The following is a 72089-nucleotide window of genomic DNA, read 5'->3' as shown; positions in this document are numbered from 1 at the left end:
TCGAGGGGACCACATATATCGCTTTTATCCCACTTTGCGTAAAAGGAACGGATAAACTTTAACTCAATGCTCACTTATACTCACTCACCGAATTACACATAATAATACGTTTTATAACACCAAGTTACTGGTGCGTTTACATATTATCAATGTGTAACCGACTCGCAAGATACAACTTACACATCTCGGTTTCAAGAATATAAGATATTATCGTCTCATCAATCACTCGTGATAAAATCCATGAAGCGATCCAAGTGAGCGTGGGTTTATTCCAATACTCTAATCTTATAGCAACACTCATGAACCCTGCAGCAAACTTTTGCTATGTCTAAAACGCTCTAAACAATTTACAGTCAAATTCATGACAGTCTTCTTTCATTCCTACTTCCAAAGAATGAGCGACTGTGGAGGGTTTGAATAATCTCATTATTCGGGAAGTCAAAACATGCAAATTGAAACACAAGAATAATACTGATCCTATATGGCCTCAAACCTTTGAGTATAAATAAAACATTTTATTTAATCACCATATTGATTACTCATCATTTTTTGTTTCAGGTAATCAACTTCTTACTTGAATTATAACTACAATTGTCCCATGCTCTTAGCATGCACACTATGTTTACCCACGGTCCTTACTTTGTGAAACAATATAATTGAATAACATTTTCAATCACACTCATTTCACAATTCCCAATCCATTAGTGTAAGAATACAAAATTCTCGCCACTACTAGAATATGTTAGATTCTAACATTTTATGCAACAGTTCTTTCGTAATGTCACGGCACCAAAGTCACCAACACTTTGCCAATGAAATTACAAAGTTCTCTATTGGATATTGTTACAAGACAATTCCATAGTCATGAAGTCTCACACTCAAAGTACATTCCTTTGAACATCCTTCTTGGATAAAAGTTTCTAATCTAGATATTTATTCTCGATATCCAACTCCCAACATGGAAACATTTCCATATTTTCCATATGATGTCAATATGGTCCATCCCTGACTATACTTTCAACTGTCCACAAGCGACCAATCCTTGACGAACCTTAGATTGTCCTTGGCAGTTGTTTAATTATTTTAGTCAAAACCGGTTCTACTTCCTTTTTCCCTTTAAATGCCCTAGGCATTTGGAAAATTTTAGAACGGTCGAATATTACAGCATATGCAATCGATCATATACCCGAAGCGTATGGGATACAATTCATAAAAAAAACGTGATACTTTACCAGTTTCTTACTATAATATCGTCATAATATTTCTATTTGCCGTGTTCTCAAAATTTGAACTATGAAGAGGGATGTCGTAATCATAATCGTATTTTGAGAATGCAAATAATAAATATACCCTTTGACTAAATTCAATTAAAATTTATCTATATAAGCTTTTAGATTGGAAACGAAATATAACATTATCTCCTTTAATTATAGCAAAAACAACTTTGCTACCCCTACAACTTTGCAAAGTGAAACTTTTGTTTTTATATAATTAATATTGCCAACTTGCAATACTTAAATAATAATCATGCTCCCACTAACATGATGATTATATCCATTCCAGCATAACATTTATGCTCCCACTAGCTTTGACATGTATTTAGGAACCAGCTAAACTTCTAGACAACAATACTTATTGACTTCCACAGTTCATTGTTTCTAATACGATATACTTCGATAAGCCTTTATCTAAGCTTCTCAAAAAACACACACCTTTCCTTAGACAGCTCACATGTGTGTCTAAACTGATTCATAACTTATTTTACTAAGTCCCAAATGTTCAAACTAATTGCCAAATCTCACAATTCGTACTATGAAGAGGGATGTCGTAATCATAATCGAAATTGAGAATGCAATTTACATAATCGCTATCTCCTTAAAATCTCTCTTAGTGAAAGCGTTTCGTCACAATCATTTTCATGAAGGAGAGAAACCTTACGACACTTAGATTTTATGGTGTATGTGTTCCTATCCATGTGAATTTGCCATAAGCATAATCGAAAGATAATGTTTGTGACAAATTCAAACTCTTATGGACATAACTTGTTCATTCTTAATTTCTTGCCATCAAGGGTCCCACAATTGCTTCCAAGTTATCTAGCAGCTCACCTATGCCAGTCAATGTACTTTTATCGAACAAGGTGTTTGCCCTTATGCAACCTATTGAGAACTCGTAGAACTTATATGCATAGTTTACTAAATCGGGATGGCACAGAAACAAGAATATGTCAACACGATGGGTTACAAACCTCAAGTCGTGTGCTAATGTTTAATAAGTTTACTCTTGATTAGTTCTTGAATCTATTCAAGATCTTCAGACTCCCACTGACCTCTTGACATATTAAATTCTCTTTTCAAGAAACATTTCTTGATAAACAAATATCCAAGAGTTAGTGTGTGTCTATATCAAGACAAAAACATTACCACATTTGGTCTTAGTTGGTCTTAGTCTTAGCCAAGACATCACAACTTACCAATTTCAAACGTGCAAGAGTAAGAAAAACATTTTTCTACTTCACATTTGATGAGTGTGTGTCACTCAATTCACAATCTTGGAGTACGATTCTAAGACTTGATTTTGGAACGAAGTATGACTCATCCTTTTTATTTAACCATTTTAACAATTTCCGATTCCTCTTCTTAGCCATACTAGTACACTAAGATGTCCTTAGAGGATCAATTGTGATATGGTTCTTAATCATTAAGACGATCATAAAACTGATATAAAAGTACTCTCTTTCTTCTTAGATTTGAGAAACTTTTTATCTTTCTGCCTTCATTGATTCTTCTTATTCATTATGTCATTCATTGAAACTTTTCAATGATTCAGAATTACACTTAATCTTGTAAGTATAACCACATTTACTAGACTTTTAGTAAATTATGACGAATAGTCTTATTGTTATTTGTGGTGGACTTGACTAGTGCACAACATTGTGTTCTAGTCCTTTAGTCCTTCACTTGACTCACATACTTGTGTGATCAAGGAATTAGTCTTAATTTCCTAAGTACCAAGATTTCCATACATCACACAATACAAGTTGTATGACTCCAAGTTTCTGTCCAATTGAAACTTGGGTGATGGGAATCTTTCCTTACTTAGAAAATTTTGACACTACCATAAATAAGATAACTAAAAATCACATCCATTTATAGAAATACACAAACATCAATTTTTTCACAATGATTTCATTGCAAGGATATATATAAATAAGACAAATCAAAAAAAATATCTTATTCATAAAGGCAGCGAAAAACATGTCCTTATAATGCAAAATCAACTGAAAAACTATTTAATCAAATATTCCTAACAAATCTATCATAACTTTCTAAGCTCAAAATTTCATCTTCGAATCCATGCGATCGTGATCCATTTCTTCGAGATCAGACTCATCTTGCTCTTCCATCAAGTTTCCTCTCTTTTCTCTGATCCTGTAAAACATTCAAATGTAATCTTATCACACTATGTATTAAGAATCAATGAATAGGAACTTTATGGAGTTAGATAGTGGATTTTACCTGAAGTAGAGCCAAACGTCTTGACTCTCCCATCTCTTAGATTCTTCAGGTCCTCTGGGCAGCTTCGTAGCCAACGCCCCTTCTCTTGGCAGCAGAAACAGATGGCTTCTCCTGGAGCGACCACGGAAGCATGGTTGGTTGAGTTACCAGACAAATATGCTCCATTACTTTGCCAAATCATTTATGATTCAACATCAATAAGCATGTAAGTTAGGTCAATGAGGGTCGCATCAATATCCATCATATAATACTCTCTTATGAACTTATCATATGATTTAGGGAGTGATTGAAGAACCCAGTCTACAGCCAACTTCTTTGGAAAAGATGCACCTAACATTGTCAACCTATCGATGTGTGATTTCATCCCTAGGACGTGAGCACACACGGATTTTCCATCTTCATGTTTCATTGCCAACAGGGCTTGACTGATTTTGAACTTTTCAACTCTTCGATCTTGTAGGTTTGGGAGAACAACAGGAGGAGGTGGAGGAAGTGAAACCAAGCTAGTCCACAATGCAGGGATTGATCTTTCACCTTCATTGTGTAACAGACTTTCACTTTGACCAGGAAAACCTTTTCCATGGGATTCGGGAAGACCACGGTTAGATTCAGACATCTACAAAACGGGAGAAAAATCAAGTTAGTTGATTGATTGAGTCCTTAATAAATCACCCACATGAGATATTAAGGCTGGGACCCAACACAATACTCTACAACTTGGGAGAGGGATGTCGTAACCCAAATTGTAGAACATTTGAAGGTAAGTGAATGACGATTCACTAATTTTTCCACCATGAAAAACAAAAAAGAGATTAATTTTTAAATGTATTGAAAACTCTTAGATCCTTTGAGATTCATTGAACTTTTCAATGGCATGTTTAAATCTCGATATGCCCCTTGATTTGTGATTGGGATGCCGAGGATCACAAAACAGGGTGTGAATAACCATGCAAACTTACATGATGCCCCCAATGTTACAGTCACCTATTCGACGTGTCGGTTAACCACACATGCTCCACCGAACTATGACAAACATTGAGTCACCCTTTGTTACCTTTGCTTAGAACCATTTAGTGTGCCGGTTAACCACACACGCTCCACTAACGTCTTCGCAAGGGTACAAAGTGTAATTTCATGGAATTGCATCAAATTCACTTTTGCCTAAAGTAACTAAGATTGGGAATTTTGTGTCACACCCCAAAACCGAGAACGGCGGAAACGTTATGGGGCGGAGGATGTCATGTAATGTACCACAACAATGTAAAGTAGTAAACAAGCAACAACATCATCCATTGCATTAATAGTATAATTTTAATTACAAGTGTGTTCTTTCATAATATAAGACAACATAATGAATCATCAAAATAAAAGACGAGTTTGAACTACTCCGCCTTCACAAAACCTGGTCGTCATACCTGTCTGTTTGTGACCTGAGAATACAAGTTATTTTGAAAGCGAGTATCAGCCAAAAAGCTGGTGAATTCATAAGTATTAATGTGTCTTTGATTTCTAAAGCTTGTAATGAAAGACTTGACATTGTTCTGAAGGAAAGTTCGCATAAGTGTGGAAATGTTTGTAAGTTAGGTGAAAGCGTTTGATAAACCCTAGAAATCCCTATGATTCCTATTAGTATAGATGAAATCTTCTACCAAGACCTAACTGTTTTGAAAGTAGTCTTTTACCAAGACCCGACTGTTCTGAAAGTAGTCTTCTACCAAGACCCGACTGTTCTGAAAGTAGTATTCTACCAAGACCTGACTGTTTTGAAAGTAAGTATCTCTGTAAATGTGATGGTTTTTCCCTGTTTAACTATTAGTATAAAACTATAGTATACCTCATCGTTCATGTGTATGAGTCACAATATAAAGGTATTAAGGACAAATAGTTATCTATATCTAATATATCCTACCTCGTCGTTCATGTGAATGTGTCACAAAGTAAAGGAAAAAAAATAACGTAATAACTTAAGTATTATCCTTTTGTACTAGGATAACTAACAGTGTTAACTTAAGACATCCGTGGATGTACATTTACCTCTGTTGCTAACATCTGGGTGTAGGAATAGTTAGTCCCTTAAAGTATACCTGTAATGGTATCAACCTAAGACATCCGTAGATGTGCATTTACCTCTGTAGCTAACAGAGGTTCTAGGAATGGTTAGTCCCACAAAGTATCCTTTGGAACGAGGATATAAAGTCCAATCTATCTCGTCGTTTACGTGATTGAATCACAAGATAAAGATAAGAATGAGAACTATACAACAGTATCTACACATATAATATGTAATAGTAACTCATCATATATTATCTATGTAAACGCACTCATCTAAGCGTATCTATGTGAACGTACTCATGTAAACGTATCTATGTGAACGTACTCATGTAAACATATCTATGCAAACATATTCATGTAAGCGTATCTATGTAAACATATTCATGTAAGCGTATCTATGTAAACGTATTCATGTAAGCGTATCTATGTAAACGTATTCAGGTAACATGTAATGTACTAGTATAGACTCATGAATGAACTGACTCTTGTGTGATTCCCTGTACTTGGAATGGTAAGTGGTATCTCCTAACTATACCTATAATAGTTACTAACCATGTACGTGTATAACCTGAAGTATGCCTTCGCTACCCAAAGGTATTGAACTGACTGAGGAAACTTTTATGTCTCTATATGTATACATGATATATAATTGATAGTTAAACGACCTTTAGACGGATACCCGATACCCTACTAGACCACAACCCAACGGGGAAAAGGAAATAGAGCGGGTTAGCCTTCCTAAGTCCTTTAAACATTATTTATATAACTATACATATACAGGCATGCAATTGACAATATAAAAGCATATAAGGAGTTTTTATAAAACCTTTGAAAAAGATTAATACTTAAGAAAATATCAACTTGATGTCAGTCTGTAAAACGGTTTGAAAGTATTTGTTTGACAAAACAGTTTAAGTATAAAGGAACCTTTGTTTGAAACACAAATTTAACAGGGTTTTGAAATGAACATACAGTGTTTAATAAATAGTTTAATAAAGTGTTTTAAACACCTAAAAACGTTTAAGATAAACATTTGAAGAAATCTGATTGGTAAAACAGTTAACGTAAAGTAAGCCATTTGCATGTTAATTATTAATCACATGTGATTGATATAATAACTAAACATGATTCCACTTGTATTCCCCCCCCCCCCCTAAAGCATTTATAAACATTTAAAAACATTTAAAAGGTTAATTCAAGGGGTATGAACTCACTTGTAGTTGGTGGTTTGGATGAACTGAAGATGTAGGATAGCTAGGTGACAATTGAAGACTTGTTCACACCAAATGATCCTAGTTAACATATAATCACACATATATGTATCCAATTAGACTTTAAACCACTAATTGACAAAGTTAAGACATCCTAAGGCATGTAAAACACCTTATATAAGTGCTACAAGTCATAAGGATTGCATCTAAGTGCTAAAGGACCTTGCTATTGTGTTTGGGGTTCAAGGGTAAACTCCTTTGGAGTTTACGGTTTTCATGACCATTACCCAATGAGTTCACGGTCGTAAAATCAAGGGTTTACGGTCGTAAACTCCTCACTTTTTTACCATAAGTTATTTTGAGGTTTTACAAGTCCTTTGAAGGATTTCCACTTGATGGTTAGGCCTTTGGAAGAGATTAGGGCATCCTTACACTCCTTTGAGGAGTTTACGGCCCAAAGGCCATTTCCTTTTGGGTTTACTATCGTAAACCCATATGGAAAGTGGTATTTTCATGTTTTCAAGTTATATGCTCATCAAAGAATGGATCCTTGTTAGTTACTAAGGCATAGGAAAGAATATGGGTCATTTATACTTACTTTGGGGTGTTTACGGTTTTGGGAGCTCCCCAAACCGTAAACACATATAAATGAGAGATTTTTGTGCTTTTTAGGTGATAAACACATCAAGGAAGGATTTAGACATGTCTCTAAGGCTTGTGAATGGACTAAGGCACCCTAAGGCACCCTTTGGCACCTTACTTGGTGTTTACGGTTTTGGGAGCTTCCCAAAACCATGAACACCTTGTTCTTTGTGTTCTTGGGATATTTCCTTGATGTAAAGATGTATAATAAGCTTTATAAGACTCTTGGATAGAGGTACTTACTATATGGAAGCTTGAAATGAGCTAAAACTCCAAGAACACTAGTGTGTGTTCTTGGTGTTCTTGGTGAACTTGAAGAATCCTTTTGGAACATTTAGACGGGTGGATGTGTATTAAAACACTAGATGAAGTGATATACTAACTTGAAAGAGCTAGAAACACTCACTAGATTGAAGATCTTGAAGATAACCGGGATGATACTTGAGAGAGTTTGGGAGTTTACTCTTGGAAAGGTGGAAAATTGCTAAAAATGGCTAAGTGCCACTTTTATACCCCTCCTCTTTAGGGTTTACAGCCGTAAACACCAATTTTAGGTCGTAAACTCTAAACTTTTGATGTGTCGGGACTTTATTGTTGCACCATAAACCCTTGGGCATCCTCTCTCCTGATATCTCCTAAAGTGTTAATCCTAGAATACTCAAACTTATTCCAAAAAGTCTGAAATTTAACAGTAACTATTCTGACTTCTATTGACTTGATATGTTATACAAAATGGAATTTTCGGGTTGTCACATTTTGTAAAAACATTTAGTTACTTTATACTTCATTATACTTTTAATGGAAAGGGTTTGCCCTATCCTACCCGTTTGGCTAACGACCCTCCACCAATCAAGGAAGCGGTGGGTGAGAGTGGACACCCATTAAACGACCATTTTATAGGCCATAATCTTATACCCCCTTATAGATCAGCTTCGTGAATGAGGCCAATAACAGTAAGACTAGCAGTTTAAGTTATACATATATAATATTAGACTTTTAATGTTATATATAGTATAAGGGTGTATTTTACACTTTTAAAATACCAGGTGGTCTAATTTAATAAATTATACTTTTAATTTAATTAAATGTAAACCATATCACTATGGATTTATTAATTCTCCTTTAATCATACACTTAAATAATTTAATAAAACCATAAGGGTGCAATTTGAACTTTTCAAAGTACTAGGGTTTTAGAATTTAATATTTCAAAATCAAACTTTTAATCAAATTTTAAATTCCAATACTTGAGGGAAAGTTTTGAACTTTTTCAAAACATTAGCGTTTAGAATTTAAATATTTCAAAATTAAACTTTTAATCAAAATTTAAATTCCAAAACTTGAGGGCAAGTTTTGAAACTTTTCAAAACTATCTATATCAAATTACAAATAATTAAATTAATCAACTAATTTGAATTATCTAAATTTGACATAATTTAATTTTTTCACAAAATAATTCAAATCAAAATTACAAATAATCAATCTTTATCTTATAAAACAAGTAATTATCTTAAATTGTCAATTATCCATTAATTTGATTAGGATATCAATTACCATAATATAAAAATCTGATTTTAATTTGGGAAAACAATTTAAGGTAATTATCCAAATCAAATTAAGGCAAAAATCTCAAAATTGTGCTGTCAGATTGAATTCACGAGGTGAACACACAGTGTTCACGACATGAGTCTGGTTTAATTTGAAAATCTATTGACAGACTGAATTCACGAGGTGAACACACTGTGTTCATGACGTGAATCAGGACATATTCGAAATTCATAATTTTTCAGCTTTGAAAACATAATTTTGCATCAAATACAATAGAACACCCTAGGCTCTGATACCACTGATGAGTTATGAGCACTACATCAATCATATGGTGCACATGCAAAACCCTAAACTTTGGATCTAGGTTTATCTAATTGTACATGCAATAATCATCCAAAGCTCTCAAACCCTAGATCTAGCATACTATGAACGAAATTAGGGTTTAGATATTACCTTTGATTGTTATTTAGCAATAACAATCTATTCCTTCTTGTAATTGGCTTCTAAAAGCTTAGTGCCTCAAGTGTTGCACCTTTAATGGAGTCACAAACACCAAGAGCAAGAGGATGAAGAAGGAGAAGATGAGAGGCACTCAAAAACGTCTAGAAACCTTAAGGAATTAGTTACCCACATTTTTGGTGCCTAGGGGTCCTTAAATAGTGAGGCTATTAGGGTTATCTAACAAGGAAACCCTAATTTGACTGCTTAGGCCCTAAGCAGCCCATGGACTCCATCCTTAGAGGCCTTGGACGATTTCTAATGGGTTTCCCCATAGAATTCATCCACTCCTCTAATATGGAGTTCATTAGCCCAATATTCAACTATCACACAACTGACAGTTCCAGTCCCCTTTATTTAATTAATATCTTTTAGCCACAAAATTAATTCTTAATTAATTATTGACTAATATTTATTAAACAATATGATTTCTCCTTTAATATATTATTCTCATAATATATTAATAAATCATAATTAATCCTCTCTCTCCATAATTCATCCTATCAAGCTGCTTTGGTGAAGGCAACCCAAAAGGACCATGCATCATCGGGTCAAATACATACCAAAATAGTTATGGACTTAGACACTAATCCAACAATCTTTTCCTAGGTTTTATTTCTTGGCGTAGGGTTGAATTTTTGAGGAGTGAGGAACATTCTAACCAAGGGACACTTTCTTATAGCTAGTGGGCTAGATCAGACCATGAAACAATGTCACATAAACCATAATAGTGAAGTATGTATTATCGTTTTGCATCTTGATCAACATGTATCCCTTGCTAGAAAGGTAACAAAGGCTCGTCCCTTAAAGCGATTTATCTCTAAAAATGGATTATATGTTTTTATTTTAAAGGCGTGTCGTGAATTTCTGCTTAAGATGTTCATTCTTTTTCTTTTTAGGATAATGCATCCCAAGTTCATTTTAGTCTTGTCTTACTTAAGGACATGTAAGGTTTAAGCTTAGGGTGATTTGATAGTTTCGTTTTATTACTTTTTTCATAGCTTATTTTTAGTTAAAACCTTCTCGTTTTAGTTAATCTTCATGCATATTTTCTCTTTTTATTATTTTTCTTCTTTACCAGGTGCTTTCCAATGTTTTGAGCTTATTTGCAGGATTTACCAAAGACTATTTGTCATAGGAGGTATGGAAGGAGTACGGGACTACTGGAGGTTTGCAATCTGTTTGTGGGCTTGAAGTGGTGCAATTGGGCTTGGTGTTAGTATAATCGAGAAGCACGTCAAACTTAATCTTTGGACGAGGACTCGAGTTGAGAAAGACTAAGGAAGCATTGGACCATCATTGGAGGCTTTGGAATAACATAATTAGGCTCCCAAGAATTAATGCATGTGGGCTAGAGGATGAGTGAAGAAGATTGGGCTGGATTATATGTCAAATGGACCAAGGTTTACAATCAGCGGGACCCACGCGGTCCTCGTGGATCCACAAACGGTCCGCATGGATCGTGCTGTGGTGAATATGGGTTTTGACTTTTTGACTTTATTTTGGGTAGGTTGGTGGATGGCTTTTGATGAGCTTTTGAATCCAGAAGTGAGGCCTTTTTACTAGTGGTTTGGAGGGGGAATTGATTATCAAGACTTGAAAGAACTACTCTTTTGCTCTCAAGAAAAGTTTGGAAGAAATTGAAGATTTTGAAGATTGGTGTAATTTCATTTCATCTTGCACTTTGAATCATGTTTGGTATCTCTAAACTATATTGTATTTCTTTTACTTTGGCCATGCTTGGCTAGATTCTCATTTGGTTGATTAGGATTTAACCAATGGATGATTAGTTGCTTTGAAGATTTATTATTATCTTGTGTTTGAAGTTTATGGAAATGTTTTATAATCAAACATCTCCGTGTGTTTATTTATCTTTGATCATGAGCTTTGATGAATGAACTCTTATTTTTGTTGACTAATTTATTGGTTAAGTATTGGACCCTCAAATTAGTAAGCAACAAATGGTTTATATGTTTGTTTTCATTTCATTTAGACCATGGGAATCTTTCCTCCATAATGATAATGTAATCATTTGATTATCTTTTGGACTTGGTAACTCTTAGAACTTAAAGCTAATTGATTTTCACAAGGTTTACTTTAATTAGTCTAATGATAAGTCAACTATGTCATCCATGTGGTCTATCCCAAAATCAACCAATTTCACTTCACTTCATTGAATTTAATCAAATCTTATACTTGTTTACTTGTCATATTTACATTCTAGCTAGTTTTTAATTTTGACAAACAATCAAAAAGAATTACCCCCCCCCCCCCCCATTTTACTTTCACTCTTATTTTACAAGCACTTGAACAAGTGATTTACATAGAGATTTAAATTGAACAAATCTCTGTGGATATGATCTCTTTACCACTATACACTACTTTAGTGTGCAATATTTAGGGTATTTATTTTGTTGGCCTCGACAACCACCACCTGGCCTGGCGCTCTCATGCCAGCCCTGCCTGGCGTTCCCTTGCCAGCATTGCCTGACGCTCCCTTGCCAGCCGTGCTGGGGAATCTCCTGCCGACCTGGCTTGACACTCCCTTTCCTGGCGCCCCCTTGCCGGCCTTTCCTAGTGCACGCCCGCCAGCCCCGCCCGACGCCTCCGGGCGGCCTTGCCCAGCTCCTTGGGCTGGCCTAAGGCATAATTGTCCATTATAAATAGAATAGAGCCTACTCCATAGATGTTTATGTATTTTAAATGTATAACATATTTTTTTTATGTATTTTTAAGTATTTTACATATTTTGAAGGTGTTTTAAGTGTTTTTTTAAGTATTACATATTTATATGTATTTTTACGTATTTATGTATATTTTAAGTTTTTATATAGATGTTAATATATTGTTATATATTTTAAATGTATAAACGTATTTTTTTTGTATTTTTAAGTATTTTTAAGTATTTTACATATTTTTTGTGTATTTTTATGTATTACGTATTTATGTATTTTTTTTTTAAAGATTTTTATATAGATTTTTATGTATTTTAAATGTATAACCATATTATTTTTAAGTATTTATGTATTTTTTTACTTCAAGTTGTCTTTACCATTTCATCTAATTCACACAGCTTCTTCCAGTATGGGCTGTATGCATATATACCCATATAATTTAAGTTTTTTCTATTCGATGTTTAATTTCAAGATAAGCGAGTTGAAAAAACTTAAGATATGTAGGTATATGGGAAGATCATCTAGACATACTCGAAGAAGCTATACAAATGAGACGAAATAGTGAATATGACTTAAAGTAAAAAATACACATAAATACGTAAAAATACAGTTATACATTTAAAATACATAAAACATCTATAAAAACACTTTAAAACATACATAAATACATAAAATATGTAATACATAAAACAAACACATAAAAATACATAAAAAAAATATGTAAAATACTTAAAAATACATATAAATACGTAAAATATACGTTTATACATTTAAATACATAAACATCTATATATAAAACTTTAAAAAATACATAAATACGTAATACATAAAAAGTAACACATAAAAATAAATAAAAAATATGTAAATTACTTAGATATACATATAAATATGTAAAAAACATACATTTATACATTTAAAAGAGATAAATATGTAATACATAAAAAAATATGTAAAATACTTAAAAATATATATAAATACGTAAAAAAATATTTTTATATCTAAAATACATAAAATTACGTAAACATATACATATAAAAACTTAATATATATATATATATATATATATATATATATATATATATATATATAAACATAAAAATACGTATAAACATAAAAATACGTTTATACATTATATACAAGTTTTGACGAAATTTGTAGAAAAGTACCACTGTAACATCCATAAAATTCAAGCCAATTTAAAATTTTTTAAAACATTTAAAACCATTATGTTATTACAGTTTACTTTCAAAATAATTTAAACATCAAAGTATCCCCAGAATCAGGTCATAAAACATGAGTAGGTGCACGATCACCCCTTCGCCTTCCCGCAATCATTAGAATAACTGAAATAATAATCGATAAATGTAAGCTCGAAGGCTTAGTGAGTTACCCCCAAAATACCAACACCATACATATATAACCATATCATATAAACATATAAGCAAATAATTACAGAACAACATGCATAATGAGCCATCAGTCTTACTGGACCGAATCCTGGTCTTCAGTCTATCTAGACCGCTCTCCAAGCCCTCGGCACGTCTGGAACGCCCTCCTCGGGGCCTTCAGCCTATCTGAACCGCTCGCTGGGCCTTCAGTTTGACTAGATTTTCCCGGCCCGGGCCTGCAGTCTATCCGGTCTGCCCAGGGTGTCTTGGTTTACTGCACACAACAGGACCTGCCTCAACCCTTTCCCCAGAACAACAACCATGTGCACATAAATATCATATGCTAGCATGCAATAACAAACATTCATACATATCTAACAGATCGATAACATGACAACCAACCTATAACCAGGATATCAATCTAACAAATTACTAGCATAACACCATCCTAAACTAGGATGAAATATCACATAGCAACCATCCTAAACCAGAATGTAATCTAACATAGCAACCATCCTAAACAAGGATGTAATCTCACATAACAACCATCCTAAACCAAGATGCTGATCTAACCGATCTCTAACATAGCAACAATCCTAAGTACCAGGATGTAAATCAAATAAACATATCATGCAATAAACCCATATGCAAATCCGATAAGGGCCGACATTGGTGACTTAGACCCTGTTGATATAGTGAGGATAACTCACCTGATGCTGCTGAAGTCCCGCAGATAAAACTCCAGCTGCTGGTTGACAGCTTCCCGAACTGTCAACATCAAACAATACCCAATTAATAATTGGTTCCAAGCCTAAGGTCCTAAAAGTCATGTAATGGGCCAAAGCCCAACATGTGGCATAATTTTCAAAATTAGGCCTAACCCTTCACATGGGCCTTACCTTAAGGCCCAACTACCCATTCTGGTCCAAACTCTTGGTATTCCCATGCCCCAATATCCCATAATCATAAATGTCTAATAATAGCCCATATGTGGCCCAATTTTCCAAATTGGGCCCAAACCCCTTACATGGGCCTTGCCTTAAAACCCATTAAATTATTCTAGTCCATATGCTAGATTTTGAATGGCCCATAAATAACCCAATCACCAAAGTCGAATAGGAAGGCCCAAATCAAGGCCCAAGTGAAATTAGGGTTTTCACATGAAATGATGATTAGGGTTAAGTGTTCCTACTTAACCTATTAAGGACTTATTCTATTAAGGACTTAATCCATTAAGTCCAACATTGCTTTAGATTAGTTTACCAATGATTATTAATTAATAATTTAAGTTTAAAAAAATAATCCCGATGCGGGTCCCGATCAGTCCTAAAATTAGGGTTTCATGACATTAGGGGTTTTCCTAGCCCTAATTAGGGTTTCTTACCCACATACTAGCCCATAAGTTAAATGGTTGGAATTTTAGGTCAATTGGGCTTTATTGGGCCAATTAGGGTTCCTTTGGACCTATTAGGGTTTCATTGGGCCCACTTTGTCCAAACATCCAAAACGAGACCCACTTTGTCCAAACATCCCAAACGAGTCCAAAAATGCAAACGAGGCACTGTGCCTCCTAACACGGCGGCCGGTAGCGGCAGCCACCACCTCACGGTGGTGGTTTCAAGTTTTCCTTTACTATTTCGATTGATTACAACTTACAACACAATCCAAATAGCACACACACACAAACACACTAATACACACACACACACTAATAAAACGCACACACTCATCCTTTGCTCGGAACATAAACCCAACACCCACCTATGGTGGGCGGCGCCGAAAGTAACACAAGAAACGGGCGGCAACTGCTTCGTTATCTCCGGCAGCCACCATGGCCGACGACCATGGTGGTTCTTCACGATCTCCAGTCGACAGAAAGCCACACGCACACGCATGAAAATGCATCAAAAAAACATCAACCCAACCACCATTTCACGGTGGTACGTGGCGGACGGAAACATTAGCGGTGTTGAGCAGCCTCCAGATTGAGCAGCCTCCAAACGACAGCGGCGGACGCCGATCACCAGTTGTGGAGAAGAAACAGGAGGGGAATGAGAGGCAATACGATTCATCACCGAGAACATTGACACAATTGAAACCAACGTGATTCTTCCGTCCCAACAGCGGCCAACGACGACGGAGCTTGAAGGCAGCGCAATCCGGCAGCGATAATCAACAACATGACGACGACTCGGAGGGAGGAAGGAATGGCGGTTGAGAAAGCAACAACAACAGCCACGATATCGAGCCTCCATCCCATCGTCGGAGTTGTGGCGGCAGTCGTTTGGTGGTTCAAGGCAACGACGAAGGTTGGCGGCTACCAAAAGTAAAGAAGAGGAGGTGGAGGGGTGGCGGCCGATGTAGAGGTTAGGGTTAGGGTTTGCAAGGTGCGATGGGGTTAGTACGGGTTATATACCCTGATTAGGTCTTACAATCGTGTTGTGTTCGGGTTGGCGTGTCGCGGGTTGGCGGGTCAAAATATGCCAACCCAAACACGACCCATTTAAATAAACAGGTCACAGGTTGGCGGGTTTGAAACATAAACCCATATATGACCCGCCAACCCATTTATTTATACGAGTTCACAGGTTGGCGGGTTCATGGGTCAGATTTGGGTTCGTGGGTCTGAATTTTAGACATTTAAGTCTTAAACATCCAAATGAAAATTAAAAACATTCATAGAAACATGTTACAGACTTAGCCTTATAGGTTACGACTTACAACCTTAGATTATCCACCACAAGTCAAAATGTCAAAACAGTCAAATGGTCTATGAATCAATGGTATATATTATACAATACTTATTAAATATTAATACTTGATACATAAATACATTTAAAAATAAAATAATTTTTTTTTATTAAGAATATAAACGGGTTGGCGGGTCAACCCGTTTATTTTTTGAGAAACCCATATATGACTCACTTAATAAACGGGTTGACGGGTTGGCGGGTTGAAAAACTCAACCCAAACCCATTTATTTCGTGTCGTGTCGTGGGTCGTGTCACGTGTCGTGTCGAGAATTGCCAGCCCTAACCCTGATCCAATAAACTATACCCCATAATGACAACATTAGCCCCTCCCTTTCCTTTTTCTTTCACAGTAGGTCCATATTTTACCATTTACACCCTGCCTACTGAAATCCTTTACAATTTAAGTCCAATGATACCAAACGCCCTCCCTTGACTTCTAAATTCCTTTGCAAAATTAATCCCAACATTACACTTTAACCCCCGAAACTTCCATTCTTGTCATTTGGCTTCCCGAAACCAGCATCTTGCTAATTATTATTTGATTTTTGGGCTTTAGTAATATAAAATAATAATAAAATTTACTTATCGGGGTTCTGGGTTTATTATTTAATTATTCTATTTAAATGGGATGTTACAACCATTATTTTGGAAAATTTAACGATTTGGTTTCATTACCTGCTAAACAGGTCATAAATGGCTAAAGTGAATAAATTACTCAGTTTGTTAAGTTTTTTCTATTAAAAAGGTTAAAGTCGGGACTTTTTCTGTGCAAAAAATAAAATTTAGGATTTTATTAAAAAAATTCCCAAAATATTAGGATTTTTTTGGTGATTTCCTGAAAGAAAAAATAGGAGAGGCGTGGTGTTCACCGTCGGTAAAGCAGTTCACTTCGGACTACCAGCGGCGAAAACCGCATGACACCGTATAGTCTTACTTAATTTCTTTTTATAAAAAATAACTAAACAACCAAAAACCTTATTAATCATTAAATTTTTGTTGAATGGGTATGTCGAAACTTTTTCATCTACTTTTGTTGTGAAAATGACTTACCAAGTGTAATCATCTTTGTCGTTTTGTTCACATATATGCAACTTATTTGTTTTTGTACACATTTGACCATTTAATTTATTATATGTGTTCATATTACCATTGTCACCGACTACAACCGATGATAATGGTAATATGTGAACACATTAACAAGTTAAATGGTTAAATGCGTACAGAAAATGAAAGTTGCCTAAATATGAACAAAACGAAAAGTTAATTACTCTGATAAGTCATTTCCCCTCACTTTTAATAATGATTTTATTTTTCATATTTGTTTGTATTTTTTTTTCAAATGTTATTTGTAAAATATCAATAATTTCCTAAATATTACTTAAATATTGATCAATTTTAAACTTTATTTTTTAATTAATAAATATGTTTTTGTTTTGTGAAATATTTTATATAGTCTCTTATATATTTTTTTTCTTTTGTTGTTAAGCATATACAATAGTTCTAAAGTAAATAGTATCTAACAGAAAAATTAAATAAATTAAATATGTAACAATAAGTATGAAGAGTCTTTTAAAAAAAATAAAAAGAAAAGATTATTTAGTAAATAAAAAAACAAAAAAAAATCTTTACAATGTAAATGTTCTAAAATTATTACAACTTTTTAATACTTTTTAATTAGAAGTTTATAAATTTTTTATTTTTTAATATAACGTTTTAAACTAATATTTAACGAAATTATTTTAAAATATTATAAAAAAATATTAAATTGTCATACAAAATCTATGAAACACTTTAAAAATGTTGTATAAGAAAGTTTAGAAATAATTGTATGAAAGTTATAAAAAAATTATATGAAAATATAAAAAAAGTTAAAAAAATATGTAAGAAATTATAAAAAGTCTTAAAAATATGTAAAAAAATTATTCATATTTAGACAAATTTTTTTGGTACACATTTGACAATTTAACTTGTTAAATGTGAGCATATTTAACAAGTTAAATGGGCAAATGTATAAAAAAAAATATCCAAGACGAAAAGATACACTTGCAAGTCATTTTCCCGCTTTTTGTTTTACCTACATAATTTTTTTTTCATAAATTTTTTTACTAGTGAAAAAAAAACTTTAAGGCCCTGTTTTATATCCGTCTAACTCGACTTGGTCAACGATTTGGGCTGACTCGGTCAGACGGTTGTGTTTGATACCTGCTGAGTCGATCAGAATGTCTGGTCCAAATGACTTACTCGGTTAGAGCACCAGGGTGCTTTCACCTTGCAATGTCACCTGGACAGTCTTCGAAAACCACATTAGTCAAGTTATTGCAACCGCTAAAAACCTTGCAACAATGAATAAGTGGGACCATCATTTACTTTATTAATTATGATGTACATTATTAAGTGTATTATGCCATACAACAGACATGATATATAATATATAATAATTATAATCTAGTTTAAATATATTTTAAAGTTATATTTTGAGAGATAATGGTCTTTGTGGATGCTCTTAGCTTACAATACAACATGTTGCTGGAACAAAAGATTCTCATGCCCTCTTCTTTCTTCGAGGGTGTTTGGCTTAGCTTTTTAGAGGCCAAAAGATCTTTTTGAAAAAGTTACAAAAAGTCAGGTTTCCCTGACTTTTCCAAAAAATTGATTTTCCTTATTTGCAAAATCCAAAAGTAGCTTTAAAAGTCTAGGATTCCAAATAGGAATCCTATGATCTTTTTGTCCAAAGCTAAGCAAACACCCCCTTCGTCCCTCTCGACCTAAAAGAAATACGCAACAACAACAAAAATCATCGCTATCCTGCTTATCCACATCCATCGACGCCTCCTCCTAATCCCAAGATCGACGCCGTTTTTCCTTCACTGTGACCTCCGCCTTCTCCAGCCAAAGCTGCGTCAACAAAGGTAAGCAACCTCTATTTCTTTCGTCTTTTTTTTTTAAACCAGTAGATCGAATGGTTGTTCTTCCGTTTTTGTTTATAATGTAAGAAATCATAATTTGTTGCTTGTATGAGTTATGAAAATCGAATCAGAATTCTTGTTGGTAGTTTGGTATGTATGAAATCAAAATGTATTGTATTTTTTGTCAAGGTTTGGGAATTGGTTGAAAAGGTTATTGTAATACATCAATCTTAACTGTTTACATCGTTTCAGTTTTGGTTCCAATTTACCCTTTGTTTTGACTTCCTAAACTCAGAACTACATTCTCATTACAAAGGGTTAATGCACTTGAAACTTTTTCCCACTTTCTTACGAGATGCATATAGCTGGTTTTCTTGTGCTTTGGGTACCTGGGATTAATTGTGAGTTCCATTACTGCAGATCCTTATGATGTTGATGATGATTAAGCTTCTAACAAAATACTAGATGAATTGGTGGTTGATGATGAATGTAATGGATTTTGTATAATGCTATTATGTGGTTATTTTTGGTACAACTTTATTGTAATTGCTTGAGTTTGTATTTATACAATCTTATTTCATTTTAATTTATAAATACTTTATTAAATCCAGTGTTGCAGAAATTGGCCTTGGCGGCCGATTAATCGGGGATTAATCGTTTGGCGGCCTCGAATCGATTACGATTAGGGTGCTTGGCGGAAATTGGTCAAAATCGGTCAAACTCGGCCTTGGCGGTCCTCGGTGGTCGTAGGCGGGAAATATTTAAAAAATTCAAAAAAAATAATTTTCAAATATTACACGAAGATTTTAAAATTTTAAATTTTTAAGCTTTCAAATGTTAAAATATTATACTAAAATTTTTAAAATTTCAAAATTTTAAATTTCAAAATTTCCAAATACTTAATTTTTTAGGAAATATTGATTTTTTAAATAATTTTATAAATAATTTAGGGTCCCCAATTAATCGCCAATTAATCCCCGCCGAGTCTGATTAATCACTTATCGTCAGTCGACCGACGAGCTACCGCCGAACGATTTTTACAACCATGATTAAATCTAAAATTTGAATGTTGTAATCAAAAATCAAATTTATTGTTATGAACTTGTGATACTTGAATTCATGTGGGATGTTGATGATCTTTGCTCATACATACATACATACATACATACATACATACATATCAGGTGTTAAATGGAGATGAAGGCTATGATATTGATTGCTTCAGTAAAATGGTTACTGATTGTATGATATTCATGTGACATTATATTTTCTTCTGGTTTTTAGTTTCTGTCAGGTTTATGGTTTATAGGTTTTGTCGGGTTTTAGGTCATGAAACTTTTTTCTTCAATCCAAGCTTAAAGCTGGTAAATGTGTTTGTACTTTGTAATCACAAAGATATACATGGGATGGTGGTAAGAATTAATGATTGGTTTATTAATTTTTGCAGAAGGATTATCTGGATTGTCTGCATAAACCATCAAAAACCTCCCCAATCCCTATCGTCGCTCGCTGCCTTGCTGGTTGCTCATCGCTGGAGTCTTGACGTGTGCAGCCTGGTCTCGCCAAATTGTCATTCATCGGAAATAAGCTGTCACACACAGTGTCACCGGAAATCACTCAAATAAGGTCATTCTTTCTTCTCTTCTGGTTCAACGGTTCTCCTATTTGTTTTTTGTTCTTACACTGTTATTTTAATTTTAGACACTCTTATTTTGATTTCAATAAGTTATGATGTTATTGCAGATACTCGAACCGAACCGTTTGACACACACACACACACACATATATATATATATATATATATATATATATATATATATATATATATATATATATATATATATATATAAAGTAAAAAAGTATCTAATAGCCCAAACAAAAATCTATATGGACAATTTCAGTTTTATAGTTCTAAATTCATTAGTTTTTTTTTGTTATTTTTATTATATCAATTATAATGTATGATATTTGAAATTCATTATGTTTTTTTGACTCTTTGGGTTACTAATTTCCAGAAAGAAATAACTAGAATGAAGTTTATAGTTTCAGTTGAATTGAATTTTTTATATTTTATCGGGTACCCGTGAACCGAACCGTGGTTATCCGCTTTCCTACGGTTGGGTTCGGTTTGTTTTTTTTTTTTTTTTTTTTTTTTTTTTTTTTTTTTTTTGTAAATTTGGTACCCTTGAAAACCCCTGATCCAAATCAACATTGGCCGATCTTTATGACAAAACACTCAAATTATTTAGGTCAATCTTTTCCATAAATCATAGAAATAATTGTTTATCTCAGTCTCTCATCACCTGCTCCTGTTCTCCTCGGTTGGAGAGAATCCATTGCTGATGATTACATTATGAAAGCTAATAAGCAATCAAGCAGATAAACATTTTCAAAAAGCTAATACTTTTTTGAAAAGTAATTTTGAATTTGCCAAATACTTTTTTTTACTGTTTTTCAAAAAGCTAATAAACAACATTTTCAAACCCAATCCCAAACACCCCCCCCCCCCCCCCCCCCCCCCCCCCCCCCCCCGCGGCTCCCCTTCTCCAAACATGATGACAGATTAATTGCTTTGATAAATTTAACAACATGACAGAATTAATAAAGATTAAAAGAAGATTATACCTGAATGATGCAGAAGGTTATACCTGAATGATGCGTTGAATTGGTTTGATGATGGATTGTGTTGAATGATTAGATGATTATATGGATATGTTTGGATAAGACTCTGCTATTCAGAAATAGAACAACTATTTCAACAGAGAAAACAATTGAGATCAACTCAAGTCTTAAACACTCAAACTTAGCTTGTTTATTTCATTTAGGCAAAGGCCCTATTTATAGGCTCAACAGAGCCGGTTACAATTATTGTTGCAATCGTTCAATTGCAATATAACATACATATTTACATTATAGCCCCCTAGACTATTGAGGGTTACACACTTTATGTTAAATCACGAATAATATAATTGACACTTACCGACACTTTACATAAAAATATCCTACCGACACTTTTATAAATAAAATAACACTCCTAATTATTCTACCGACACTTTACATAATGATAAATATAATAATCCCTTCCACATTGAAAGGACAGGTGTCTTCAATAATGTCTTCAATTATGGATTTTTTCTTCATTGCTTACGTCATTCCTCCCGCCTCCGAAAAAGCAGATATATTTTTTTGTTCTTGTGTTAGTCTTCCATGAATAGTGTTGCTTTATGATGGCTTCCATTCTCTTGTTAGTGTGTCTGCTATATGGTTGTTGGCACTTTTGATATACTTGAGGTATGGGTGAAACTGATGTAATTGTAGTTGCCAACGGATTAAACGTCCACGACAATAATCTTCTTGTAATTTATATCGCCAAAAGCCAAGTAGATATTTGGAATTTGTGCGTAGCTCGAATCTGGTTTGGAGTAGATCGACTTTCCATTTTTTTCAATGTTTTGAGACATGCTAGTGTTTCTCGTTCATGTGTGCTGTAATTTTGCTCCGTTTGGGAAAATGTTCCCGATACATACTTGCATAATTTTTGCTCATATTTATCTGTTTTTAATACTTCAGATGATACATTTGTATTAGTGTATGCTTTTGGTGATATTTTCATATCACTGTATACCCCTTCTCCAAATATGATTTCCCTCATCCCTCAAATTGTAATGTTGTCCGTTATCAAAATTTACCTAATCTCATTCCTTTTCACCTGACTTAGGGCTATTTGTTTGCCTTTTAATTAAAAAATTAAAAGACAATCTCTTAAAAATTAAGATGTAGGTTGTTTGATGGCATCTTATTTTTTTTTTTTTTTTTTCCCTCTTAAATTAGAAAACACCTCTTAATTTTCAGACATCTTCTTATTAGAAAAATAAGAACACGCGGCGTTTCCTGTTTTGCTCACAATCGCATTCTCTTCTATTTCAGGGCACAGCCTCTTTTTTCCCTCCCAACCATCAACGACGCCTCTCCTTTACTCCAATCTGTTGCAGCTCCGATCCCCTCTGCTGCCGCCGTCGTCGGCTTCGCCTGTGGCGCCTTCGTCTTCGGCTCCAGCTGCATCGCCGGCATCTTCTGCAGGTTTGCCCTTGATATTTCAGCCCCACTTTCCATCTTCTCTTTCAATATACATGACGTTTTGCTCACCCACTCCATCTCCGGTCTGAAACAGTCGGCCGATTCTTTCGCCAGTGCCACCATCACCACCGGAAGCAAAGCTCTCCTGGTCCCTCATCTACAACACAGCTCTTGGTAAGTTTTTTTCCCTGAAACTTGATTATTCTGGTTCAATCCCAATCCCAACAAGCATTCAAGCACGATGGTGAAAGTAAGCGGATAGATACCGATTAATTTTATCCTTAATTGGTGTCGCTCTCTCCATTAAAAAAAATTGGCTTGATTTGTCGATCCTACCCCTTATGTTGTAGCCCATTTTCATCAATGTGATTGTTACTTGTTAGGTTATATTTCAGTTTTGATCTGATGTCGGTTTTAGATTCAAATAAAGTCAAAGTTATGGTTTTTGGATTCAACTAAAGTCAAAGTTACAGCTTGGTGGTCGATTTCCCCTTGGAGATATTGCTCCTGGTCATGTTTTATGTGGTTGGTTTTGGAGGTGGATTTCATAGTTGTTGCCTGTTGTGTGCTGCTGCAAATTTTGTTGATTTAAAATATTTCATACTTGAAATATTCTTCTTAAGGGATTGCATATCATCTTATTTGTCAAAGAAAATGTTGTTGATAGAGTTCTTCAACAGAAGTTATGGTGGTGCATATTGGAACTCTGGTTATGATAATGTTGGTGTGTGGTGATAGAGTTCTTCCAATTATAACATTATGTAGTTATGTGCAGCTCATGTTTGTTATAGTTGTATGTGTTTTCATATGTGTTGGATTTTGTAGGGTGTTTAGATTTTATATGGTGTTTATATATATATATATATATATATATATATATATATATATATATATATATATATATATATAATTATTTAAGAAGTTGGTTAAATTATTTTATAAAACAGAATTACTGAATTTAGCAAAAAATAATACAGAAGGGTAAAATGGTCATTTTCATTATTTAGCACAGTAATTCAGAGGTTCCAACCAAACAGCTTGTTAAAAATTCAGATGCTCTTAACGTTTCAGATCTTAAAAATTCAGATCCTGCCAAACAGATAACCAATCCCTTTGACATTTTTCTCCTCGAATCAGCTAAATCAACGCTCTCCTTCACGTCCACGGGAGTTGAAGCTAATAGATTGGAGCCTCCCCTCCAACCCCTCTTCCCGTTGACGTCGACCCTTCAATGATTCCTCCCGTCAGTATAATCTCAAGGTATCATATTACCATTCTAATCTCAATAGAGGAAAGTGTAATTGACTATTCTTAAGTCTTCATTTTTCGTTTTTAGTGTTGAAGAACCTAAATTGTTTTCTCGTTAATTCTGATTCCTGATAACCTATGGTATGAGTTACACTCCAATTTTTATTTTTCAGAAATTTTGATGATCTATTGAGCTTGTATTTCACTAATATGATGAGTGTTTATATATACGTCATGCATAACGAATCTTTCTTTTGTTTTTGAAGTCTTTGTCAACAACAATTGAGTGATTATCTTAGTTAAGTACAACATCACTCTAGTACATATTCACAACATCTTATTTGAAGCTTTTGTATATGTAGGTGTATTAGTAGATATATATATATATATATATATATATATATATATATATATATATATATATATAAATCTGGTTGATGTAATTGATTCTAAAACTTAATTAATTTATTATATACTTAATTCATTTGTTTGATAACTTAATTGAATTCCAATTGCAAAGTTAAAGTGATATTTGGCTAAACACAATACACTATCAAATTAATAGGAATGGCACATTTCTGTTAATTTGATTGTTGTGTATTGGGTTAATTGATGCAAATATTGATACTGAGAAACTTTTGGATAGTTCATTTGCCACTGAAAAACTTTTGGTGTTCCACAAATGGCAAACCATTCACCTCTTGGTATTCCTTTTTCTTTTCTGGACAAAGCCTGATACTAACTATGGAATGGAAAAAATAGACATCATCAAACATAGAAAGGAATCATGATCTTTTTGTTGGTAGGGTTCATAACTTCTCTATTTTGTTGCTTATTTTGTTAGGGTTCATAATTCCATAGTTCAAGCTTCATTCCATTGCATCTGAATATGCTTTGTGTTGTTATCATTCAATCTTCATAGTTCTATGTTGGAATCGTTGATTGAAATTGAAGAAAATGATTCAATTTTGGGTGAGGTTCAATCTCGTTCCTAAAAACTTATATGAGACTTTTTTGCGGACAAAAATACCCCTGCGTGCTGAATATTAGAGCCAAGCCAAGCTGTTAGTCCTTCAAAACATGAGTGAAGCAGTTCCATCCAGCTACTCGGACCCTTCTTCTCTTCTATATCAATTAGAGTCCATTCTCGAATCGGATCCTTTAATGTAAGTTTTTTACATGTGCTACTACTATACCAAATCTTATGCTTAAAATATTGTATCTTTATCTTCTACTTTTCATCTGCAAACAGTGATGAAGTGGGGTTTGTTCATCCATCCCAATTTGCTTCCATGAGTGACACTTCACAAGCTAATACCACCGAAATGTCTTTCTGGAGTAAAGATCACAAAGTGGGCATCTCAACCGAATCAATCCACCCATTATACACTGCTGCTAAACATGCATTTATGTCTTCACTACATCAATATAAGATGTTGATCCCTTTACATTCAAAGAAAGTAGATAATATCTCAGCCACTTCATCTCCCCTAACTGGTCTTGAAAACGAACTAATGAAGCATAGCAGAGCCCTTTTGCTGCTGAGTTGTGATTTTGGAACTGCATGGAATTGCAGGTCTCTTTCTGTTTCCCTGATTCATAAAAAACATCATCTGCTCTTCTTTTTTTATATCCCTGAAAGATGTGGCTTCTCTTATGTTTTCATGCTTTGCAGAAAGGAAGTTGTCTTAAACAAACAAGACATTAGGCTATATCTTGATGAGCTTTCACTTTCAAGTTTGGTTCTTTCATGTTCACCAAAAAGCGAGCGTACATGGAGCCATAGGTAACATTTTGGAAGGTAGCTCTTACTTATAGCCTCAATAAAGTTTCTTTCTTTCTGATGTTTTATTTGTCTTCTCCTCCATCTTTCAATAACATTTTTCTATTTATGATAGGCGATGGGTGATCAAGATGATAGCTGGAAAGTGTACAAATCTTGAAGAGATTTTGAAAAACGAATCTGATTTAGCTAACAGAATAGCAGAGGTTAACTAACTGAAATATTTTCAACTGTTCTTTTTTATGTAGCACCACATTCCTTGATTGGTAATGTTGTCTGTAATTATACATACAGAAGTCAAAGATGAATTATCGTGCATGGAATCATCGATGTTGGTTAGTTTCCTACATGCCCGAGAGTCAGGTACAAATTTGATAAAATAATTTCACAATTTTCTTCTTTTGGAGTATTTCTTGACTTGATAGTTGATTGTCTCAGGTGATTGATGAGTTAATCAAATATAGAGATTGGGCTGGATTACATGTTGCAGATAACTCTTGCTTTCATTATCGAACTGTAAGTTTGTTGACTTTGTGTTGACTTTGTTTATTTAAGTGACTAAAATGTAAGTTATTGGACAGCGGTTAATGAGCAGGACATTAGAAGATTCATGGTATAAACAAGACTTAAAAGCAACAGAAATTTGTCAACTTTGGAAGGTTTTTACTCACATCTGACATCTGACAGCTTCATGATATGTTATTTTCCATACAATTAAGTTATTATTATGTTTTTGCAATTATCTATCAGGAAGAGATAACATGGAGTGAGATATTAATCAAGCGTTACATAGGTCGAGAGGTATGTGTGTGTGTGTTTTTTTTTTTTGTTTATAAATTTTCATTTGTGATTGGGTGGAGTTTTAAGTGTAGTATTTGTATTTATGTGATGCACGCAGGCCTTATGGCTTTACAGGCGTTTCTTGTCAGTGTGCTGGATGAAGCATTTTGCAGGTCATAGTCATACGGGTGGGAGTGGGAGTGGGAGTGGGACCCATTTGGATTTATTTGTGGAAAATGAAATAAAACTTTTCCGATGGTGTAAAAGGATCCCGGATAATGTTTTTGAGGATTATCAAGCACAAGCAATGTTTGCTGCTACTTATATAATATGGTTGATCAAGGTAAGTAACATAGACTTTGTTTTTTCTAAATTTTGTTCAAATTTATGGAAGTCTTTTTGTTGTGTAATTAATGTGTATAGGAAATGGATGAAGATGAAGGTGTGAGGAGTAGGAGGAGTGTAGTAGTGGAGAAGGTAGGAGAAGAAGTGGAACAAGTGGTGAATAAGGTATGCCCTGAGAAGGCTTTTCTTTTGGATCTTATGCTAACAAAAACCAAAGTATGACATGGTGATGATATGTTTAGACTTAGAAGTTGTTGTAATCCATAAAAAATTATAGATTCAATATATCGCCTATATTCATAAATAGGATAAACTATATTGCTATTTTTCTGTAATTTGCATTATAATCGGATATTGATCCATTTTTTGACTATAAATTCATGAGACTCCGACATAGGGGATGTCAACGGGGACAAATGGGACAGGGATTGCATCCCCCGCCCCCACCCCAGAAATTTACAGCCTCCCCACCCCGCCCCTGCCCCCAATAGGGCAAACCTGGTAGCGGCGCGACTCCCTAGGAGCTGGAACGAGGGTAGAATCGGGCTGCAATACCACTAAACCAAGAGCAAAGCCCGAGTGCCTAAAGTGTCATGCTTGATTCTAGCATAAGATTGTATGACACCCACGATCACCTGCAAAAGCATGCGAAGATAGTGTCACAAGTCATACGATAACCCTGATATTGTCTCTTCCACGAATGATATAAATACCTCTTTTATAAGAGGTATCAACAAGTAACAAAACACAACCCAATCATCTTCATCTCTCTCATATTCTCTCAACTATATATCTCTAACTTGGGCGTCTAAGCGTAATCCATAGACACACCTCCCCAGATAACGGTCGGCCTAGTCTTTCTTTATGATCACACTCTACCCTTCCATCCTTATACATATCCCTCTAAAACTTGGTTGCATAACCATGTGTAATCATATGCAAGTATATGTATATGCATGAGTGTGTATAAACACATACATATAAGAGCAAAGTCAGGATTTCAGAATAATGACAATTTATATGATAATATGATATTAAAATATATTTTTTATATTCAAATAATGTAAAATCTTTAAATTTAAAAGATAAATTCGTACCGATTCACTAAAAGGCTTTTGGTCTAACGATAAAGAATGACTCTCTCAAATGAGAGATGATATGTTCAAGTCTCATTAGGAGACATAAATGGTGATTAGAAGTAGTTTATGAGTAAATTAATTTGTTGTTTCAAAAAAAAAATTACACCGGTTTAGTTTATATATATTATATTTTTTTGCTTTAAATTTTATTCACTTATTCAGTTATATAAATATTAACCGCGATCAATAGGGATAAAAAGAAAAACTAACTGTAAATATGATAAACATGCATAAAATTTATTATTTTATAATAAAAATATATTATACTAATTATAAATAATTAAATTTATACATTAATATTTAAGATATATGTTGAAAATTATAAATGAATTGTTGATGTAGCAGTGAAACTATTTTTAAAAGATGAGTAACATTTCATTAATGTAGAAGTAATTATAAAAACTTATGTTATATATTTAAAAGATAATGACGTTACATTGACGTTGATGAGTTTATAAAAATGAATTAGACTTGTTTGATATCGTTAGGATCGACACTTTTGATGAAAATTGGTTTTTCAAAGGCAACATATTGCTACAAAATGTTGGTTTAACTTGTGGGTGGAAATTTATTACATCTAAAAGCATCGTGGCGGATTAGCCATTACCAAAAAAGGATGGTGGTAAGGATCAAATATATTACTGTACTCAAGTATAAATCTACCATTTCATTTTTTATAAATAAGAAAAAACAATATAACTTGTTAACCCTAAGCACAACTTTGTTTGACGGGGGGATGTAGTGTCGGTGTGCCCGTTTGCTCCCTCTGCTATTATGTATACGTGTATGTGTATGGTATATATGTGTAGTTGTATATGTATAATGTATGTATGTATATATGCATTTGTTGTGTACTTGTGTATGTGTATTCATGCATGTATATTTATGTGTATATAATGTGTATTCATGCGTGTATATTTATGTGTATATGTATGTATATGTAATTATATTTGTATGTGTATGTACATGTATGCATATTAAGATTAGGGCGAAATTCAATGGGTGATCCTTAGGTAATTAGTCATAGATGTACTATAAAAATACAATGGGCATCCTTTTCATTTGTAGTCCCCATTTTTTTTGGTTAGCTTTTGCCAACTCGGTATACATGAAAATTAAGCTCTTAAAAAAGGCATGTCGATGAAAAGGATTAAAAGAAAACGAAAAATTAAGTGTAAGGACCTCTTGTGTAATCACCAACCTAATACAATTAACAAATAAAAAAAGTTTAAGAAGAATAAAACAAATTTTGAGACCAAAATAGGATTGAAACAATACAGTAATCATTCTAAACCTTTTATATCATTGTATGAATTTTCTTTTATTTTGTTATTTATTTTTATACCGTTAATTGTTGCGCCAAATGAAGCATGAGTAAAACTTGACCCGACCCGGACAATACATGGGTCTCATCTTATCCATAAACTCGGATATTGTCATGAAATCAGAAATCTTCATATCCTGCCACACATATAACAGATTCTCTCTCTCTCTCTCTCTCTCTCTCTCTCTCTCTCTCTCCATTCTCTGGACAATGAGACTTTACTGAATTTCAATCTCTCGGACCAAATCAGGCAATGATTTCTGCAGAATTCTCACCAACATTCTTCCCCTTCAACGCTCACCCAAAACACACAACAACTACTCACCATCATTACTCTGTTATAACCTGTAGAAACCCAAACTCAAACCCTAGTCCCAACAACAGTAGAAGCTCTTCTTCAAATGTCAAACTTACTACCACTTCGAAGCCTGCCCATTTCCAATCCTACACTTACAAAGAGACACATTTCATGAAATTGCTCAACAGGTCCTGCAAAGCAGGTAAATACGACGAGTCACTCTACTTTCTAGAGCTCATGGTCGGCAAAGGCTATAAACCTGACGTTATCCTCTGCACGAAGCTCATTAAGGGCTTCTTCAACACAAAACGGGTCGAAAAAGCAGTGAAAGTGATCCAGATACTCGAATCCCATGGTGAACCAGACGTTTTCGCCTATAATGCAGTAATCAGCGGGTTTTGTAAGCTGAATCAAATCGATTCAGCCAACAGAGTGCTAGATCGGATGAGAAATCAAGGGTTTTCACCGGACGTGGTTACTTACAATATTCTGATCGGGAGTCTATGTAGTAGAGGGAAACTTGGATTTGCTATGAAGATGTTGGATAAGCTACTGGAGGATAACTGTAAACCTACGGTGATTACTTACACAATTTTGATCGAGGCCACCATTTTTGACGGTGGGATTACTGAAGCGATGAAGCTTCTTGATGAAATGCTGTCTAGAGGTCTTCAACCGGATATGTACACTTACAATGCAATCATCAGAGGTCTATGTAGAGAAGGAATGATGGATGAAGCTTTTGAATTCGTTAGAAGTTTACCATCAAAAGGATGCAAACCAGATGTCATCTCCTACAACATTCTACTACGAGCATTGTTGAATCAAGGGAAATGGGGTGACGCAGAGAGATTAATGGAAGAAATGTTCTCAAGAAACTGTGAGTTAAATGCTGTTACTTATAGCATTTTAATAACCTCTTTATGTCGGGATGGCAAGGTAGATGAAGCTATGAATATGTTAAAGATCATGGTAGAAACTGGGCTTACTCCCGATGCTTTCACTTTTGACCCTTTGATTTCTGCTTTTTGTAAAGAAGGCAGACTTGATGTAGCAATTAGTTTTCTAGATTACATGATATCAACTGGAAGTTGGCCGGATATAGTAAATTACAACACAGTGTTATCAGCTTTGTGTAAAAATGGAAATGCAGATGAAGCCATGCAGATTTTTGAAAGATTAGGGGAAACAGGGTGTCCACCTGATGTAAGCACTTATAACACAATGATAAGTGCTTTATGGAACAATAAAGAAAGAGAGAAAGCTTTGAGTATGGTTTCTGATATGATTATGAAAGGAATCAACCCTGATGAGATCACATACAATGCTCTTATATCATGTTTGTGTAGAGATGGAATGGTGGATGAGGCGATTGGGTTGTTGGAAAGTATGAAAAGTAATGGATTTATGCCAAGTGTTATAACGTATAATATCATACTTCTTGGATTGTGTAAAGCTCATAGAATGGATGATGCTATTCATGTGTTGGAAGAAATGGTGGAAACGGGTTGTCAACCAAATCAGACATCTTACATTTTGTTGGTGGAAGGGGTCGGGTTTTCAGGCAGAAGGGCAGAGGCTATTGACTTGGGTCATTCTCTTTTCCAAATGAAAGTAATTTCACAAGAATCATTTACAAGGTTGAAAAAGACTTTCCCATTTCTGGATTCTGAAAACAGATATAGCTAAATGGTCTACAAAGGTATGCCATTTATCATTGATATTTTTTTCATTACTAAACTGAAAACAGAAGAACAAAAAAAAAAAAAAAAGATTTAAACAGCCTTCCATTCGATCAGTTTCTGATGTAGTTCTTTAGCTTCATTGTTCATACCATTTGTAGCTAAACCTGAAAGCATATCAGAATAAAACTTTTCACTATACGGCTTGTATGGGCTTGAGACCAACATTTTTAATACCTGAATTGCCCCTTCTACTTTCTTATATTCACATAGCTTATGAATAATATACTTATAAGTACTATGTGTCGCCCTATGGTTCTTTCTATCCATCACCTTTAAAATCTCCATGGCTTCATCAACCATATCAGCATGACAAAACCCCCAAATCAAGGATCTATGAGTAACATCATCAGGAACAATATCTTTTTCTTCCTTCATCATTTTCTGATATAAATCAACCGCTTTCTCCATATCACCCCTTTTCGCCAATCCATCAATCACAATGTTGTAAGTTACAAGACTCGGAGGGGTATTACTGTCTTTGTCTCCCAAACAGTTCAAAATCTCCAGGGACACATCCGTCATTCCTTCATCACAAATCGCACGTAAAAGCGTGTTGTAAGTGATTATATCAGGGGTATAATTAGAAGAAACCATTTCATTGAAAAAGCCAATCGCACGATCAAGAAACCCGTGTTTACAAAAACCCCTTATCAAAATATTGTAGGTCACCATAGTTGGAGATTGTGAAGCTTCATTCATGAGAGAAATAATCTCATCCACCTCATCCAAGTAACCATGGTTAAAAAAAGAATGGAGAAGAGTCGTATACATAACCGTATTTGGCTTCATACCATGAGATAAAAGATCATGTAGAATCAAAATAGTGTCCCCAAAATCCCCTCTTTTACTACTGACATTAATCATAGCATTATATGTCACAAGATCAGGATAACATCCATCAATTGACAAATCTTGTAAAATTTCAATAGCTCTTATAACCCCACGTGATTTGCACACTAACTCAACAAGAACAGTGATTGTACTAGTGTAAGGAGGACACCCTTTTGATAACTGATCTTTCCAAAATGAAACAGCTTGCTGAATGTAGCCATGTTCAAGCATGACTCGAATTATAGCATTGTAGCTAATCACATCTGGAGGACAACCGGATAAGCTCATACTTTCTAGAAGATTAATAGCAGAAATTATTTGTTTGTTCTTGCATAAACCGGTGATTAGCATGTTGTAAGTGATGATATCTGGAACACCACCAGACATAACCATGGATTCTAGAACCTCGGAAGCTCGATCTATATAATCGATCTTTATTAGGCCTCTGATTAACTTTATGCAAGAATCAAAATGTGGGATTTGGTTTCTACGGGTCATTACAGCTACCAATCTTGCTGCTTTTATTAATTCCCATTTTTTGCATAGATTCTGTAGGAGGTCGTTGTTTGTTTGCTCGTTGTTGTTCACCAAGATTCTATTTGAAGATTCTGAATGCCTTTCTGTGAAATTGGTTTCATTGATTCTATTCCTCTTCCATGAGTCTACTCCGGAATCAGTGATTCTGTCGAGGCAAATGCCTCTGCATTGTACGGAATGGTGATATCTTTGTGAAGTAGTGACTGTTGATTGAGTCTTGACTGGACATGTGAAAGATCGATGTCTGATAAGTGAAGTGAGGTCCAATTGATCAGAGATGAAATTCAAATTCTGCAACATTGATGAGTAATGACCTTGATAATTTGAGTTCTCTGAAGCTATTGAAGAGCTTTTTGATGGTTTATGCAGATCATCCAGATAATCCTTCTGCAAAAATTAATAAACCAATAATTAATTCTTACCACCATCCCATATACTTAAACCCTAATTACGAAAAACTAGGGTTATCTTTGTGATTACGAACCCATTTAACAGCTTTAAGCTTGGATTGAAGAAAAAGGTTTCATGACCTAAAACTCGACAAAACCTATAAACCCTAAACCTGACGGAAACTAAAAACCAGAAGAAAATATAATTCAAGCAAGCAACGCGCATTTCACATGAATATCATACAATCAATAACCATTTTACCGAAGCAACAATAACGAATAGCGAATGCTTACGACTTACCAAATTGAAGTTGTAGAAACAGAAGAAACAGAAGATGTATGATGAATTGAGGCTGTCGATGGAAGATTTGAGTTTTCAGTGAAGGGAAGGGAAGGTGTGTAGTTGTTATCGCCGCCGGTGATTTTGCGTCTGCTTCTGGGGGTGTGGAGGAGCGAAATGCGAAGGGAAAGGGTTTTGGTAGGATGTGCAAGCAAAAAGCTCTGTTTTGGCGATAATCACTATGGTCTAGGGCTTAACAGAGCCGGCAATTACATAATATTACAGTTACTACCCTATACTTTTACAACCATTACACAATGCCGCCTTTTAAATCGAGTTGTTCACATCACTTATTCTAAGTTCGGGATAATAATTTATGACTCAATAATACCTTGATCCATAAAGTATCTACGAGTACAACATGCCTTTGATCTCAGTTTCAGTATTAACTTAAATGAATCGGTTAGCCGTATATCAAGATTTGAATGTGAGAATACACTTCTCCTACATTCACGAGGGGGTGTTTGGGATTGCTTTTTAGCCTAAAAAGTCATTTTCAACAAAATGACTTTTTGTCTTATAAATTTATACAAAAGAAGGTTTTAGAATGTATTTGGATTATCTTTTGAGGGAGCAAAGACTAAAAAGCCAAAAGTCACAATTTTTACCTTTTAAAATCACTCATTTTTCTTCTTGTCAAAAAGTTATTCTAAAAAGACTTTTAGAATTGCTAAACACCTTTTCAAGCTTTTAACGTTTTAGAAAAGCTAAAAGTTCAAAAAGTCATTTTAAAAAGTAATCCCAAACACAATACACTCCGATTATAAAATTGGTGTGCATAGTAGCAAACAATTGAAAACAAGAGAAGATAGATTACGATATTTGAGCATAACATATTTGATTTAGTTCTCGTTTGAATTTATGGTTATGAACACCTTTTATATCAAGATTTGTTGGAATATGCTATTTTTATTTGAATAACGTTTTCTTTGACTTTAGGATAGACCCAATTTGAGATATATGTATTTGATGATGTATAGAGATAATGAAGCTATTTGGAACCAACTAATGATGCATGAGTTTGGCAAGTGGGTTCAATGGAGTGGGCCATTGACGACTTGGGCCTTTGTTGGGTCAACTTTGGAACTAATGGTTGGGTGTGGTATGTCATTAGCCCCACCGATATGAAATAATTTGTGTATGAGCACAATCTTGTTTTATACTTCGAACTTTACTCCTTAAGCAAATATACATATTCAACTGGTTTTTTCATGTTTCTTATGGTGAAAGCCCATGAGAAGGGAGTATCCCCAGAGTCCTAGTTCTTTGTGGGAAGCATATCTGGGGGATTTTAAACACACCCAATAAAAAGTCAAAACCACCTGCACAAAACCGGGTTTTGATAGTAAATTCAATTAAACTAATATTAAAAATATAATGATTCGTGTCTACTTTTCAAAACCATTTTCATGGTTTTTTTTAAGTAACTTACAGAAGTGGTCCTTGTGTTTTGATCTGATTTAAAGTTTTGGTTCTTAAATTTACAAATTAGTATGTTATATTCCAGTAGTTTATAAATATTACGATTTTAGTCCTTATTTCATATAAAAGAATAAATTATTATTATTATTATGTTTTAACAATTTATTATTATTATTATTATTATTATTATTATTATTTAACAATTTTATTTGTTTTTTATTTTAATAGAATTTGTATAGATTTCTTATAAAATTATTTTTATTTTTTAAATTAATTATACAAATTACATATATCATATTGTTATTTATTCTTACCTTTATTTTTCGTATTTGTTTTTGTAGTTTAAAAATCTTTTAATATTTTTGACGTTTTTATCGAATATACAATTTAATATTTTTTTACGTCTTGTTCGGTCACAATATACAATGGTTTTTTATTTTTATTTTTTGCTTGAATAAACAAATTAAAATATAACCCTGGATAACTATTAAACATCAAATATAATTAATTTAATGTTATGTGTTTTTAGTTTACATCATTGTTTATATCATTTACTTTTTTTATTTAGCTTTAAAAGATTTTATTGTTACTTTTTAAACGAATAATCTTAAATATAAGAAAAAACAACTATTATACCATCATAACAACTACTATTAATACCATCTATGAAAATAAAGAACAAATAAAATTGTTATATAATAATAATAACAATAATAATAAATAAATAAAAGAAAAAGAATACGAAAAGAGAAGGGTAAGTTAGTCTTTTTATCATATTAATATTTTGTCTTTAATTTCTATATTGATTAAGATTGTATTAATCTACGATTTTCATTACAATTTTCATGTATCATCACTTCCAAACAGTTGTGTACCGTTTTTAATAATAATAATAAAAGGAAGCAGTAGACACACAAGTTTTTTTAATATGTTTTTTTCTTGACGTTAATAATAATAAAAGAAAAAAGACTAGGCCCTGTCAATATATGACGAATATCATAACTTTACAAATTGTCTGTGTAGAAATTAATCAATTAAGTGTGGCTAAGACGTCGACTAATCCCTTAAAGAGTTATCGGATATTAATACGAGCTTAATCAATATAAAAAATAAAAACAAAATATTGAGGTGAAACTAATCAAAGGTAAATAAAAAAACAATGATTATAATAGTTTAAAGCGATTCTTTTTTTATTTTAAGAAAATTTAATTTAAATATTATAATATAAATAATTGAAAAATAAAATATGTTTAATAATGGTTAAAAAATTAAATTATATAATTATAAATAATAATATAAAAAATAATATTAATGTAACTACATGCAAAATTGATGAGTTTTGAATAAGTATACTAAAAATAATTTATTAATATTTTTTTAAGTTTATATATATATATATATATATATATATATATATATATATATATATATATATATATATATGTAAATAATTTATCAACAGAGAACCATAATTATGGGTTCTTCAAGGAACCAAATCTTTTTTTCAATTTCTATAGCTTATTCTTTATCGAAAAAAAAAATCTAAAAATATCTAAATTCATATATTAACATTGTGAGTGTGAAAAATATTTTTCGGATTCACCGTGTGAATCCGGATTCACGTTGTGAATTTTCGAAGATTCACATGGTGAATTTGATGTAAAAAAAATCGAATTTTATATCATTGGAAAAAGGATAAAAAGTTATGAATTTCTGTATTTTTAGTTTTTTTTTTGATAAAAAATAAGTTATAAAAGTTGAAAAAAAGATTAGTTCTTTGGTTCCTTGGTTAATTATGGTTTCTTGGAGAAAATGATTCCTTGTGTGGAAGTGTTCGGCAAAAATAATTCTAAGCTTTTAAGAGGTGCCATATAACATAAAAGATAAAAGATTAATGCTCCTAAAACTCTTAAAATTTATTTGAATTGACTTGTAGATTTGAAACTTTTTGTTTAAACTAAAAGCTTTAAGTCGTGTATCCAAATGAAACTCTTGTCTGTTTTGACCACAAATAATCTCATTTTATAACAAATATTAAAAAGTGATTATTTAGATTTAAAGTTGCAAAAATTCATGATGCTAAAGGTGATTTTTTTCATGGAATATTCATTAGTTTTCCAAAAATAATAAAATAAAATTAAGTGAAATTTTTGAAAACGTGTTTGATTTGATAATTTTTTTTTAAATCTCCAAGGAAAAAAATATTTTCATTTTTTCCAAAATTACAAGGAACTTGGAAAAAAATAGTTGTTGTTTCCATATTTTTTTCATCTCCAAAAGTTTGTAAAAATAAAAACACACACTTACAAATCCAACCCCCACCCCTAGGGGTGAGCATTTGGACCGGCCCGGACCGAACCGGACCGGTTATGGAGAATTTTGTGGACCATGGACCGGACCGGATTAGTCGTGTCCGTGTCCGTGTCCGTGTCCGGGTCCAGGTCCAGGTTTTCCGGTTTTTGGATCCGTTTGGACCGATACAACTTTAATTGCATAGAGTATAATAAGTAATCTACATTGATGTATAATATTATAACTTGCAAAATTAATATGTTTCCGTTTCATGCGTAACTAATCTACATTGATGTATAATATTATAACTTGCAATTTGCAAAAATTAATTTTCCAAATAAAAACAACTAACATATAAATCAAGTTCATCAACAAAAGTTAAACAATTTTAAGACAAACATACAAAAGTATTACCGTAACAACAAAAATCATAGTTTAAACTTTAAAATCAATCAAACTAACAAATTTCATAAACTCATAATCTAATCTTCCATTGGCCTCTTCCCCATATCATTGTTATCCATATGTAACATATTTAAAGCTTCTGCAATCTCTACATAAACACAAATGAAAATGTTGTTAGTATTTAATAAAAAGTAATAATTGTATAAAAAAAGAATAAAGATTGTAATTTTTTTACCCAAAGCTATATCATCATCGTTTAAGATGTCACCAACGTTGTCAACTATCGGATTTGTAAACTTTATCACCCAATCTTGGGTGCATAACAAAAATTCAACTATCAATGTCGATAAACTAGTTTGATACTCACTTACAACTCTACCACAAGTGCTAAACGCGGACTCGGAATTATAGTATAAAATAATACTAAAAAACTAAAATATTTCAGCTTTGATAGCTCTACTTTGAAGGACTGTAGCTCAATGAATATAATACCAAAATAAACAAAATTATAGTCTAAATTCATCTACAAATTGTAAACTAAATGTTGGAAAAAACCATAGGTCAATCCGACTTAAAACGAATGAGTTATGGGTGTTTAAAAAACGTCACAAATTATAAAATCTTGCTAAAAAGCTGAATTTTTTCAACTTTGATAGCTCTACTTTAAAGGATTGTAGCTCAGTGAATATAATACCAAAATAAACAAAATTATAGTCTAAACTCATCTACAAACTGTAAACTAAATGTTGGAAAAAATCGGAGGTCAAGCCGACTTAAAACGAATGAGTTATAGGTGTTTAAAAAACGTCACAGCTTACAAAATGTTGCTGAAAAGCTGAATTTTTTCAGCTTTGATAGCTCTACTTTGAAGGATTGTAACACGGTGAATATAATACCAAAATAAACAAAATTATAGTCTAAATTCATCTACAAATTGTAAGCTAAATGTTGGAAAAAACCACAGGTCAATCCGACTTAAAACGAATGAGTTATGTGCGTTTAAAAAAGTCACAAAAATCTTAATCATGTCCAACCGGTTCTAAACCTGGTAAAAACCGGACCGGACCGGCAAGAAATCTTAGAACCGAGAACCGGCCCGGAGGTCCATAAAAACGGTCCGGTCCGGTCCGGTCCACCAGTCCAAATGCTCACCCCTACCCACCCCTCCCCTAAATACCCCCTGCCCACTTACCTTGAGATTATTCTTAATTTGAGATTATTCTTTAAAAGATTATTCCCATAATCTGGATTTCGTGTAACCCGAACATATGATCAAAATATCATATCTGAAAAATGTTCATATAGTTCTTTAAGAAGATCGAAGTTGCTTATCGATTTATCGATTTCAGAAACATTTTTCTCCTCCCAAACCCCAACACCTACCCCATCCCACCATGGCACCACACACCCTTAACCCTATTTTAAACCTAAAAAATTTCAATAATTTCTTTTCTAAAGTCAGTTTAAACCCTATTTATAATAACAAAAACTCGAAAATAAAAACAGATAGAAAACAATCAAACACTTTTTCTAATTCTAAAACGAAAAATAAAAACGCAAAAATTTAACCATATAAGTTTTTTTAAAAATTTCCAATGGAAGCGAACATGAATTTCTACCAAATTGCAACCTAATCTTAGCTAAATTCTCAATTGGAAAACAGTGGAGGGACTGATTATGTAATTTGGGCCTTTTATTGGCTTGGTCGCTAGTCGCAAGAGGAGGAGGCCGCCCTGTGAGGAAGCTCTACTTATATATCGCTTCTTCTGCTGGGGGGAAAATGCTTCTGAAATCCGGTGGTTTACTGCTTTCTCGCATCCCTCTCGTTTCTTCCTCCTACCGAACAAGGTACGCCGGCGGATTTTTTGTTATTATGATGCTTATCTTGTGTTTGCTACGTTACCGATTTACGACTAGTATGCTGTTGAGTTTTTGTTGTCCTTTTTGCTATTTCGAGTGTATATTTTACGAATCAATCACAAACACACACATTTGTGATTTGTGAGATGCGAATTAAGTAGCACATGACTGTTTAATGTGATAGACAGTTTGTTCATAAAAATGTGGGTTATGTTATATGCAGTAAGATTTGTATGAGAAAAATGAGCACTAAGAACACGCCTACACCAGTTTACCCTAAATTCATCCCAGTCGAACAGAATCAAATTACTTCAGTAAGCAAGTCTGAGGGTATGTAAAAAAACACCATCCCCCTTAAATTTTTATCTAATTAAATCTATGTATTGTCAACCTAAATATCAATTCATATCTAATATTTTTACAGGCCTCAAATTTCGAGTGGTTTCATATAACATTCTGGCTCAGGTATGCACACACACACACCCCTTTAATTTGCCAATTCATTATTTCTTGAATGTTTTTTTTTTTTTTTTTTTTTTTTTTTTTTTTTTTTTTTTTTTTTTTCTGCAGGTATATGTAAAAAGTTCTGTATTCCCACACTCTCCATCACCTTGTCTCAAGTAATTCTTCTTGGTTTCTTAGAGCTCTTTATTACTCCATATTTGAAATGAAGCTATCATGAATGATAACTATTCACCTCTTTTATGATCTGAATATGCATAGAATTTGGTTATGACAGGTGGAAAGCTCGTTCCCCAATAATTCTTGATCTTCTTAAACATCTTGATGCTGATATTTTATGCTTACAGGTTTAATTTCTTCATATCCATAACACATTTGTTGTACTATTTATTTCTGTTATGTGTAGAATAATTGTTTTGTTGTCAGGAATTAGATGAATACGATACCTTCTACAAAGAGAAAATAGAGCAAAATGATTACTCAAGCAGCTACATTAAAAGAAGTGGTAGGAAATCAGACGGATGTGGGATTTTCTACAAGCACAACAAGTATACAACTGTCTCATTCATTCTCATAGTAAAAAGCATATTCATTGATTGTATTCATGTCTTTTTATTTTTTTTTTTTGGTTTAAATGTCCAGATTGGAGTTGGTGATAGAGGAAACAATTGACTATAATGACCTTGCTAACTTGCTTCTAGATGAAGCATCTCGTGTGGAACAAAAGGAGAAGGATCTTGATTCCAAAGGAAAAGGAGATCCTAATGATCCATATGTCCGGTTGAAACGTGATTGTGTTGGAATTATGGCTGCTTTCAAGTTTAAAAAACCTTATCAACATTATATCATTGTGGCAAACACACATCTTTACTGGTAATTATTTTACTTATAATTCCAGTTTTGCCCTTGTCTCGTCTGAAGATTATTTTTTATCTGTAGGGATCCAGAATGGGCAGATGTGAAGCTTGCACAGGCGAAATATTTATCATCACAAGTAGCAAAATTTAAAAAAATGGTATCTGAAAAATTTGAGTGCAAACCATCAGTAATCATTACTGGGGATTTCAATTCTATTCCTGGAGACAAGGTAATGGTTATTTATTCCCTTGTTGAATTTACATTGAAGAAACATTTAGCTTTTATTATCGATTGGGAATTGTGTACAGGTGTACCAGTATCTTGTTTCTGGTGGCTCAGTGGAATGTTTAGAAGATGAACCACCGATTAATTTATCAAGTGTTTATGCATGTACAAGGGGTGAACCGCGATTTACCAATTATACCCCTGGATTCACTGGTACACTTGATTATATATTTTTCTCACCTTCTGATGAGGGGATTCAAATTGAACCTGTTAGTTTCCTTGAGCTTCCGGAAGCTGAGTCAGCGGATGTAAAAGGTGGATTGCCAAATTATTTTCATCCCAGTGATCATTTGCCAATAGGTGCTGAGTTTTTAGTGGTTTAGTAGTCATCATCTCTCTCAGTTTTGCAACTGTTGTTTCTTTTTTCTGAATATATTTTTTGTATTACATTGTTATAGAATTTATGAGATAAGTTAAGAGGACAATTTTCTAACTTAAATTGTGTTTGCCAGGCATTATGACTGATGTCAATAAATAATGAAAAATGTCTATTTGTACAACATGCTAGTATATATATATATAAAAGCTACAAAAACATGGAGAAAAACACGGGACAGTTCATGTTTTTTTTTTGTTTCCTTCTCATGGGTTGATTATCCTGACCGGAAAACATCGGGCAGTTGGGTCAGTGGCTCTCGATACGTGGCAACAGAAAGCTAAATCCTGAGTTCTCGCGAATTAGAGGTGGAGGCTCAATGTCCGATATCTCTATATTATCCATTGATCTCGATATATCATCAACCGAAAATGGAATGCTGCATAAAATCAATTTGTGTTAAAACATATATCATCAAAGAGTATTTTGGACATTTCAGTACTAGTCAACACAGAAAGCAACTAAAACTAACCTGGAATCATCATCCAAAAGGAAAGAATTGCTTACAACAGTGTTTTCTTCAGTCATCAACGATCTCATGTTGGATATAACCTGACCCATCCATCAAAGTTAAATAATTTATTAAAAAAAAAAAAACCTGATCTTATTATGAAACTTACATCTGGGGAGACGCTTTGTGTCCCATACTTGTCATCCCAGTACATTGTACTGATCCGGTACAGCTGTTGTACACTAAGAACCTGTGGACCATATATAAATATATATATCACTCACTGGTATAATAAATTACATAATATTTTATTGTTATTGTAAACTAATAAAAACATAAACATGACTCACTGGGCAGAGGTCATGACTTATTTCATCCAGTGTTTTCTTTGGCTTTTGATGTATAACCTGAATGGGATGGATTAAAATTGATTAAAATAAAATCTTTAAAACCAGAAAGACTGAATTTTTATATAATAAAAGAAACTTTACCAGAAATGCTATAGCTTGCCGTATATGCTTCAGTTCATCCCAAGCAGAACCTGAATACTGCAGTCCTTGTGTTTAGCAAATAAGAATACAAAATAGTGTTTGGCATAATGGAATCGTTAATTCCATTCCAATGAAAGAAAATATCACTCGGAATTACCTCGTCAGTTGCGTTAAAACACCAGTGGTCTAGTTCAGCCAATCCCGCTTTCACATACTCACCATTGCTAAACGAACAGCACTCACGTCTCAAAAGTAGACTGCATTTTATTAAAAAAAAAAAAGAATCATATTTATATTCACATCACAAAAGAACACACTCTACAAAAAATAAATATATACCTGTTAAATAGCTGAACATTCACAAACGAGAATATTTGTGAGAAAACTTTACGCACCAAAACCGGTGGAACCTAAAAACATTTCACAAAACGGGTTACAAACGGAAAAAATAAAGAAAAAAAAAAACAAAAATGGCACTAACATGATTTGTTTTTAGAACATTCAAGAAACTTCCAAGACTCTTGACGATTCCTTGCCAATGAGCAATCAGTGTCTGCTGAGCTGAACTGGAAACCGAACGTGATGATCCCTTTGCCAGGCTGGCTCTCGAAATTCTCGGTGCCTTGAGTGTGAATTGTGAAATTACCATTTAGTCCATTCCTATTTCCTAATTACTCAACATGAATAATAAATTAAGTAAAAATGATGAGAATGAGAAATTAGGTACCTGAATACACATCCCAAGTAACGGAGATATTTCTTTTTTCAAATTATCTCGAATTGTTCCATAAATCTTTTCAACATAAGCTGTTAACTGCTGCTTAAAAAGCAAAGCTGGATACTTGGCTTCCACTTTGGTATAACCACCTTCAACTCCACTACTCAGATCTCCATTCACAAAGGAAGGAAGTTCGATTCCTTGAGGGGTCCCACGGAAACTCTAACCAGAAAATCATATTTTAATTTTAGTATATACATATACATATTATATATATGTTGAATCAAATTCCAAAATACTTAACCATTACAGAAGTCATCCTCCCAAAAAGAGCAGCTGATGATCGACGACGTTGTGGGGCCATTCCAGATGCTGACCCACTTGGTTTCAACGTTCGCTGAAGAAGAAGCAAAAGAGTAGAGGCATTCGATAACCAGTATGCCAATATATCGTTATTATCCTGTTTTTTCTATTAAATAAACGAAAAAAAAAAAAATAATTATTATAATTATTAAAACGAAGTGAAAAAAAGAGTAGCATTTAAGTAATAAGTACCTCTATGGCATTGCCTATGGTCTGGATAATTCGGTCAAAAACAGTAGTGCGTTCGACTTCAAAAGATCTCCATTGAAGAAGGCATTTGTAAATGATGCAGGCTGCAATTGGTCGATTTCCTGCAAACCCTAGATGTTGTGCAATGCATCGGATAAGCAGTTCTTGATTCTCCATTTGTTTTTCATTGAGTGATTTTTGTGGTGTGTCGTCTATTTCTGCTAGATCTCTTTGGTGCATTGAAGGGCTATGCGGATCCTGATACATAAACAACAGAAACATGTAATTTATTTATAGATGATTAAATTTTTTTTAAAAAAGCATCAAGTTCAAGATTCAGGATACCTGAGATGATGACCTTGATTCTCCAATAAAAGTACCACTGTCATTCCTCTGCAACGAGTTGAATATCAAACAATCACTTTTTTTTTTTTTTCCTATTTCAGTATTGTACTTTGAAAAATCTTATACAGCAATTTTCACTGCTATGGTAGACTAAAATTTTCAAAATATATTGTTCTAACACGAAAAAATTTGAAAGTATAATGCTTTAATGGATAAAAATTTCATACAACAGTGTCTGTGTGGATGAAAGTGGCTATGCAGATAAAGTGTTGTATATATAAAGTCTTTCTTTTCTAGATTGAATGCACCATCTGAATGAGAGTAGATGACCATTTTATCGTTGCATTTCAAAAGAACAAATTTCACAATATTCATCAATTTTGACATTTTCCGCCTCGTTCCCGAGTTTATCAAAAGAAAAGAAAAGAAGAGAAAAGAAAGTCACGAGAGAAAAGAAGAGAAAGGAAAGGAAAACAAAATTAATCATTTTCTTCTTTCCTTCCAAATCCTCCCAAATCGGAAGGAAAGATAGGAGGGAAAGTGATCCTTCCATTTCTCTCCACTTCCTTCCTTTAATGAAACTCGGGAACACCAATTTTTTTCATTTTCTTCTCATTTCCATCCATTTCCTTTCCTTTCTCTCGTTAAGTTCAACTCGGGAACGGGGTGGAAATGAGTTGGGAGGAAAAGAGAAGGGAAAATAGGTAAAGCCTCTTAATACATTAAGAAACACCGATATATATATATATATATATATATATATATATATATATATATATATATATATATACATATACTGTTCTCACTAAATCCACTAAGTCAAAAAGAAACAACACCTAAATAAAATACCTGCATAATAGATCTGGAACGCCCTGAGAGAAACTTATTAGGTGCCATGGACACGGCTTGTTGGCGGAAGACTTTATTCTCTGATTCCAAGTTGTTTAGCTTCTCTTCCAATCTGCTCATAGTTTCCTGTAACTGAACGACTTTCTTTTCTGTTTCTTCCAACTTCTTACGTCTTCCTTCACTACATTCTTCCAGCTCATCAGCACGTTTCTTTTCTGACTCCCACTTTGCCTACATGGCCCAAAAAAAAAAAACTACTTAATGTGGTCCCCACGATAAAAAAAAAAAAAAAATTCCCGTTTGTATGGTAAGTCTTACTTACCTTCAACTCATCGACCTCAGCAGTCAAGGATTCAATTTTCTTAGTATCTTCAATAACAATCTCTTTTTCTTCAACAACCGCAGGCGCTTCATCAATAGCTTTTTTAGCTGCCTCTCTTTCCTTTACAGCCAATGCATTTGCTTCATCAAGTTTCTTTTGAATACCTTCTAGAGAATTCTGGAATTTCAGTGCCTCTTGTGCTTTTGCTTCTTCCAAATCAGTCTAGACATGTAGGACATATCACATCACAAACTTTTCCAACAAAACTTGTATAGTTGAAATAAATTACCCTTAAACGTTTCTCAAGCTGTAAACGCCATGTTAGTTCCTCCAACTGTTTCTCAAGCTTATCTTTTGCTTCTTTAAGTGCACCTGTTTCTTGTGCAGCCTGCAAAATAAATAAAGCTAGCAACTTTTAATCTGCCCTAAAAAGAATGTAACATCCATCATGAATATGATAACTGACCATTTTAAGTTTTCGTAGCTCTCTCCTTGCAATCCTTCCCCTCCATCTACATTGAGTAACTAAAGATCCTTTCTTTAGCCTTTTATAGTATGCAGAATGTTTATGACAACGCCACCGAGTCTATATAAAAAAAAAAAAAAAAACACAATTAGACTTCCTCTGTTTGTATAACAAAAAAAAAAAAAAAAAAAAGAGTTTTTATAAAATTATAAAAGTAACCTGAATTTTGATAGCAGCATTAGTTTCCTTGCGGAATCGGAATCTTTTACGCGCCTCTACTGCGCGTACACATGTCTGAACTGCAAGCACAGACACACGGAGCCTAGTATAAGCCACCCAAGCACGCCATTTACGCACATGTTTTTCAATTTTTATAGCAGCTGCAATTCTCTTCAGTTGATCAAACTTTCTGCAAGCCAGACTACCTAAAAGTGTAAACAGTTATTACTTATTAATAATGTGTCATCTTGTGTGTTTATAGTTTGAAGAAACAAGTTCAATTGATCATGTGATGTGAGAGGCTCACGTCTACAGAAAGCTTGTAAAAAGATTGAAGAATTTCGCAATGCATTGATCTGGCGATGAGCAATATGAGTTCGTATCCGCCTTTGAATAATTGCTGCTGCACTGCCAAGGACCTCAGCTCTCCTTGCATCTAGTTCTGCCATCTGTCCAGCTCTCAAGAATACCTTTGTTTTACCAATCTGTATAAAACAATCCTAGTACTGTTATATACAAAAACAATGGGATTATTCATTCTTTATAAACTCAAAGTAAATAAAAATTTTAATAACCTGAAACCCACTCAGCCCCATCTTTTCCAAGATCTTTTGACATACCATCTTTTCATCAAAGCTACTGTATTGTGCAAGAGATGAAACACCAAAAAGAGAGACTCAGAAGTCCAAATCTGGTGCAACAAGTGTGTGTGTGTGTGTGTGAAATAAATTTTTTTACCTTCCAGCCAATCCAGCCAAGGCTTCTGGAGCAAGAAGTCCAAATCTGTTTATAAACTCAAAGAAAGCACGCCGGGTGGGATAACCAGCACAACTGATTCTGATTGCCTCTAAAACACCCTAAGAGAGAGATTAGTCACATACAAGGTGGAAGAAATATGCATGGCATAGAATAAACCGACTTAAAATTAAAGATAAAACAAATTTATATACTCACACCACATCGCAATTGTTGCAAGATGTTAAGGTTCTCAAATATGGAAGGTTTCAGTTTATTATTTGGTTTCACACATCTAACATAGTGAGGCTCTGTAGCATTAAGTGTCTCCATCAGTTGTTGCAATTGAAGCTGTGCATTATTACCATATAGTTACTTACACATTAGCATACAATATCAAAATCATTGAGAATTGAGATAAAGAATTAAAGATACCTACCTTGAAACGGGAACATATTGAAGAAAATTTTGAAGATTTGGAAGACTCTTCTAAAGCAGGGAAAAGGCCGGCTACAAAAGGACACTTGGAAGCACCCAACAAATCTTGGTGTTCAGGGACCACGTAATCTTTATTTTTGTCAAGAAATTGATCAGACTGATATTGCACCTACAAAAAGCACCCAAATTTTTTTTTTTATAAAAGATTAAGAAAATAGTGTGTTACTTACATGTAAGAACACGGTTTGGCTACAAATACAATACATACCTCTCCAGCATAATGAGCAACCGTGAAATCTGTGCGTGACAACTTGGGCTTGATAAATCGTTTGTGGTTTTTGAAAGTCTGATAAAGCTTATTTGCGAATGTCTCATGAGTTGACTTTGGGAACATACTAAAAGTAGAAAAAAATAATATTGTGAATAAAGACATCTTAAATCTGCACTAGCTCATAATTAATACTACTATTGTTATACCAAGCTTCATCAAGAAGAGCAATGATACCACCAGGTTTCTGCAATATAGATACAACTTCAGAGTTCTATGGTTGAAATAATGGAAAATATAGATAAATGCAGTTGAAAGTGACTATACCTTTTCAATGAGATCTAGAACATCTTGGTTATCAACAAATTCAATGTAGCTCCAGTTGATAGCCTCTTTCTTATATTCTTCTTGCTCCATTTTAAAGACATGCTGTAATTCAAACATTAATTTTTTTTGGGAGTCCTTAACATTAACAACAACTCATGCTAACAGTGATTAAGAAAATTTAGATAGTAACCTGGTTGAAATGTTGCTGCAGCTTCTCATTTGTAAAGTTGATGCAAAACTGCTCAAAGCTGTGTGTATGATGAAATTGAGACAAAAATAACAATATGTGACTTTTCAAAGTCAAAATGATAATGCTTTATTTGAAATGGAGGGAATACGACATGTGCCTGGTTGCCACCTGTTGTTCTTAAAGCTCTCAAAACCATAGATGTCCAGAACGCCAATCAGACATTTTGAGTTAGGATCTTGTCCAATTGATTTATTAATTTTATCCACCAACCTGCAAATAATGAAAAAGGGATCCTAATTCTTAGATACTAGAAGTTTATTCAATATGGTTCTCATATGAAAGCTGCAAAATTACCAATCAAATAATCTGGAATATATTGTTTTAGCCAAACCATCTCTGCTGAATGCAGCACTTAATGGATCAAGACTTCTTTTGATAACTTCTTCAGGAGTAATCATCACACGTTTGCACAATGCATCTTGCAAGCCAACAGGATCACACCTGACACAAAAATTTATGAGCAATAAAGGACTTCCAAATCATTAAAAATTCAAAAAATAGACCTACTTTAGAAGTTCTGCTGTCATCTTAAGATGAAATTTAGCTTTGTCATCTTTTAGCACCGAAGAATCAACCTCTTTCCCTTTAGCAAAGGCAATATTGCCTAAATGAAGAATAGCAGCAGTAACTCTGAAAATTGCTTCCTATCAGAAAACAAGACAAAATTACACCAACGCCCATGGATCATGCTCTTCTCTATCATTGCATTGAAAGATGCAGATCATGCAGGGTCTAAAGCTAGACAAGAAAAGCACCACATATCAATCATGCAGGGTGTAAGGTAAACAATAAAAACACCACAACATGTGAGGTTAAGTATGTTTCTGCAGCCACTTGTTGCTCACAGATTCTTTGGATCAAGAATCAACTGGAAGGAAAACAAAATTACAGAAGGTACAGTATACCTGCTCCTGTTTACTTATTCCAACAATATCCATGGCTCTTCTTGTGGCAAGATACTCAAGTCCATCATTCACACCGACTAGCTCAAAGCATTTTGATTGGTTAAGATAGTGAAAAGATTGTGGGCTTCCCAACTTATACTTCTCAACTTCCTGAAAGCACAAGCAATAAGGAAGAAAAATTTTAAAAAAAAAAAAGTTTCGATTTTGTAAAATACTCAAAGTAAAATTGTTATATTATATTTTGTACCTCTGGTGGTGCAGCACAAAGAAGGTAAAAACAGTGATAGTTTCTCTCGGGATCATTGACTTGGCAAACACGAGATCTTTCCAAAAGGTACGTCCTTATAGCTGCTCCAGATATTCTCCCATGCTTATCAAACTGGATCTCAACAAACTTACCAAAACGACTGGAATTGTTGTTTCTAACAGTTTTGGCATTCCCAAATGCTTCAAGAACAGGATTTGACTGCAGTGACACAACAAGTTTATCAGTATATATCCATGAAGTGACACATAATATAGAATAATTAAGAGGTTCTCTAAAGAACTATACGTCATGTATCATACTTCAAGGACTTGCTGTTCAACGGTGCGACCTTCAGTAGCTTTCCTCCCACCCAAATACGCAAGGAACCGCATAAGCATTTTGGTTGTCTCTGTTTTACCTGCTCCACTTTCACCACTCACCAGAATGGAATTGCTCTTTCCTTCATGGACCATGGCCCTAGAATCCAGTAAAGATGTGGTGAGCACCCATGCATCCAAGAAGAAAAGGGTGTTACTTACCATTACCTGTAAGAGGTATCTGCAATGGCAAATACATGGGGACTCAGTTCTCCAAATGGTGCTCCCTTGTATTGTTGCATCATATGAGCATCATACAAATGAGGTAGCTTCTGGAATGGGTTGATTGCAATTAGAATGTTTCCGGTGTATGTCTGTCATGATTCCATAAAGTTAGAATCCATTTCTTGCAGTTATAGATCAATAGACCATAAAATTAGATGAAGACCTACATAAATTTCATTAAGTTCATATCTGGTTCTTAGGTTCTGCAAGACTCCTGGCTCATGTAGATAAGATAGCTTTGTCATATCATCAACTCCACCAGCAGGAGCTTCCAAATCCATCGGATATATTTTTGATAAATTAGAAACAATCTGAAAAAGAACCCATAAAATTAATCTCATGCTGCTACATGTACATTGTTTGATATAAAAAAGTCAGGTTTTAGTAGAAAAATAACCGTTTTCCCTTCACTAGTCTGAATCTCCACATCTTTCCCTTTAATCTTGACAACCTGCCCATCAATCCATGCTTGTGCTGGATCTTCAGCCCAAACATGAGAGCCTACTATTATATTCACTGCAGTACGCTGTCGTGCATACAAATCAGTCAGTACATTTGAATTGAAAAACTAGCAAAGGATGCAATACTTTGTCTCTGGATATCATATCTGTTCAACTTCTAAACTGATATTGACTTGAAGATTTTCTATAATACTTGCTGATTACATTATGCATTATTACAAGTATCACAGGCAGAACAATGTTGGCATTGAAATTCCAAAAAAGATCCTATCAAACTTGCATGACAATGTCATATATATTAATATCATAAACCAAACCTGTATCTCTATTTTAGAGCGTAATAACGCAACGAAAGTGTTCGTGATCGAGATTTCATGATGTTTTAAATGAAAATCTATTGCAGCATTGATAAATGAAACATAATCCACCTACCATTGTGAAACTTCAATGAAACCCTTAATTTCGAAGGAAATGTCTATATTCTTCTTATTTTCACAGATAATCAGTGCTCCCTTCGTCGTGGACCCCCCCTGGATCACTCATGCCCAATTTTGGTGATCCTGGTTGATCTGCATTGCAATAACAAAAAATGTTCCGGCATTTTGTTGATATATTTATCTGGATGATTTTCTCTTTATTTCTTCCTTGTTAGATCTTCGTAATTTCTCCATGTTCTTTTTCCATTTCTCCCCCAATATTCTCTGTCTATCTGTCTCTTACCACTTCCGTCTCTTCGGAGTCTCTTTGTTTGTGGAAGTGACATTGTTCAATAACTCCCCTGTGAAGTCGGGTCTTCTCTCTCTTGTCGCGATTTTTTCGCAGATTCGTGGTTATGAAACACACACGAACACTTTGGCTCGCATTTCCCATTTTCTCCATGGCCAACTTCAGCAGAGGTTTGGAGGTTTATTTTCGGATAGAAAAATAGAAACAGACGTTCGGTTCGGGTCATTCTCTCCCGTTCTTTGTTTTCGGGTTACAAAAAGTAGATGCCAGCAATTTGATTTTGAGCCCAAATCAAATAATCTGCCCATAGCGCATAGCCCACAGGGCTATGAATTTAATGGATCAAAATCGATCACACATTTGCTAATACAATCTGATTACATTTACGTCACAATGTTAGTGTATCCAACTTGAGTTAAATTACGTTAATAACCCTTTAAAACGCTCTTAAACTATAGTTACATGTTTATATATTTTAAACTATTTATTTAAGGGTCTATATGGGCCATTTTGAATAGTACAGTGTATATATTGTACCTATGTATTTAACTATTTATATATTATTTTGACTTTTAGATGGTAATAATTTCAACGACTAAATACATAAAAATTACAACTATACTATTATTGTACACTTAAATGAAATATAACACGTTTTCACAAACAATCTTAATACGTCATAAAAAGATACTACTCCCACGTAACAAAATTCAACCCGAAACCTCTGGTTCTTGAAGACAATTGCAATTAAGTCCATCATTAGAATTTTCTTTTGACCTTTTAAGGTGAAATGTATCTGGACTAAGATGAGGAAATGTTTATATTTTCTATTCAAAAGAATTCAAGAAAAGCCAAGTCTGTCACACCTAAAAATATATAGAGTTAACCAGATTCTTTTTCCTTCTTGAAAGCTCTAGAAATTATTATAACTTTTTACCATATGGAAATTATTATAATATTATTGCAAAAGAAAAAATTATTTTGACAACTTCTTGCAAAGTACATGGCAAAACCTATCATAATGTCAGCATCCCGTTTGATTATAAATTTACAGGTAATGAATTGATGAAAACAATTTAAATCTTAAAACTATAAAGAGTAAATTACACGAATGATCCATATGGTTTGGGGTAATTTGTACGTTTGGTCTTTGATTTATTTTTTAACTTGGAAAGTTTCTACTGTTTGTTTTTGTTGTGTGTTTGGTCTCTATCTTACCTCAAAAGACTATTTTTCTCTTGATTTTTTAATTTATTTAAATAAACACACCTCAAACCTCACTTCCACCTCACTTTACCTACCCCACCTTATTTGAATAAATTAAAAAATTAATGGCAAAATAGTCTTTTTAGGTAATAAAGAGACCAAACGCGCAACAAAAACAAACTTTAGGGATCTTCCGAGTTAAAAAAAAAATAAGTTAAGAACAAAACGTGCAAATTACCCCAAATTATAGGGACCATTCATGTAATTTACTCGACTATATATGACAAAAAGATTGCATATAAGGCATGAGTCCCCTTGATGGTCTGCGTGTAGGAATGGCTACGAGGCGGGTTCGGGGCGGGGCGGCATATCCCATACCCGAACCCGATATTTATATTTGTCCCTGAACCCGACCCGAAACCCGACGGGTTTCTTATCTGGGCGCCCCGTCGGGGCTAAAAATATCCCCGAACCCGACCTGAAACCTGATATAGACCCGAAACCCGACCCGAAAATGGTGGCAGAAAAAATTAGGAAAACTACAATGAAACAATTGAGAAATTAAAACCTTACAAATGCTTAAAATACAAATAAGTTCTTAACATAAGTGAACCAAATAGAAATTACTAAAGTCTAATATCGTAACTAAATTCATCACAATAGTGAGAAATTGGGAATACGTGATGGGATTGAAGGTTAGAGTCTTCGGGTGGCTGAAATGGGTTAGAGGGATGAAATCTCATTTTATATATATATATATATATATATATATATATATATATATATATATATATATATATATATATATATATATATATAATTTTTCGGGTCGGGGCGGGGCGGGGCATGCATACCCCACTCCCTGACCCAAACCCGATAATGACCCGAAACCCGACCTGAAACTCGATAAGAGTGACCCGACCCGCCCCAAAATCTTCGGGGTTCGGGTTTTCTCGTCGGGTTCGGGTTTTTTGCCATCCCTATCTGCGTGGAGCTCTAACATGCCTCAGGTCCACCACACCACCCTTATGCTTGAGCACTGAGATTGAAGAGGTGCATGGCTTGGGTTTACTTATTGGGCATCTAACTCCTAACATTATTATTTTGACATGTATCCAAAATATAAAATTAAGAAGATATTATAGTTGAAGATTTCTTGAACATTTAGAATACCAAAACTTATGTAGTGGTTAAAACTTAACTCTTCTTTTGATATAAATTGTGCACTATCGTACACTTAAGTTGACCTTCACCACTAAAAAGATTTAGATTGTTTTTTTTAAATGCTCATAAATTCTAGCCAATACGAGGGGTGATTTAAAATGTATTAGAATATTAGTTTAAGTGAATTAGGTGCTTAGTTTAGTATTTATACTTAATTTGTAGTGCTCTAGGAAGGGTTAAGACTTAAGATTATATGTGCTAGATATCAAATGTTACTTATTATTTTGAAAATTAACATATAGAGGTTCTCAAAATTATGACAAGACGAAGTCGAGTACCAACTGCTAAATAGAATGTTGGTGACGAAAACATCTAAGTGCAATTCACTCCAAATTTGTTGGATGGATTTCAAACTATGTTAAATGAAATGATGGATCGAGTAAAAGAGAAAAATGGTCGAAAGATTCCAAGAGATTCTCGAAGTGTAAGAGAATAATAAAGAATGAAGTAAGCATAGTGATAAGTGAGAACACCACGAACATGGTAAATAAAGCAAGCAAGGGGAATTTTGGTATGTCTTATAGGAGCATGGGGAACGAGCTACGATATGGAAGTTTTCCAAAGGGGGCGAAGGTTATAAAAATAGGTTGCAATTACAAAGATTTAAACATGTATCAACCGCCATGCTACAATGGAACTTTAGATCCAATTGTTGTGCATAATTGAACTATAAATATGAAAATGACATGTTGTGCATGTCAATGAAAGACGAACGAAGAACTAACTTTGCAGTAGCCAAGCTCAAAAAATCAAGATTTGTAATGATGAATCAAACTCAAGCAAACATTGAAGGCTCATGTCATTGAAATATTAACTTGGGAATATTTAGTGTTAAGATGAGATTTTTTATGGCGAAAAATATACTCCAACATGAGAGAGATTTCCTTGATTTGAAAAGGGCAAAAGATCAATAATATAATATAATACCAATTTCATAAACTCTTGAGCTTTACGAGAAGGCTAGGAGAGGATGAGACAACCAAAATTAGCCAATATGTTGACGAGTTATTATGACATCCCTTATTTTCAAGAACCAAAAAAAAATATTTACGCTTTAAAAATCATAATATCTTGGTTTGCGGAAAATCTCAGTATATTAAAATATTTTAATTACAAATGATTGTCTCAAACTGAGGATGTCATAATCAATTCAACGCATAAGTTACAACGTAAAGACCTAAAGGTCCTGAATACTATTGCATGTATTCTCTTCAATCTCTCAGCATCATATTCAAGTCTTCAACAATCTTAATACCACTACCTGTGATGCATATATAATGAGTGAGTCGGGTTGGGAAACCTAGTGAGATACATAGTGTTCTCAATCCCACAATGTTATTATGATATCAATCTTTATTATGATATCAATCTTTATTATGATATCAATCCGTAATAAATAACCTGCAAAACCAACTGTTATCCAACAATACATCATAAATATTTATAAGACATTTTAACCTTAATTACACATCTCTTCGATCCGCACATATTGATTCTATAAAATTGTGTGACATCCCTAATTTTATGGCCAGAAAAGACCGATTTGTTTATGCTTTATTTAAAAATCAGAGTATCATTTTTGAAGAATAATGTTGCTGAATATGTTCCCAAAAAACGATAAGTAAAGTATCAAAACATTTCTGAAGAAATGTGTTTTCATTATCTTAAAAACGTTGGGATGTCATTGTCAATACAATATATAAGCATAAATAGAAATAGTACATGCCTTACAACATCTGTTGTTCTAATGACCTATAATTCATAAATCTCTGATCAGATCAACACTCATGTTCTCTTTTGTCACTACATGTAATACAAGAAACTGAGTGGGTCAGGCTTGGGGGCCTGGTGAGCACATAGGGCTTTCAACAAACAATAATTAAGTTTATTGATTTCATCAAATCAATCAAACCGATTACCTATTCCCGTTATCCTCACTTTCTGTCCCTAAAGCATCTAAATTAAGGGACCTAGCCTAAGGATTTTCATCGGGATGGCAACACTGCGTAGGGGATTCCTCAACAATATATGTCAAAAAGGCAACCATGAGGGGGTTGGAGTACACCTGGTGAACATGTAGTTCAAAAACACCTACAGGTTGCGAGCCTGCTAGCGTTCCACTGGACCATCTAGAATAGTCTGTGGTCTTCATCTATACTCCGCTAGATGATTGAATCAGCTTTCAACATCGATGCCTCTCATCATTTATTTCATCATTTATTTCATCTACCCATATTTACCTATCATAATTATAGGTATAAAATACATATACAGTTTAAATCGAATAAAACATGTATATTTCGTTCATCCAACATAGATATCAAGAACACATATAATATGAACACAAAACACATAATTTATATTAAATAATTCATATCTATGTGTAAGATAAAAGTAACTATGCACTCATTTGTTAAAGTGATGACTCGAAATTTGGACAACACTTCGCTCCTAGTAATTTTTTTCCTTCGATGAAACCTAGTATTATCATTACTAGATTTTAGTCTAATATTTATTACGACTAATTGTTAGTCTACATTCATCATTAACTCAAAGTCTACTTCATGATCTATCAAGTAAGGGACAACCAGGTAGGATCATATCGGAGGTACGGTCCGTTTAGTATACGTAGTATACTGTTTGGAAATCTCACTTTAAACACCTCACTGAATCACAACCTAGTCATCATCCCCGTACACCATAAATGACTCTTTTCCAGGTGGGTTTACTCTCACCATCTTATTCCTGCATAGTATCTCGGCATCGTTCGCACTAAGCCAATCCATTCCTAGTACGATGTCGAATCCGTTCAACTCAATGAGCAACAACTCCTCATATAATTTATTCCCGTTCAAGTCGATGACGATGTTTTTAATGTAATCGTTAACAGTTATGAATTTGCCAATGGAAAATTTTACAACTAGAGCATTATCAAGTTTATCTACATGCAATGCTAGTCTTCCACCAAATTTATGTGATATAAAGGATTAATTTTCTCTAGAGTCAAACAATATATTGGCAGACAATCCATTTATAAGAAAGGTACCTGAAGCGACATTTGCTTAATCCCTTGTTGCTTCTAGGGTCATCTGGAATGCTCTTGCTTTTAGCCTTGGCAGAACATTAGGTCTCGCTGTCTCTTTCTTCTTCGGGAAGTCCTTTGAAATATGCCCTTCTTCATTACATCCATAACACACCGTCTTGTTGGATGTACACTCATTGGCAAAATGCCCAGTCTTCCCACACTTGTAACAAGTTGCCTCCCCGTCACATTTTCAAAAGTGCCTCTTTTGAACTTCTCACACCATCTTTCTTCACCTCCTCCTCCTCCAAACTTTTTAGAGCCATACTTCGAGAACTTGGTCTTCTTGTTGGACCTTGAAGATCAATCAAACTTCCTTTTCTCTCCTACCTTAGCTCTCTCCACACCCTTCTCCCTTAATTGGTTATCGACATTCTTAACTGCTCTAACGACTGTCTTCAAAGTGTTTGCCATTTTGACTGTTGGGCCAAAGTCTGATGGTAACCCGTTAGTAAACTTCTCTATCTTGGAGAGTTTAGTAGGCACCAAGTAGGGTAATAACTTCATCCTCTCGATGAATGCAGTGACATAGTCATCAACATTCATCTTCCCTTTCTTCAGGTTCTGAAACTTGTTGTTTAGGTCTATTAGATTTACTTCCGAGCAGTACTGCATTTTCAAATGCTCCATGAATGATTCCCAATACATCCTCAGGGCTTCTCCCTGTGGCATTGTATCTACCAATAACTCCCACCAGCTTAAAACTCCGGTCTTTAGTTTTCTGACTGCAAATACGGTTTTCTGCTTGTTACTGTAGTTGCAGCTTTCAAATACCATTTCCATCTCGGAGATCCAATCCATAATCTCCACTGGATTTGAGCTTCCAGAAAGACTTGGTAGCTTGGCACCTAAGAAGATCTTATACATACGCCCATCCCTACAATCCCTCTATTTGGGTCGTTCCTCCTTACTACTCAGGGTTCAACTTGACTCACAGTACGGTTGTAATTTCCTTCCTCTGACTGTTTAATGTTCAGATCAGGTTGTACAATGGGTATAATAGGTTCATCCCTATTATCATGCAACATTTGTGTCATCTCCTCTCTTTGTTCGGCCATCATAGCCCGAATCATAACTTGGACTCCTACCATCGTGATTGGTTCGGGTGTAGCTGCTACTTCCGGTGCACGCTCGATCTCTTGTGGCTCAGGCTGATGGTTTCCATTAGCGTTTCCTGATCTGCTTCGAGTTCTTACCATGTCGATCTATACACTAAAGCATGCGAATTTAGATCTTTATTTACGATAGATGTTTAAATCCTCCATGTCTCTCCGAAAAGTTACATGTCACTTCTAATATTGTAGTTGAACATATAGAAATCTGAACACATAAAGTTTCCAGATCCGGTCGGCAATAGACCTTAGATCCGATCAAATAATAACATATAAAGTATCATAAATCATTTAACACATAAAAGCGATTTAGGCATCGTTCCTAAAATAAGCTAGTGCTCGTGTCTAAAATATAGCAGACACTCATCTCACAATCATCGCTTAACATTCTAAGTTTAAGTCTAGAAATCATACAAATTCATAGTTCTCTTAAACTAATGCCCTGATACCAACTATAACATCTCCAATTTCACAGCTAGAAAAGACCGATATGTTTATGCTTTATTTAAAAAATCAGAGTATCATTTTTGAAGAATAATGTTGCAGATTTTGTTCCAAAAAACATGATAAGTAAATTATCAAAACTTTTTCCGAAGAAATGTGTTTTCATTATATAAAAAATGTTGGGATGTCATTGTCAATACAATATATACGCATAAACAGAAATAATACAGGCCTTACAACATCTATTATTCTAATGGCCTATAATTCATAGATATCTCATCATATCAACACTCATGTGCTCTTTTGCCACTACCTTTAATACAAGAAACTGAGTGGGTCAGACTTGGGAGCTTGGTGAGCACATAGAGTTTTCAATCCACAATAATTAAGTTTATTATTTTCATCAATCAATCAACCCGATTACCCATTCCCGTTATCCTCACTTTCTGTCCCTGAAGCATTTAAATTAAGGGACCTAGCCTAAGGATTTTCATCGGGATGACAACACTGCGAATGGGGATTCCTCAAAAATATATGTCAAAAAGGAAACCATGAGGGGGTTGGAGTACACCTGGTGAACACGTAGTTCAAAAACACCTACAGGTTGCGAGCATGTTAGCGTTCCACTAGACTGTCTAGAATAGTATGTGGTCATCATCTATACTCCACTATATTACTGAATCAACTTTCAACATCGAGGCCTCTCATCCTTTATTTCATCATCTAATTCATCTACCCATCTTTACCCATCATAATTATATATATAAAATACATATACAGTTTAAATCGAATAAAATATGTATATTTCATTCATCAAACATAGATATCAAGAACACATGTAATATGAACACAAAGCACGTAACGTATATTAAATACTTCATATCTATGTGTAAGATGAAAGTAAGGTAGTGTTTGTTTTTTGTCTGCAGATCTGCGTAGCCTCTTCTGTCTGCGCCGCGCAGACCACGCGCAGACATTAGCCTTAGCAGATTGTTTGTTTTTTTGAAGACTGCAGACCTAAAAATGTCTGCGCGCCCTCTTCTTGGCGCAAATGTGGACCAGAGTCTTCTAACATCTTCAGACAAGTTTTTTTTTAATTTATATTTTTCCAACTTTATTAATGATAAACAATTTGAAAAAAAAAATTACAAAACTAAAAAAAAAAACGTTCGACAATACAAACATGATATTTTTGACAAATTTGTAAATAAAAATTCATTACAATAATAGTCGTTGAAGTTGTTTATATAAATATGAAAAAAATCATAATATAATCTTATATTTTTTTTTCCAAATTTTGTAAAATATTATTTAATACAGTATCGTCAATTTCTCTAGAAAATATTTATGGTACGTTTTTAATAGATTTAATTGAAATAATCAAAGTTTATTTCCATCAATTTATATATCAAATTATTTGATCACTAATTATAATGTTTAGTTATAACTTTGCAACCAAAGTGGTTGGTTTTTATCAAATATATACGTTAATTTATACCATTTTTTTTTTATACAACAATACATAAAAGTTGATCTAGATTCGGTAATTATTTATAACTAAGTCATAAAAATATTAAAAAATCACTTTGAAGTTTAAAAAAACCAGTTTATTTATATTTCAATTTATTTTAGTAGTCCGCAGATGTTTAAAAAACAAACTGTCTTTTTTTTTCAGACTGCAGACGTTTGGTCCACCTCTTCTACTGTAGAGGTCTACAGATGTGGTCCGCAGACTGCAGACATTTTGCCTCAGAAAAAACAAACAAAACCTAACTATACACTCAATTGTTAAAGTGACGACTCAAAATTTAGGCAACACTTTGCTCCTAGCAATTTTTTCCTTCGAAGAAACCTAGTAATATCATTACTAGATTTTAGTCTAATATTTATTACGCCTAATTATTAGTCTAGATTCATCATTAACTCAAAGTCTACTTCATGATCTATCAAGTAAGGGACAACCGGGTAGGATCGTATCGAAGGCACGATCCGTTTGGTATACGTAGTATACTGTTCGGAAATCCCACTTTAAACACCTCACTAAATCACAGCCTAGACATCATCCCCATAAGTAGATCAATCGGTATAATGACTTTGAATCACTGATAAATCTTGTTTATAGGTTCATAATAACTATAATGAACTTAAACATAAGTTATACTTAAAGTAGGGTAAGCATAACTCACTTACAAGGGGGTTTAGTGAGGAACCGGGCTCTGCTCGGGCAGAATCTATGAGCCATAAGCTCTTCTTCTCAGAGCCTTATGGCACTCCGGGACTCTCCTCTAACACTTAGGAAGTTCTAGGGAATGGAAGAGAGTGTTTGGGGGTATTGAGAAAGATTGGTAAGAAAAGGTGTGAAGAAAATGAGAGATTTGCGCCTCTATCTATAAGTTGAGAAATGGGAGTATGCGGGGCATAATTAAATAGGTACACCGAGCGTACACGGTTTTTGGGGAATATGTGGCCACGTGTCATCATCACGTGTGAAGCTGTGGGGAGGAAGGTGGGGCTGAGATTGTGCACCGTGTCGGCCTCGCATCTTAACCCATAATTTAATTATCTTCTAAATTACGTAACTTTCACATACGAGCTCTGTTATTGACGTTCTTTATATCAACGCATAGGTAGCGACGCGATGTCCAACTTTCGTTTAGACTCCGTCGGCTAATTCTGACTTTATTTTTAAAGTTATATTTTAACAGGCTTAGACAGTTAAAGTCCGTTAAAAATTCATAACTTTGTCATTCGAAGTTCGTTTTCGCTTGTCTTTATATCTTTGAACTCTTATTAACGAGATCTTCGATTCTCGTTTAGGTTGTGTTAAAATTCGATTTCCATGTTGCATATTGTTATGCCAAATGTTATAAAAATCATAACTTCCCTTAACGAAGTCATATTTGGACGTTCTTTTTATGTACGTTCTCGATTTATCGTATACTACGACTTTTATTTAGATCGCTAAGGCTAAAAGTTTTTTATTGCAAACTCACTTTTTACGATACACAACGTTGCGCCGGTTTTGTCGTGAAACTTCGACGGGTCATAACTTCTTCTTTATAAGTCGGATTTCAGCATTCCTTATATCCCCGAAATCATTGTTATGACTATTTCAACTTTTTTTTATAGATATTGGGTCCAATCTTCATTCTATTTTTGACGCATATTTTTGTTATTATTTATTATATCGTTATAAGCACGTATATTGCACATAAATCACATAATACTGAAATAATTCGTCTTCATTACTTCAAAATAGGTTACAATTGTTGACCCTAACTATTACATCATAATATTAATGCTTAGCTAGAAACGCAGGCGTTACACATTGATCTTATAAGATCTATCCTGATGGATCACTCTAAGTAACGAGTTGACTGTACTGGTTCGGGGAGCCCTTGGCAACATGCTTTATTTTAGTCAATAAAGCAACCATAAGGGGATAAAGTGCTTTGAGTGAACATACGATCCAGTCTCCTCATATCAGTATAATTCATTAACACTTACAAAGTATAAGTCTACTACATATTCCACAAGAATGGGTTTAGTTGGTGATCATCATCCCACCCCGACAGATAACTGGTCATCCAGGAACCTAACAATTGTATGATATAGACATATCATTCCTATCTGTCTAAAAATAAGGGGGAATACTAATATAGTACTTATGTTCGTAAAATCTACCCTACCAATCATCAATGTTATCGAACAAATTTCTACTCTTCATTTCCATCTCACACATACTGTTGTGATATGTCATCAGGTTGACAGGTTGTCAAGTCTTCTATGTTGTTTCCGGATCGGAGATCTAGAGGTAGTTCCGTCAGTGAATTTCCTGAGAGATACCTTAGCAAACATCACAACAAAGTTGTGAACATTTCCCCAAGGACTGTTTCCCAGGAGAGAACCACCTTGGTGTTGGGTGTGTGTGTTTAGCCATGGAGGCTCTAGGGTTTAGGTCCCTGGAAAGGTCCAAAGGAAGTCCACTCTCTATGGGGGAGATTATATTCTAGTTATGGGGGACAATTAGGTCTAGGAAGAGTTAGTTCAGGACTTGGTCTGGCCCAGATTAGGCCCAACTAGCAAGGAGTTGGGTAAGGCCTTATGGGGTCGCTAGGCGAGCGCGAGGAGCGAGTGTGTAACACCGTGATTTTTGACCCAATTTTTTTATTTTCAAAACATTTATTTAGCAGAATACGTTAGCAGAAGTCTTATTTAAAGTTTAAATGAAACATCACTAATGTTACATTTATTTTCAAAAACATCATTCATTAAAATATAGTTCTTAAACCAAATCAGAAACAAGTTCTCAAAAAACAAGTGTTAATTAAACTCCACGAAATGTCCAAAAGGTATAAATACAAAGACATAAACTGGAATGTAACTACCCAAATTACGCATCCTTAACAAGCCGTCAAACTATGCTACCTGTACCAATGTAAAGCAGTAACAAGCAAAGAAACAAGTGTCAACAAATGCTATGTGAGTCAACCATAAGTACAATGTTAGGAAAACACACATAACATATCATCACATACATCACAGACATTACATACATCACATGCATCACATACATCACATGCATCACATACATCATATACATCCTTTACATCATAGGTTCATCACGAGAGTATCATTAGGGTCTACCGTTATTATTTATCTTTTAATATTAGATAATTAATTATTATTCCTAGCCCTGGGTCCATCACTAACCTGCAAGGAAGATTCCCCACACATAGGTCTATCACTAACCGTAAGGAAGACTCCCCACACATGGGTCCATCACTAACCTATAAGGTAGATACCCCACATGTAGGTCCATCACTAACCTGAAGGCAAAACCCATTCACTACTAAGTGACTAGACTAACCCTACCCCACTAGGTCCACCACTATCCTTGGGTCCATCACTAACCCAAGAAGTAAGAGCCTCATTCACTACTAACGTGACTGACTCAACCCAATGCACTAAGTGAGGCATAACTTTCACTCGAAACATTGCTCCCGGTTTGCTATGTTTGCTACTCCGACGTTGCACATTCAAGTATGTGCGTTGTCGTTCGAGAGTGGTACTTGTCATTGTTCCCATCACTAGAACTTTCCACTCAAACGTGATATTTGATCCATCGCCATCGTCATCACTACACCAATATCAATCCAGTCCTTGAACACCTTAGTGTCCATGAACCATGTCCCGAGTAGTGGTCTAGAATTGGCTTAAGCTCTTTCCTTTAGGTATCTTTCAATCAATAAGGACCTCACAAATATCCGGATATGGTACACATACCTAAGTCTAGGTTGCTACCCTTTACGACCCACTAATATATTATTAATTCATCATATAAGGATTACACTACAAACCAACCTAAGTAATCATGCTCAATTTTTTTTAATATTAAATGACATCTTACTTCCTTACTTCACAATATGTAAACGTGCAACAAGACATATCAAGTTAAGGTATTTTACATCTTTATATAATCATGCACATATCATCACTTCATCATTAAGTCATATTATTGATGGATTTTGAGTAGAACATCATTCCTATGGTGTACATGCAAACCTAATGCTTTGGATCTAGGTTTTCCTCAAGTTATACATGCAAACTATCTTCCAAAGCATAAACCCTAATCTAACATGTCTAAGAACGAAATTCATATGTAAATAAGAGTTTGGAATATTACCTTGATTGTTATGTAGCAACAACAATCACAAACCTTCTTGATCTTGACTTTTGAAATCCTAGTGCTCCAAGTGTTGCACCTCTTATGGAGTCACAAACACCACTAGCAATTAGGATAAACAAGAGAGAAGGGGGGGGGGGGGGGTAGGCACGAAAACGTCCAAGATCTTCTAAGAATGCTTAGCCACGTTTTTTGGAGCCTTAAGGGTCCTTATATAGTTGATGCTTCTAGGGTTATCAACTTGGAAACCGTAATCCAGTTGCTTAGTCCTTAAGCAGCCCAAAGATCCTTCCAGAAGGCCCCCTTGGACGATTTCTATATGGACTCTCATATAGAATTCGTCCATTGCTTCTTTATGGATCCTAAGCCCAACATTTTATAACCATCTTATAATTACAGTATCAGTCCCCTAGATTTAATTAATCTCTTTTGACGACAAAATTAATTCTTGACCAACATTAATTAAACAATATGATTTCTCTTTTAATATATTATTCACATAGTATATTAATAAATCATAATTAATCCTCTTTCTCCTTAATTCATCCTATCAGTTGCCATGGTGAAGGCAACCCAAAAGGACCATGCTCATAATCGGGTCAAGTACATATTAAAATAGTTATGGGCTTAGACACCTAATCCAACAATTATATCACTAGCATGCATTGTCCTAACCAACATAGACAAGTATTTACAGGAAAACATATCATGCACATACCACACACAACCATCACAAATCCCTCTTTCTATCATGGACCTGTCACACCTCTCACATCGAAATAGAAAACAAAAAGTATAACATGAAGGAAACATGATTCACATCAACATATCATTCACAATTGGGGTACATGCAAACTAAACAACCTAGGTTCATTCCAGTCCCTCTAAGATGTGGAATTCCTAACAAGTACTTTAAATAACCTCAAAGATTGACTCACTTTGTCAAACAAGCACCCTTTCCACACTTCAAATATTGTAGAACTTGAGGTATCAAAACTTCCCTATTTAAACAAAAATAAATATATTACTAGAAGTTTATATGAGAAAATAATAGCATTTTACTACCCAAACATGCAAATTAGTCATTAGGCCAAATTTTCAGATTTTGACCTGAAACAGCAGCCTGTTCAAGGCCGCTTTAGCACCACATAAACCTGTAAAATTTTCAACTTTATTCCATATTCAGGTAGTTCATACTTCCAAATTTTTAAAAATACTACTCGGACAGGTCCAACCGATTTTTCTACAATTTTATATGAATTTTACAAAACTGCATATCCGTGCAGCTGACTAGTCAGAGAAAATGACGATTTTCACCTTTGTTAGAGACAATATCAAGACTTAGAAAAAATCATGGACAAACTAGACTAAAAATTAAAACTTTGAGAGATTACGGATCCGTAATCTGACTCCTGGTGAGTTTTCTATATTTTTTTTTTTCAAAACAAGGACAAATTGCTAATTTTTCAGAATTTCCCAGCATTGCATTTTAAGGGTTAACTGACAACTTAACCCGTTAAGCCACAACCTGTTGGGTAAAAAATATGGTTTATACTTTACTTTTCTAGAAAAATATATTTTGTGTCTTGGACCATAAACAGCTTGGTGTTTACGGTCGTATACGTGTTTACGGCCGTAAACAGGTTTACGACCGTAAATCCATTCACGACCCATGTTCACCAAGCCCATGTTTCTTATGTATAAATATAGGTGTAAGGGGTGAGGAGTAGATTGATGAACATAAGAGAGTGTATGGTATAGAGGAGCTTTTGTGTGTGTATTCTAAGGTATTCTAGAGAGAGCAACTAGAGAGAAGAATGAATGTATGTTAGTGTGTGTGAATCTTGTATCCAGATCTTCATTCATATCAATACATATAAGATTCATCATCTTCTTCTTCTCCTTCTCTTCTATTTGATCTGACATCATCCGTTTGATTGTGATTCCGCACCATCAAATGGATCTGATTGATACACAAGCAGATTAGGGACTTACAATTGGTATCAGAGCTTGGATTGTATCAGCCAATTTTGTCAGATCGGGAGCTTATTTGATCTTATTTTTGAAGGATTCTTGCGTTTTTGGATAGATTTCTGAAAAATAAGGGGGGGGGGGGGAGGGTTTGTTCTTCGCGTTTTTCATAAAAACGGGTTTTTGATCGAGTTTTGGAGCAAAAAGGGGTGAAAAACGCTGTTTTTCACGTAATCTGCGAAGAGTTTACTGCCGGAAACAGTTTACTGTCGGAGTTTGCGGCCGATGGTTTGCAGCTTGGAGGACGGCTCGACAACGCGACTTGGTTGATGACAACTCGGCAACGCGACTTGGTTTAGGACGGCTCGGCAACGCGGCTTGGTTTACAACTTGCAGCAACGTTCAACAAAAAAATAGGAGGTGAAATTGAGGGTGCCGGGGTTCGAACTCGGGTCCTCAGGTTCTTAAACAACGCGTCTTACCACTTGAGCTAAGCTCCTTGTTGGTTTAAACCTTCGAAATTTTATTCAAGACCACTCCCTATCGCATCCAGTTTCGAAATTTTGTCACTATTAACCCCAAAATTAAATTTCTTTTATTTTAAAATTCCTTTTTTTTCATCTAAAAAAATAATAAATAATAAATAAATAAATAAATAATCATAATAAAAAAATAGTTTTTAATTTTTGACTTTTGTCTTCAAAAATTGACTTTGAATTTCAAGTTTGACCTTTGACTTTAGACTTTGACTTTCTCATTTGACTTTTAAATTTTCAAATTTAGTTTTTCGGTTAGACTTTTAAATTTGACTTTTAAGGTTTATAATCAAAGGGCATTTTTAAATTTGACTATTAAGTTTGAATTTGGCTTCTAGTTGTGCTTTTAATGGTTTTTAAGGTCTACGAGGGAACTGAAAAAATGAAAGAGAGTCGTCAGGAGATGTTAAGACAAAACTTCAACATGTTCAATTATATCTCTGGAGAAACCCTAGAAGCCCAGTTGCAGCGATTTACCACTCTCACTACTGAAATGAATATATTTGGGGTCTTCTTGACCAAATATGAGATAAACAAAAAGCTATTGAATTCACTTCCGAAATCGTGGGATATGGACGTAGCTGTCATCAAGAAGATAAAAGATCTCAATCATCTTAGTATTTCTGATGTAATTGAAGAGCTTGACGCTTTGAAATGTGGAAAAACAATGAGTTCCACAAACATCCCGGTCAATGAAGTTTCATGTACTCCATCTTGTGAAGATACGATTAAAATTCTTCGTGAACATAATGATTTGCTAAAAAGGGAAGTTGAGGACCTAAAATACGAAGTATATCAACTTAGGAAAGGACAGAAAACCCTGGAGGCTGAATTAGAAGCAAAAACCAAAGACTTTAGGAAGCTTCAGGAAGAGTATAACAACAAGTGTGAAAATTATGACTATATTAAGAGACAACTTGCTGCTGTAACTAAAGAACTTGACACTTTGAAAATTAAGCGTGGAAAAACAGATGTTAGTTTCAAAAATTATACTGCGTCAAGTCAGACAGTCAAGTCCTTATTTGAAACCCAATTAAAATTCAAAGATAATCAAAACAAGGGTCTAGGGTATGATAGTGTTCCTCCACCTTTCAATCATAACTACACATCCATCCCTATGACACAAGAAGAAATTGCCAGGGAGGCACATCTTCAATATGGCAAACCAGGTGGATTTGTGTCAGGAAGTATTCAGGTTGAAAATACTAATGTTTCTACTTCATGTGCAGGTAAAGTAGCAGAAGATGAGAACAAGTAGAACACTACTGAACAAACCAATGACTCCTTGAAATCAGAATCTGTTGCTTCGAATATGTTACTCCTAACAAACCTGTCGTTGAGAAATACAGGCCACCAATTCCAGTGCAACAGAGTGCTTATTGCAAGTGTGCATGTGGGATTAACAAGAAACGAGGCAAGGATATGCCACCAGGGGCAGGAAGAAACAACTTCACAGTGAAGAAAAAGACATGTTTTCACTGTGGAACACCTGGACACATTGCCAGAAATTGTCCTAATCGCGCATACGTTCCTTACTATGCATAAGGCTGGCAGAACGCGCCAAGGGGGAGATACTCCAAACGAAACCCCTCAAGGTCATGTTCAGACAATGGTGACTGGAACACGCAGAAGGCCAAGAATCAAACTTCCAAGGCCAAGAATCCGAATCCCAAGGGCAAGAAGGAAATGTCAACCAAGAAGCCCAATCCAAGAGATGCTCCAGTAAAACAAAGACCAGTTAGGTCAAAGTCATCTTAACGACCGACATCAAGTTCAAAAGCAAGTACTAAGCCACCCATCAGATCGAAAAAGAAATGGGTTAAACCCAACTACAAATGGGTTCCGAAGGCTCAATCTCCCAAATCAACTAATGCTTATAATATTTCTACATATTTTGTTTGTGATAAGCAGGATATGTCGTGGGAGAGAGTATCGTGAAAGGATGACAAAGGTCGACCCAGTTTCAAAATGGATTGGGTTCCAAAGACCAACTGATCCCGCTCTGTGTCGAAGTAGCTATGGAGGCATATCATTAGATTTTAGTTTTTTGAGAGTGACTATTCCAAGCACATGAAAGGAGGCATCTCTCAATTGTGCAACACTCAAAACTTTGTTTGAGAGCATGTGTCCTTTGCGGGAAAGGAGGAAAGGAAGAGATCACAAATGGGGTTTGTGCTTAACGACATGAAGAATTTTCGGATCTTTTTGAGATTATGCGTGCTGTTCTCAGACCTTCTGGATGCAAATTCAATCGGTGAATTACGGTTTGCATTTTCTTCTCTATACTTTTGAGTTTATCTTAATCTGATTCATTTCAAAGACAATTTTTCATTTTCTTATAGTTTTTTCGTTAGTAGGTATTGTTTGGGAAGTGATATCAAGAATGTGATAACGAGCAGTCTAAAACATGTGTGAAGGACTGAATTTGAATTGTTTGGACTCTGTGTTCAATGTGCTGGTAGGCACGGAGGATTTGAGATTATGGATTTAGATAAGATTGTTTTGACTGACCATATGACGCTCGAGTAGATTGAGCAGTGAGATAAACACGGGAACCTACAGGATACACTAAGTTAATACACATCTAGAACAGTGGTTCAAATTTTCCTTGATGCATGGACTTATGTCCTTAATTCTGGTTCTGATAGGGCGACCGGGGTTCTGATAAAGTAGGTCTGTAGAAAGTTATTTTCTTTCTTTCTGTCTATTAGTCATATGTTGCCTCCTCTGCGTGATCGAGAGATCCGCCCTGGACTGTAACATATGCAACTCTATTTCTACACACCTTCTTATCTATGAAACTATTTGTATTTGTTAGCCATATGCTGTCCCCTCTGCGTGATCGGAAGATCCGACCTAGGACACAACATATGCACCCTACTATCTCTATAACCCTCTATCTCTGTTAGTCATATGTTGTCCCCTCTGCGTGATTGAAATAGATCCGACCTGGGACACAACATATGCATCTATCTCTAAATCTGTCTTCCTCCTTAATAATTTTTTACTCACCTAAAGTAAGGAGTTCTTTGGAAGTTCTTGATAACCAGGGTATATCGGGAAGTGGGGAACACGTTCTAGTGCAACTAAAATTGAACCATTTAGAGGTTGTCTGTAGATCTCGCTGCTTAATTTAAGTGGACAACAATACCTGTGGTCGTCGTCAGCTAAATGGTTTATTTAGAAAAGTTTGTCGATACTCTTCGTGTTTAAGTGGACCACAATACTAGCAACTGACCAGATCTATTCATGAAGGTGAAGGTATTGATAAACAAGTTCAGGCTGTCCCACAACTTTGATACCAAATATTATTGTTTTTGTTAAATTTGTTCATAGTTTTCCTCTATGCACAAATTTAGGGGGAGAATTAAAAATTTAAAAAATATAAAAAAATCAAAAAAAATCAAAAATCAAACAAAAATCAGAAAATTAAAATCCAAAAATAGTGTTATTTTTGTTTTATTTCTTTTTCAGAAAAATTAAAAATCCAAAAATATTTTTGTTTACGTTTTATTTTTCTAGAATATATGAAAAATCCAAAAATATTTTTTGTGTGCTAAGTTTTCCTTTAGTTTTGTTTTGTCTTGAAAAGTGATTTCAGGTATAGCTTAGACTCATGGAGACTGAATCGAAGATTTCTGAGCCAAGGCTTCATCCGTGATCATCGAAGAATTCTTATTCGAAGGAGCAAGAAATGAAGATTATTCTTTCGACATTCAATCTTTCAACCCCATAAGCAAGGTGAAGCTAAAATTGAAGATTATGTGATGGATTGCATTAAAGCCTCCTCAATCAGTCTGCTGATATCTTAAACCTGCTAAAGTGATCCAGAAGATTATTTCTCTCTGAAGATTTTCAAGCTGAAAGCGTCATCTTTCAAGAATCAGTACAAGAAGCCTCCTCACCCAATGTGCGTTCAGAGTCAAATCTTGAAGAAAAGCTCAAGTGCTCAAGATGAAGTCATTCATTGAAGATTCATCAAGTACATCTTGGAGTTGTGAAAAATTTGAAGATAAATGCTGAAACCAATCTCCCAATGTAGATTAACAAGAAAAGTCAGCTACTTTTTAGGGGGAGCTTGTTGGGTTAATTAAGAAAAGAAAGTTATAAACCAAGGGGGAGATTGTTGGGTCAAAAATATGGTTTATACTTTACTTTTCTAGGAAAATGTATTTTTGTGTCTTCGACCGTAAATAGCTTGGTGTTTACGGTCATATACGTGTTTACGGCCGTAAACAGGTTTACGACCGTAAACCCATTCACGGCCCATGTTCACCAAGCCCATGTTTCTTATGTATAAATACAGGTGTAAGGGGTGAGGAGTAGATTGATGAACAGAAGAGAATGTATGGTACAGAGGAGCTTATGTGTGTGTGTTCTAAGGTATTCTAGAGAGAGAAACTAGAGAGAAGAACGAGTGTATGTTAGTGTGTGTGAATCTTACAAGATTAAAGATATTATAGAGTCAGAATCTATAACTGTTGCTCTACTTCTTGTTCCTTGATTGGTTGTGGATTTAGAGTAGATTCATTTATTCGAAGGTCTATTTTATCTCAGATTATGTATAACTGGTGTGCACTATGTGATTATAGAAGTGTATAATGAGGATCACCCCTATAAGTAGTTATAGGATTAGACGCCTATTAATTATCTCTTCTACCCCCATTCTTGCACAAGCAACGCGACGGAGGCTTAACTATGAGGAGACCTTATTCTCCTAACCAGGAAGATGGTGGTTAGAGCGAAGAAAGCTCCGAAGAGGATCCTGAGGAAATAATAGAGTAAGACCCCGAAGACAATTCAGCTGAAGATCCGGAGGAAGCGAAACCAAAAAGAAGACAAAGACACAGAAGAAGTAGGAGAAGACTCTGACGAAGAGCACGAGGTCTACAATACACCCTCCAGTTGCCACACCCCGACGAGGCTTCCATGGTCCAACGCCTCTATAAGCCATATATTTACAGAGACGGGGTTAGGAACAAGGTCAACACCCTCCGTATGGAATGGATGAGGATTCTAAACCTCAACAAGAGGAGGATAAGTAGACAGGGATCTCCTTGTCATAGTACGCCACATCACTCACTAGAGCGTACAAACACGAGCATCAGTCAGCCGAAATCATGGAGGTTGGCGCTACCACCAAGATCGCCGCAATTCTCCTTCGTCACCTGAATGGAGACCACAAACAGATCAAAGAACACATCAAAGCCTTCAGAGGGAAGTGACCACAACCCGAGCCGAGATTTGGAGTATCGGAAACTTCGCATAACGTTAGAGAAAACGCATGGTAAAAGCAGAACATCGAATGGCAGAAGCCGGGGCAGAGGACAAGACAATGCAGACTTTCATGTCATCATCCTATGACCCACGAAGCATCACCCGCCACGAGTAGTGTGTACACTATTGACATATCAATTTAGACCTGGACTAATAGTATGCGTTTAACGACTACCCCTACATATATATATAT

At 34.6% G+C, this 72089-nt stretch overlaps 5 protein-coding genes across 15 annotated transcripts; 3 read left to right on the top strand and 2 right to left on the bottom strand.

Annotated features, from left to right (window-relative positions):
* The first annotated feature begins 22993 nt into the window (after positions 1 to 22993).
* LOC111917698 (uncharacterized) lies at positions 22994 to 27758 on the top strand. 6 transcript variants are annotated; one of them, XM_052766142.1, is made up of 13 exons: positions 22994 to 23270; positions 23362 to 23441; positions 24405 to 24527; positions 25438 to 25681; positions 25768 to 26091; positions 26191 to 26301; positions 26414 to 26504; positions 26593 to 26661; positions 26737 to 26814; positions 26880 to 26957; positions 27049 to 27099; positions 27197 to 27421; positions 27502 to 27758. In XM_052766142.1, exons 4-13 carry the CDS (start codon positions 25596 to 25598, stop codon positions 27643 to 27645), a joined length of 1257 nt encoding a protein of 418 aa, XP_052622102.1. In that variant the 5' UTR covers positions 22994 to 23270; positions 23362 to 23441; positions 24405 to 24527; positions 25438 to 25595; the 3' UTR covers positions 27646 to 27758. The 6 variants fall into 6 exon arrangements, with proteins under 6 accessions (XP_052622102.1, XP_052622101.1, XP_052622100.1 ...); XM_052766141.1 differs by having other exon boundaries at positions 25360 to 25681; XM_052766140.1 differs by having other exon boundaries at positions 24339 to 24527.
* Positions 27759 to 29846: 2088 nt separating this feature from the next.
* LOC111917694 (pentatricopeptide repeat-containing protein At3g04760, chloroplastic) lies at positions 29847 to 39823 on the top strand. Of its 5 annotated transcripts, none has more exons than XM_052767116.1 (2): positions 29847 to 31886; positions 39809 to 39823. In XM_052767116.1, the coding sequence occupies exon 1, from the start codon at positions 30140 to 30142 to the stop codon at positions 31871 to 31873; it is 1734 nt and encodes a 577-aa protein (XP_052623076.1). In that variant the 5' UTR covers positions 29847 to 30139; the 3' UTR covers positions 31874 to 31886; positions 39809 to 39823. The 5 variants fall into 5 exon arrangements, with proteins under 5 accessions (XP_052623076.1, XP_023769128.1, XP_023769132.1 ...); XM_023913360.3 differs by lacking the exon at positions 39809 to 39823 and adding an exon at positions 35007 to 35226; XM_023913364.3 differs by lacking the exon at positions 39809 to 39823 and adding an exon at positions 34971 to 35226.
* LOC111917695 (pentatricopeptide repeat-containing protein At1g08610) lies at positions 31867 to 33597 on the bottom strand. The gene has a single exon (XM_023913366.3). It carries the CDS (start codon positions 33595 to 33597, stop codon positions 31960 to 31962), a length of 1638 nt encoding a protein of 545 aa, XP_023769134.1. The 3' UTR covers positions 31867 to 31959.
* Positions 39824 to 39859: 36 nt separating the features above from the next.
* On the top strand, positions 39860 to 42049 carry LOC111917697 (carbon catabolite repressor protein 4 homolog 4). The gene is made up of 9 exons (XM_023913367.3): positions 39860 to 39993; positions 40229 to 40335; positions 40430 to 40470; positions 40576 to 40625; positions 40745 to 40814; positions 40894 to 41015; positions 41110 to 41340; positions 41407 to 41554; positions 41634 to 42049. The coding sequence occupies exons 1-9, from the start codon at positions 39926 to 39928 to the stop codon at positions 41931 to 41933; spliced, it is 1137 nt and encodes a 378-aa protein (XP_023769135.1). The 5' UTR covers positions 39860 to 39925; the 3' UTR covers positions 41934 to 42049.
* Positions 41919 to 51547, bottom strand: LOC111917693 (myosin-11). Of its 2 annotated transcripts, none has more exons than XM_023913356.3 (36): positions 51065 to 51547; positions 50569 to 50697; positions 50339 to 50482; positions 50115 to 50260; positions 49890 to 50046; positions 49570 to 49788; positions 49323 to 49472; positions 48925 to 49061; positions 48712 to 48858; positions 48526 to 48627; positions 48358 to 48415; positions 48168 to 48269; positions 48050 to 48087; positions 47841 to 47967; positions 47574 to 47741; positions 47354 to 47485; positions 47138 to 47256; positions 46975 to 47038; positions 46707 to 46884; positions 46400 to 46605; positions 46181 to 46300; positions 46004 to 46102; positions 45715 to 45936; positions 45393 to 45623; positions 44544 to 44591; positions 44202 to 44456; positions 43951 to 44115; positions 43656 to 43868; positions 43410 to 43550; positions 43268 to 43338; positions 43086 to 43185; positions 42929 to 42985; positions 42788 to 42844; positions 42607 to 42687; positions 42459 to 42538; positions 41919 to 42365 (listed from the first exon to the last, which is right to left on the bottom strand). In XM_023913356.3, exons 1-36 carry the CDS (start codon positions 51065 to 51067, stop codon positions 42236 to 42238), a joined length of 4596 nt encoding a protein of 1531 aa, XP_023769124.1. In that variant the 5' UTR covers positions 51068 to 51547; the 3' UTR covers positions 41919 to 42235. The 2 variants fall into 2 exon arrangements, with proteins under 2 accessions (XP_023769124.1, XP_023769126.1); XM_023913358.3 differs by having other exon boundaries at positions 42036 to 42365; positions 43957 to 44115.
* Positions 51548 to 72089: the final 20542 nt, after the last annotated feature.

This window comes from Lactuca sativa, chromosome 8 (genome assembly GCF_002870075.4).
Source record: "Lactuca sativa cultivar Salinas chromosome 8, Lsat_Salinas_v11, whole genome shotgun sequence".
Taxonomy (NCBI): domain Eukaryota; kingdom Viridiplantae; phylum Streptophyta; class Magnoliopsida; order Asterales; family Asteraceae; genus Lactuca; species Lactuca sativa.
The sequence above is the reverse complement of the archived record's forward strand: the minus strand, read 5'-3'. Positions and strand labels throughout refer to the sequence as shown.

Excerpts from the sequence above, each read along its gene's own strand:
- LOC111917693 (XM_023913356.3), bottom strand. Across the intron at positions 47,039-47,137 it reads TTGGCTGGATTGGCTGGAAG|TAGCTTTGATGAAAAGATGG; the intron begins GTAAAAAAATTT and ends TGCACAATACAG. Across the intron at positions 46,103-46,180 it reads AGCTACGAAAACTTAAAATG|GCTGCACAAGAAACAGGTGC; the intron begins GTCAGTTATCAT and ends TTTATTTTGCAG.
- LOC111917694 (XM_052767116.1), top strand. The coding sequence starts at position 30,140 with ATGATTTCTGCAGAATTCTCACCAACATTCTTCCCCTTCAACGCTCAC.
- LOC111917697 (XM_023913367.3), top strand. The coding sequence starts at position 39,926 with ATGCTTCTGAAATCCGGTGGTTTACTGCTTTCTCGCATCCCTCTCGTT. Across the intron at positions 40,626-40,744 it reads TCTCCATCACCTTGTCTCAA|GTGGAAAGCTCGTTCCCCAA; the intron begins GTAATTCTTCTT and ends TGGTTATGACAG. Across the intron at positions 41,016-41,109 it reads ATTTTCTACAAGCACAACAA|ATTGGAGTTGGTGATAGAGG; the intron begins GTATACAACTGT and ends TTAAATGTCCAG.
- LOC111917695 (XM_023913366.3), bottom strand. The coding sequence starts at position 33,597 with ATGTTGCAGAATTTGAATTTCATCTCTGATCAATTGGACCTCACTTCA.
- LOC111917698 (XM_052766143.1), top strand. The coding sequence starts at position 25,596 with ATGAGTGAAGCAGTTCCATCCAGCTACTCGGACCCTTCTTCTCTTCTA. Across the intron at positions 25,682-25,767 it reads CTCGAATCGGATCCTTTAAT|TGATGAAGTGGGGTTTGTTC; the intron begins GTAAGTTTTTTA and ends ATCTGCAAACAG. Across the intron at positions 26,958-27,048 it reads AAATTTGTCAACTTTGGAAG|GAAGAGATAACATGGAGTGA; the intron begins GTTTTTACTCAC and ends ATTATCTATCAG.